Genomic DNA, 72089 nt, shown 5'->3' on the forward strand with positions numbered 1-72089 from the left:
GAGATCTGGTTGAATCTAAAATACTGAGATTTCAAAGGTTTTAAGGACTCGAGATAGTTTTTAGCAAAAATGTTTTCTGAGAAACTTTTCTTTGAGATGACAAATATATTTTCTCGACCAGTTTCAAAACAAAATTGTGTATCTCCCAGAGTATCAGTTTAAAAAATTCAATTAAAAATATTGTGTTAATCTACATATCTTGGGCTTAATTTTAACATCTTGTTTTACCTGATTTGGATCTATATTAAGAAAGAAACGTCCATCCTAATAGAGCTCTAGTTTCAAGACTATTTCGACCTATCTTTTTGAAAGGTATGAAAGCCCAAACAAAATGAGTTTGAATAATTTATGAATAATTTAGGTAAAGTCCAACATATAATAAAAGACTATGTAAAAAGGGTTTTGTCAAAAACGTTTTCTATAAATCCCAAGAAAATCATAAATCTAATAAATTTTTTGTAGTTTATAGAATCTGAGATATAACTCTATCAAAACAGGGTTCAGTTAAAGAATTTTAATTATTTGTCTACTCATTATTTTACAGATTAGTTTGTTGGGTTATATTCTTGATAGGAAAGGCAGCCACAGTAAAAATATGATGATTTTATATGCGATCTATAATTTTTAGTGGATTTTATAAAAATGGGTTATTAGATATCTAAAATTCCCTGATGACTTATACTTGTGATTAGACAGTAACGTGTTTGGATCTTGTTGTTTCACTATTTTTTATCATGTTATGGATATTATCAATGTTAAGATATCTTATTGAATCATGAACAAAGAACCAAACATTGGGGAAGATCTAAATTCGAATTTGTGCAGGTTGTATTTGAAAGATATTACCAAAGTTTAACTGTTATGCGAATTAACTGTTTTGGTTGATTAAAAAAAAGAGCATTTTCATATATATGATTGTGTTCATCATGTGTAGCTTGTTAAATAACTGAAACCATGTTTGACTTAATAGAATTGAATGGTTTGTATTTAAGAGAATCAAAACCCCGATTTCTAAAAAATTGAATTAGAGTTTTGAGCTTATTCTTGGATTTTGATTCCTATAAATGCATATACTGTTGGGACTTGATTTTTCTAAGTTATTTACAACATGAACTGAATTAAATTATGTATATTTACCTTGGGTAAGGATGGCTACAATTGAACATAATTAAAAACATATGAGCCTTCCGATTTGGGCTTATGGGGGCTTTGAGCGAGAAAATCGATTTGTGTGTTTTTTGTTATGGTTTAGTTATAATAAACTCATTGATTCAATCTGTTATCATTGATATTTTAATCAGGTCTGATATAATTTGAAGTATTGAAGACCAATACATTAACCAGAGTCATGTCAATTTGCTCAATAAGGGTTTATGAGAGCTCTTATCGGGAAAGTTGGGTTTCGTGACTCTAATTATGTTTTGATATTTTTTTTCAATTTTTTCACAAATTCAGTTTTGAATTACATCAGATCTGATATAAATATTTATGATGGAGATAAAGGTGAGCTAGATCACAATCGGTGTATAAGGATGCCCTGTTTCGAAGAAATAGGCTCCTACACAAATTATAATTGATATTAATGATTAAATCCATTCATGACAGCGTAACTGTATTTATTTTCATGATAAATTAAACATGGTCATAATCTTAATTACAATGAATGTGAATTATGAATCTGGACATGTTTGATTACATTATGATTGGCAAAATATGTTTTGGTTGTGCAGTTTCGGGCTACTCTAGCCATGAGACCTAAACAACTTAACAATGATTTAAATATGTGATTCTTAGAATGATATATATTTATGATAATAATGCATGTTGATTAATAATTATTGAATATCATGTTTACATGATTCATTGTTTATAAAAATTCATGTGATGCTTTGAGATGCAGTATTTATGAAATGCATACTGGGTGATAGAAATCCCATAGGGTTGCATGGGCATATAGGTGCTCACTAAAATACTGAATTAAGGTTTCAAAGAGAGAACAATGAGATGATAATGCACTAGCCTAAATGGTAGATGTATTTACCCATGACCTAATTAATAAGATAACCCTGAGCAGAATTCCGGGTATGCCTTTACTAAGGTATGCTTAACCAGAATGGTCCTTGGTCTACCTTAGATAAGGTAGGCAACAGAAAATTCTCTGGGCCCTTTTCTGTTTATGCTTCGAGGGGCAATGGCTCGTCGGCCCCCTAGCTCAGAGAATTTAGTAGGACCAGGATTGCCTCTTTTGTCCTAGGTGGGCATGTTCGTAGGTCTTCTACAAAAGTGAGTGATCGATCATCATATGGTGCAAAGTCATTCCCTAGATAGTGTCTCTTAGTGCACACCACTATGTCTCATGGCCTGACTCCACTCCTGGGGCATGACTCAGTCAGTTACTCAAAAAATTAAAATACATAGCATAATAAACACTCGAGTAGTCTAGTTTGTTTTGTAGAGGGCCTAAACATACTCGATAGACTTTTTGGTAATCAAGTGAAAACCTAAAATAGTTGTTCACTTTACTTTTCTGCACTTTTATATATTTATATGATTATGTTGATTTATACATATGATTAAATGTCTTGATTTGAATTATATTGTTGCTATGCATCCTGAAATTGTGATATCATGCTTGTGCATATTTTGAGAATTATAGATTTATGAACTTTGTTGTTTAATAATTTATCTATATATTAAATATTAAATTTTGTATAATGTGATTGATACATGCTATGCAAGCTTAGTGTGTTATATATTTGCATTATCTGTGTGAATCTTACTAAGACTTTTCAAAGTTTCATGTTTTCAAAATAAAATATTTTTTCAGGTAACATGTGATCTAATGGAGTGAATGCAGGATGTCATAAGTGTGTTGTGTGAGAATGATGATTTCGAGATCCCAGGACTATCTGTCAAACTTTAATTTGATATTATGTGACTATTTAATCATCGATTTTGGACATATGCTTGAATGGTTTGTTAATTAGATAGACTGTTCAATATTTTAATTAATTTCTTTTAAGTATGGTCGAATGAGTATGTTTCAGAATGTAATGCATTTGAGGAGCTATTAAACGTTGGTGCATGCTAGGCTAACTCTTTAGAGCTTAATTCAATTAAGGCAATGCCAATGATGAAATAATTAAATTAATAATTTTTTTATATAATGATTCAATCAGTTTGTTAATGGTGATTTTGTATTGGATCTGGTACTAGGAGGCTAAGACACACTCATGTTTGTGCTCAAGCGGGCCATCTAGTACTTGGTATAGTTGAAATATGTTTGTTGGTGAAACCGTTGCATTACATATTAGAAAAAAAATTATTGGTATTTTTGGGTTGAAATCTGTCGGAGCGTTACAAGAACAATTTGTTTTCCTGACTTGTACTGACATTTAGACTCTTTTTGCAGAACAAGCATGAGGAGTACTGAGACAAGCTTAAGACAATTGTTCAGGATATTGGATCCCGAATATATAGGAACAATGCCAGAATCTGCCAAAAATTCTATAAATAGGAGTTTGGTCTCCCCAATTTCAGATCTGTCACTTGAGATTTAGAACAACCCTTATCCTGCACAAATCCCTACTTGCCCTAGCCTTCTAGAACCTATCACCTACCCTTGCTTAAGTAGGTCTAGACTAGCTAAGCCAACCAGACCTACTCTAGAACTCAGATCTCTTATCTCCTTCAACCTTTTTGGAGCTTGTGCCTAGTCAGATTGTTGCCTGAGTTCTATTGCGCTAGTCACGATCATAGGAAAGGACTACCAAAGCTTGAGGTGAAATTCAATCTCTTTTGCATGTTATATTTCATTTATTTTATTATTTAAAAACATAGATTTTTTAAACGTGTGCACATTTGTTTGCATTTCGTATTTTTTCTGAGCCTTGGTGGTGGCTCACACCATCAAGCTCGCTTCATTTTATAGGATCCAAATAAGAGGTATGACAAGCTCCTGGTGCGACTGATCCTTGCTTAGTGGAGGAGGAAAGATGCACAAGTTGAAGAGCAGATCTCATATCTCTTGTTTCTTATATTTAGATCTAGTTTTCAAATACAAACTCTTTTTCAGAGAAAACCCATCATTTTGGTTTTCAAAATTTGGGGATCCAGACATGTAAGACTCTTATAATTGGTTTTTTAGGGTCATTTTGATGTGGGGCTCTAGTGATTTTCCCTATTTCTTAGTCATGGTATATGACATTGATTTTGGATTCTGCATCTAACTTTATCTTTTTTAATGACCTAGACTGAACTTCAATAATTATCATCTATCTCTATCTTGGAATTACTTTATCTCTATCTTCTGAATCAACCTGAAACTTAGGAATGACTCTAATTTGATATGTATAGGCATTGACAAATGGTGCAACCTTTATCAAGGAAAGTCTTAAGGAGTTCACTTCTTCTTGGACTGCAACACTCCTATCTCATTGGATTCCCACAAAGAGTTAGGGTCCTAGTTTTGGATCCCATTATGGTAATTCAAGATTTTTCTGGGATGGAGGTAATGTTTTAGAAGGATTGCCTTTTGGGCATGGTTGGGCAGAGTTTTTAGTTTGAGAAGAGACTTTATAGGAATAGTCTTCACGAGATTCTAGGAGGATTTCCAGAAGTGGAGTGATGGATATGGTCTAGGAAGAACTTTCCACAGTTTCTAAGGATACAAAAATGGGGTTTGAACGACTCCCAAGTGAGGATGGGATCAAGATAATCTCAGGGTTATGGATAGTTTGAGGCCAATTCTACACATGCTTCAATGCCTCTATATCTATTTATTGAGGACTCTGATAATTTCGGAAGAGATTCTGATATATGCCTAAATCTTGGTTTGAGGTAGATGGTTTTCCTGCCCCAGTCAGGACCAACTCTCCTTTGTCTAAATTATCTTGTACTATATGCTTTAGGATTAGTTATTTGTTAGTATCATGCCCAACTAGTTTATGAAATTGCAAAACTTTCTTGGAACTCTTCCCTTTATTATTGGCAGATTTTGGATTCATGGTAGTTTAAATATTTCAGCTTGGATTAAATTATTCATGACTTCTTCTGTGTCTGGCATATTTTTTGTGAATTTTTTGTCCCTTGTCCAATTGAGAATGTACTAGTTTTGTCTAGGCCTACTCTGTTCCTGCAGCCTTTGTGCCCCTTGCCTTAGTAGAACTTGATTCTAACCTTGGTACTTTCTGTCATTCTTTGGTTTCCATGTTTATTTGTCTTTTTAATAATTGTTGACAACACTTACTTAATTCTTCTTAAAGTTCTCATTTTTTCTTGACCATTTAATAATTATCCCCTTATAGAGTCCTTTCTTAATCCTGATTTCAATCCATTATGCTCTCTTTACAAGCTCTTTGAAGCTTGTGGCCTAGATGGTGTTTATTAGACTCTTAAGTGGCTAAGCGAAGTTGTCAAGAATAATTGTTAAAGCATTTCTTTTAGAAATTAGCTTGGCCATCTTATTGTATTTTGTCCTACAATGATGGATAAACTCAATAGCTCCCTCATATTTCTTTTGCTTTGTCTCATATAAATGGGTGATCATAGGGAGTAATTCAACATTATATTTGAACCAATCCAAGAAGGCATTGATCAATTCCTTGAAGGTTTTTATTCTTTGCAAATCCAATGTCAGGAGCTATGTGAGTGCATCTCGATCTAGACTTCTTGAAAACAACCTTATCATCAAGCAATCATTCTTTTGAAATTTTGAACATTCATTCACAAAAATTGTCATATGTAAGGGTTTCTAGTCCCATTGAATTTTATAAACTTCTTGGGAGTTTTGATTGGCTCTTCTTCTCCTTGGATTAGGAAATAGTAGGATCATATTCCTTCTTCGTGTCTTGACTCTTGATTCAGAGAGTTAGTTATCTCAATAAATCCCTGAGTTCAACAATCTCTGATTGTGTAGATGTCTCTCTTTTTCTAAATTTTTCTAAGGAATTTCTTCTTTAGCTGAATCTTTCCTTCTCTCATAAATTTCCTTTATTTTCTTTTTTTTCAATTTTTTTTACCTTCTTGGGAAAGTCTTTCCTTCTCCTGTCTTGGATCTTTTCCACCCTTATAGGAGATTCTTCTCATATTCATTCTCATATTTCAGGGATCTCCTGGGAATGCATTCAGATTCAGATTTGGAAGATGAATCATTACATATGGACCCTTTCCCTTTTGGGATACTCCATAATTTCCTATCTAATTTTTCTTCCTTGGTATAGTACCTTGATTTTCTGAGGATTTCCTCCTCCTCATATGATGAATAACCATTGTATTTAATCGATTCTCTTCTTTCAAACCCCCTTTCATGTTGTTTTTTATATTTCTCATGGTACCTTGGCTTCTTGTGAGAATATTTATCACCAAAAAATAGATCTTCATCCCCATGGGATCTTCTTTAGGTATTCCTTCTACCTTTTTCATGGTGGGATTTTAGATAGGACCTATGCTTCCTTGGGTGGTAATATGTCTTCTTATTGTCAGATGTTTCATAATATTTTCTTGTTTCCTTGGATCATGCTCTTTCATTCCTTCCTTTTCCTAGGAATCACTTATTCTTGCTTTGGTATTCTTATTCATTGTTAGAGGATTCTTAGTATTTCTTGTGTTTCTCCAATTTGGCCCTATCTTTTTTCTCCTTTTCCTTTTCTTTTAGGGATTTTGACTTCTCTAAGTTATTTCCTTCATCATCACTAAACCTTTCCATCATAGCTTGGAAAAGGTTATGAAATATCTCTATTTCTATGAGGAAATCTTCTTTTTCTATCTTAGTGAGTTTTTCTTTTTTTAGAGTTTCGTTCTTCTTTTCCATCATTCTCTTCTTCTTCCATTATTTCTTTTCCTTTTTCCTTTAGTTTTTTTCCTTCTTGGGTACTTCCTCTCATGTTTCATCCTCACTTTCCTCATTTCTTGGTTGTTCACATTTTCCTTCTCCTTTTGGACCTCATCCAGGTTCTCAGGTCTCATCATCCAAGTCTTTTGGGCCCGTGTGATCACTCTTGATGTAGTCAAGTCTTGAACCTCCCCTTCTAATCCAAACTCATCATCCCTTTCTATACCTACCCATGGCTTAGGATAAAATCAAGGATTCAAACAAAATCACCTTGCACACACTTTTGAAAATCTTTGGTATCCTAGTCAAATATTTTTTTGATAGGTTACTTTGTGGTTCTAGGGTTCAAGAGTTTACCCAAGCTAAAAGTTTCTAGTATGTGCAATCAGAGACACTGACAATCCGTGAACACCTACCGATACACTAAACTAAGGGCTCCTGGTACGTGGCAGGGAGATCTTATGATCCAAGATATGAGACAAGGGAGTTCAAAAACTTTTCACACACAAAATTAGAGTGGCTGTAGACCTAAAGAGAGGATAAAAAGAGGAGATACCACGTGGAACAATCATTGCTTTACACACATTTTTTATTAAATTGCTAAGGTGAAGAATTCAATTCCTAAGATCTATGTGTCAAGTAGATCGCCAACAATATAAGTGTGGGAGGTGCTTATGGTCCAAGATTGCTTAGGAATGAACTTTCTTGAAAAGATCTCAACAAAAGAGGAGAGCCTTTGTCCAATCATAGTTGCCAAAGATTGTTGGTAAGAAATTTTTACGAACAAGGTTTGAAAAGATTTTTAGATTTTTTTTTTAATTTGCTTCTGCTTTTTAAAAAATGATGGAATCTGCCCACTCGATACGAGATTGAATATTTCCTTCCCAAATGGCAAGGGATGACCCAATAAGATTGAGATCTTTTACCTGAAAAAGTTTGTTCTTGAGTCTTCTTGAATCATTGAAAGCCCCTAAGTAAGCTTGGATAGTGGACCCACCCAAGCACAACTCACTCAAGAAAATGTGTGTTTCGATTAGAGAATGTGTGCAAACAATCAAGTGTCCTAGGAAAATTCAAGAAATATGAGAAAGAAAGTATGATCAATGGAAAGAGGGAGAGAGTACTTAGGTTTTCGGCGATGTAGAAAATTGAATTTTATGTAGAATTTAAGAATGGTGTAGGATTCACCTCAGGCCCCCCTCCTTGGATGTCAAAGGCGGGCTTGGGGCAGGCACTTCAAGAAGATAGAGATTTGGGAACTGAGCTTTTTCACGCTTCTCTTGATATTCCGAAGGAACAAGCAAAGAGACTTGAGTGTTCAAGAGAGCTTTAGAAGCTCTTTGCTTGAGTTGAGATGCTCAAGGGGGATGGGGGATGGGAAAGGCCTATTTATAGGCTTTGGACCCCTCCCAAGCCTTAAAACATGCCGTCCACACTCTTTAGAGTGCATTGCCATTGGCCCCAAAGGGGGGCTGGTGGCAACACCCTGTATTGTCATCAGCTGCCAGGAAGCAACACTTTGTATTGCCGTAAGGAGATGATGGCAATATTGAGTATTGCCACTAGGGGATGGCGGTAATGCTAGTATTGTCACTGTCCCTTGGTGGCAATGGTAACCAACATTGGTTGGCTGTCTCCTTTTCTGCACGGGTATTTCAGTCGTATCTCCCAAACTGCATGATGTATATTGAGGCATGGTTTGGTGCGTTGAAAATCTAACATCCTCTTAAAAATCTCTTTTAGACTCAAGTGAAAACCATCCATTTTGTTGGTCAAAAATCGACTTGAAATGGGCACTAATTTTTTAAACCATTTTTTCGATACTAAAACTTTTTTTGCTCGTTACTTTTCATTCCAATGTTGGATTCAAGTGATTTTTGTTTGAATGAAAAGCTTGAAACCTCTAGTTTTTAATAAAAAACACTTGGATGATATAGTTTTGAAAACCAAATATGGTAGAAACTGAATTTTGGCCAAAAATATTTTGAAATATGTTTGAATGCTTTGTGGGACTTTAAAAAAAAGGGTTCTCTCTCATGATTAGAAAAAATTGCACTCAAAGTGCTGATCAACTTTATGCTACAAAGGTTCTTGGTAAAGTATCTCCCTCTTTGCATGTGAGGATACTTCAAGTTCACATCCAGAATCGTTAGTGTGAACAAACCATCTCATTTTTCCACCTGATATCATTGTGACTCTAATATGTTGGGGCCAATATTTACGTGGGTTTCAAACCCAAAAATTTTTGGGTGTCAACATAAAGGTACCAAGTGTTTCCCACATTTCATCACTCACCAGAAAATGCAACTGTAAGTTTTCTAACTTATGAACAAGTTCTAAAAATCTATCCCCAACATTTGCATTATTATATTTAATCACCTACCTTATTTGAATGCATTTCAACTACTTGTCTGAGATATAAAATGGCATTTTTGTTCTTTTCTATTAAACAGTTCATCTTATGTTATCTTATGGTCATTTTTTAAGCAAATAAACAAAGCATTTCAGTCACTCGTTTTTTTACTAAACAAAAGTCATGACTGATTTTGGGACCAAGCCTTTCAGTGAAATATCTCTTACAAAAGCAGGTGGCTAAATGTAATAACCAAAATGTCAGGTGGTTTCTCATAAATAGCTTATAAGTTAGCATCTTTTAGTTATGCAGTATTTTTTTGTTCTTTTATTTAATATGGAAAAAACACTGTTATGGTTTGGACGGCCTGTTAGGGACCGAGAGGTGTCACATTGGTGGTGGACCTGAGTTGGGTGTCCATGGTGTAGAACTTCATAGGTTTCCCCCCTCCACCATCGGGTATAGTTTTTCATTTAGCTTTGGCCTTGCAGCACAAGTTTGCACACTCCGGGTATCAAACTCTCGACTTCATTCAACTTGGAGACTTTAAACTAGCCCACCTAGCCACGTGTGGCGGAGCTCTTGTGGGCTTTCTTATGCTGTATAATTAAAATTGTTCACTTTCAGTTTTTCCATAATTGACTTTATATTGAAATTTTATTTTTTTTCCTTACAGTCTTAACGGAATTAACCACAATATTTCCATGGCATGATTGATGGCCTAGGGATTCCATCTGATAGATATTTTGAAGGCGATAAACAATCTTTGTAGTTTCCCTCCAAGTAGAAGCACATGTTTACATGTTGTTGGGCAAAGATGAACACCAAGAATACTTCCATTTTTGTTTACTATGATTTCCTATAGAATACTTACAACTTTTGATTGCTATGATTTTCCTATAGACACTTCTTTTGTGCCCCACTACGCATTTTATAAGGCTTTTGCGCTTTGTTTATATTATAAGTCTCCCCTAAAGTGTATGAATCATATAGCCCTACCACCAAAATAAAATCAGTAGTTTTTTTCTGGAGACAAACAAGACAGACAAAATAGCATAGAGAGTCACTGGCCCTTTGATTCTCACAAGGAGGGTGGTGTGGGGGCTCCAGATCTACAATCCGTGACTATGGGCTCAGAAGAAATCTACACCACTCTCAACGTGGTGATGTCATAGAGGCACATGGGGTAGCAACCATGAACAATATAGATTGGTGGGGAAGCAAGTGGATGAAGGGATTTAAGTGAAATAGTTTATTATCAATGAGCAACATTCAAGAACATGGTCATATTACAATCCACAAGCCATCTCTTTCATGCTTACAATAGCATGTGAGAGCTTCATTTTCCAACATGTCAACATGGAGAGTGGGAAATAGGGTGTGGGGCCCTTTCTCCCCACAACCACACAATGCCACACATGGTCCCACAGCCCCACCAAGAAACCCAACTAGGGTTACATTGGACGGTCAGGGTATTCGGATGGCCATGTAAGATCGTTTGAGCATACATGTATTTGGATCAAGGGCTGTGAGGCTGTGATCTTTCAAAGGCAATGGTCATGATGTGCACCTATCAAGTAGTTGGTAGGCACACGCTCACAGGATAATTGCCCCTTCTAGAAATGCCTTTGACTAGCTTAGTGATTACCTCATTTCATTGATTGAGTGCCTGGAATATTGACCATAATACTCTTAGGGATACATATTCATTTTGGATCGGGTCCAACCCATTGGGTGACCTGTTTTGACATTAAAAGGAGTAGTGGGCGTAATGGTGGATGGAGGACAGTTAATGCCATGAAGGGAGGTTACGTGAATGTGAAGTGTCCACATTCACTATACAACCTCCCCTTCCTCCACTATATAAAGAGAAGGCAGATTGCAATGGATGATGAGAAGCCCTTGCATAGCCTTAGCCTACATAAATCACCATTGGGTTCAGGGTCCTGCTCACCGATGACTTTTTGGCCTGGACTCATCGTGGGCGTCGTCCGACTGAGAAGAACGCCGTGTTCCTTACACAGTTCCCTACACGCAGTTGCAAACCATGGCAAATACATGTACGCTTTCTGTGTTTGTTTTACAGAAATCACCAACATTGGGTTATGGGCCCATGCTCCATGCATTCTGTTGCGCATGGTCGTGTAGGACCTTTTAGCGTTGTCTGAATTCTGGCTACTAACTGCATGTCACCGTGGGGTGACATTCCGAAAGTTTGTCGCAAACAACGACAGAGGATGGCGATCATGTTTTCCCACTGACTGTTGCCATTGTGCGACAGCCTTCACCGGCGCGACAAACCCATTTTATGAGGTGATCGCCCGTCGTCGTGGGGCAACGTGGGTTGTCAATCGACGACAACTGTCACCATGGGGTGACTGCCATAGAGAGTGGTTGTCGCCGTGGGGTGACTGCCATTCTCGGCAGCCATACGTCGGTGGTGATTGCAGCCTCGAAGACCCTCTGTTAAAAAAAAAATTTGAGGATCGAGGGTTTCAACTACACCGTTGGGTTGTAGGGTAGTCTGCCGACACCGGGATCACCGCAGGATGTCGCCAGGAAAAGGGGGGCTCACCGGATTGCCGACGATGTGTGACAACCTTAGGTTGAAAAACCCCTTTTCACCAAAACCCTTCAGCGGCCCGACTAGGAATTTCGGTTGGTGTTTTTTGCTGGGGAGGTACAGGGGCAGTGGCGGCCTTGTCGGCGCCACTGGCAGCCTGACGACATCATCGATTTACCGGCTATTCCGGCGGCTGATAAAAAAAAATGGTAACCCTTACCTATCACCGAGGTTGCATCGCCGTAGATGCATCGTCGGAGGTGCGTCGCCAGGGGGAGGTGACCGTCGTCAGCTAGGCACCAACGTTAATCATCGTACAGTGACGTGGGCCACCGTGGGGCGACAAAGAGGTGAAACCCTTTCGGTTTCTCAGAAAAAATGCAAACAGAAAACCCCCAGGTTTCTGTTTCGTTTTAACAGAGGAACCAGATCAGGTCCGACTTGTCTACCCGTTGACAAGCTCGATCCAAACCCATTTTGGGTGGATCGGGTTTGCCGTTTATTTTTGCATCAAACCCGGATCCATAATGGTTTTGGGTCTGGGTCTGATCCGGAAATATCTGGGTCCCTCTCAGATCGGGTTGGATCCGGGTCCATTTAGGACTGGGTCCGACCCGAGTCCATTTTGAGTAGGGTCAGACCCGGGTCCAGTTCGGACTAGGTCATGACTGGGTCCAGTTTCGACTGAGTTAGACCCAAACCTTATTTGGACTGAATTGGATCCAGTCTTTTGTTTGATGCGGGTACTGTTTAGCCTGAACCAAATCATGTACTGATTCAACCATTTCTGAGATCGGTTCAGAGCCATTTTTGACTTGTTTCTTCCAATTTTTTAGAACTGATGAAAAATTTGTATTATAGAGCACACCCATGCACACATTTTAATGCATGTATATTCATGACATAATACAAGTTTATGTTTTAACTAATATACATAAACTAACTGTCACAAATTTAGTCATAATTCATGCTTAAAGACATCATACATAACTTAACCAACATAAAACACATAAATTAATATGCATAAGTCATGCTTTTTATACAATAAACACTTTATAAAGCATACAAAATAACAAAAGCATGCTCATATGGGTAAAACCCAGAGTCCTCAAGTAGAAACCGGTCTGAAAATACCATGAATCGGTCTGAAACGGCCCTAAACCGGTCATTAAAGAGTTGGAACCGGTTTTAAACCTTATGAACCAGTATTAAATATGAACAAAAGTTCATAAAAACCCTATGACCGAATGCCAAATCCCTGTACCTTCATAGATTCATGAAAACAAGGTCTTAGTAAATTAATATGCATAAGTCATGAATATACATGCATTAAAATATGTGCATGGGTGTGCTCCATAATACAAATATGTTTTCAGTAAAAGATTTTGATTGGCCGATTCATGTAATCACCAAAGTGATCTGAGTCGTGTTGAATAAGGATTTTTTGGACTGTATTAAGATTCGTCATTATGATTGTGTGTGAATTTATGAAACATCGATTCTACCCAAAGGTAGGTCGTTGTGTTCTAAATTTACAAAGGATGTCATAGTAGATGTGTTTTTCATCCCATGAAGTATGTTCGTACCCAAAGGTATAATACTGAATTGCCTCTTGATATATGATCTGCTAGTTTCACCAACTGAAGTCAATTTCTTGAGAATTGAAGAGACGAATCAACTATGAGTATTGTCGTTTCCACCAAAGTGGAACGATAATGACTCAACTATGCTTGTCTTAGAAAAAGTGAAAATAAAAGGTCTCACTTTTACCTTTTCATCACGAGTCTCTCCTTTTTTTTGTTCCATTTTGTATCAGGTTCCTTCCTTATCGACGGTTCTAGTAATATCCTCATTTTAGACAGATCAAATTGTTTTGATTAGAAAGAAATCATGTTATTCACTTTAGACTATATGGATTTAGATTTGGTCCTTAGAATTGACGAACCTCCCGCTCTTACAGAGTAGAGTACAACCGATCAGAAGGTTGCCTCTGAGAAGTGGAAGCGTTCAAACATACTTAGCCTGTTGCTTTTGCAATCTCGGGTGGCTAAGAATATTTAAGGTACCATTCCTCACTGCAAGATAGTGAAAGAATTTTTTAGAGCCATTGAGGCTCAATTCGTCACTTCTAATAAGGCAAGGGCCAATACGCTCATGTCCAAATTAGTGTCTATAAAATATTCTAGTGACAGTCATATCCGACAACATATTTTAGAAATTAGAAATATCGCGACTCAACTAAATGACATGAAATTCGCTATTTCTTACTCCTTGGTCCATCTGATATTAACCTCACTACCTACTGAGTATGGACCCTTCAAAATCTCCTACAACACACATAATGACGAGTGGTCTTTTAATGACCTCTTGGCCAAGTGTATTGAGGAAGAGGAGAGATTGAAGGGTGAGAGGGTGCCAAGTGAACATATGGCCTCTCATAAGGATAAACAAAGGTCAGGGCCAAAGAAAAGCTCCTTCAAGAAGAAGAATCCGAAGAAAGCCTCTGGGAAGAGTTCAAACTCTCAGGCGAAAGCCAAATTCCAGTCAGGAGGCCCTTCTATAAAGTGTTTTTTCTGCAAGAAGAATGGGCATAAGAAGATGGATTGTTTAAAGTATAAGAAGTGACTCGAATATAAAGGTAATAAGTCATTCGTTTCTCATGAGTGCAATCTAATTCATGTTTCATTGCATAGTTGGTGGATTGATTCTGGTGTCACGGTGCACATTACCAACTCTTTGCAGGCCTTTCTGAATAAAAGGGAACCAACGAAGCATGAAAGAAGTATCTTCTCAGGAAATAAGATATGTTCACATGTCAAGAGCGTTGAGACCTGCAGAATTGTGTTGGAGTCGGGATTGATATTGGATTTGGTCGATACATTTTATGTTCCATCTTATAGTCAGAACCTAATTTCAATTTCAAAACTTGATAAGCTTGACTTTGCTTTTAAATTTGAAAATTACAAGCTTATGATTATGAAAAATTCAATGAATATAGGTTCTGCATATATGTGTGATGGTTTATATCGATTAAGAACCAAATTATAAATTCAAGAATCTCACTCCATTGAGAACACAATGATTGACAATAAACGTGGCCTAAAGAAAGATCAATCCTATTTGCTTTGGCATTGGAGGTTAGGACACATCTCGAAAGAGAGAATCCAAAGACTCGTGAAAGAAAGAATCCTTGGATCCCTAGATTTCACGAATATAGAGTCATGTGTTGACTGTATAAAGTCTAAGCAGTCTAACACATATAAGAAAGATGCAAAACACAACAATGAAAGGTTGGAGATAGTGCATACGGATGTGTGCGGCCCTTTTTCACCGTGTTATACGGGTAAAAAATATTTTGTCACATTTATAGACGATTACTCACGGTATATGTATCTTTACTTATTATTTAAAAAATCAAAAGTCTTTTAGGTTTTTAAGGACTTCAAGAAAGAAGTAGAGAAACAAACCGATAAAGTTATTAAGGTTGTCAGGTCTGATAGAGGTGGCGAATATTTTAGTCGCTTTACTAAGATGGGACAAAAGGAAGGGCCATTAGTGAGGTTTCTAAAAGAGGAAGGTATTGTACCTTAGTATACCATACCTGATAGTGCTTACCAGAATGGTGTAGCTGAAAGAAAAAACCGTACACTTAAAGAAATAGTTCGAGCGATGTTGAATCACTCAAATCTTCCTTTGACTTTGTGGGGTGAAGCTCTTAGAACAACAATGCATATTTTGAATAAAGTTCCTACGAAATCTGTTCAAAGGACTCCTTATGAGTTATGGACAGGTAGAAAACCTTCTTTGTCATATATGCGCATATGGAGATGTCTGGCTGAAACTAAATTGTAACCCACATATAAAAGCTTTTGATCCTAGAACGACTAGTGGTTTCTTCATTATTTATCCAAAAAGGTCAAAGGGCTTTAGGTTTTATTGTCCATCTCATACACCACGGATAGTAGAAACAGATAAAGCAAGATTTCTTGAAAGTGGTTTCATTGGGATAAATGCATATCAAAATATTGATTTTGAGGAATCACATGATTCAGGTTTCATGCCTGCTAAGGATAAAGACTCGATTCTTCCTATCATTATCCCTTTGAGTAATGTAAAGGAAAGTTCGGTCAATGAACATCAATCCCAAATAGATCCGATTGTTAATGAGGATATACAACAACAACATGACATAAAGGTTTATTTTGAACCACCTGCAACACCTATATAGAGGTCCACGAGAATAAGGAAATCTGCTATCCATCCAGACTATTTGGTGTATTTGCAAGAGTGTAATGATTTCATAGACATCGATGAAGATCCCTTCACGTTTGCAGAAGACATTAAAAGTGAAAGATCAACACATTAGATCAATGTCATGAAAGAAGAGCCCGACTTTATAACAAAGAACCAAGTGTGGGATCTTGTACCTCGACCTGATGGAGTTAGACCTGTTGGTTGTAAATAGGTCTATAAGACCAAAACAGATTCTAAAGGTCATATGGAGAGGTATAAGGCTAAGCTTGTTGCAAAAGGTTTTATATAGATAGAGGGCATTGATTATAATGAGACTTTTTCTCCTATCTCAATTAAGGAATCATTGAGGATAATCATGGCCCTCGTAAGTCATTTTAATGGACTTAAACAGGCCCTCGTAAGGTTTTATATAGTTTGTAAATTTAATAAGTCAATTTATGGACTTAAACAGGCCTCCCGTCAGTGGTATAAGAAGTTCAATTAGGTAATAATGAACTTTGGATTCACTGAAAACATTGTTGCCCAGTGTATTTACATTAAGACTAATGGGAGTAAGTTCATAATTTTGGTTTTATATGTTAACGATATTCTTCTTGCAACTAATAATTTGAGTCTATTACATGAAACAAAAGATTTTCTTTCATCTCATTTTGATATGAAGGACATGGGTGAGGCTACTTATGCCCTTGAAATCGAGATTTGTTGTAACAAAACTAAGGGTGTTCTTGGTCTATCTCAGAAATCCTATATCCTTTAGGTTCTTAAAAGATATGGGATGAAGAACTGTTCTCCTGGTTCGACACCCATAGTGAAAGGGGATAAATTGAGCTTAAAGGATTGTCCTCAAGATGATATTGCGAAGGCTCAGATGGATGTTGTTCCATATGCTTCGACAGTTGGGAGTTTGTAGTACGCGCAGACCTGCACTCGACCTGATATAGCATTTGCTGTAGGAATGCTTGGTAGATTTCAGTCAAATCCAGACATTGCGCACTGGAAGGCGGCGAAGAAGGTCATGCGTTATTTACAAGGAACAAAAGACTATATGTTGACCTACAAGAAAGTCAACCACTTAGAGGTTGTTGGATACTTTGATGCAGACTTAGGAGGGTGTATTGAAAGTAGAAAATCCACTATTGGATACATTTTTCTACTAATGGGTGGTGTTCTCTCATGGAGAAGTGAAAAGCAGTCTACCACTGCTGCTCATACCATGGAGGTAGAATTTATTGCTCTATACGAGACTTCGTCATAGGTCATTTGGATAAGAAACTTCATTATGGGTCTTGGTATAGTGGACTCTATTGAAAGACCACTAAAGATTTTTTGTGATAATGAAGCAGTCATGTCCTTTTCAAATAACAACAAGAGCTCAACATCGTGTCGACACATGGAGTTAAAATATTTTGTTGTTAAAGAAAGGACTGAGAATCATTTGGTATGTATTGATACAATTGGGACGAAAAAAATAACTGTGGATCCCCTTACTAAAAGAGTTAGCACCGGGATTGTATTCCCAACATGTAAAGTGGATGGGTCTTTTTTATTCCTTCTGATGTATGACAATACATTTGTGTTTATGTTTTTTATTCTCTAAGGTTTTGTGTAATTGTTGATTTTGCATAAATGATATCTCATATGGGTTAGAGAGAATAAAAGAATAACAATATTAAAGGACCAATAGAATAGGTAAGAGATCAATTAATTCATAAAGATAGTTTCAATATGCTTAAGCACTGAAGGTGAATTATAGTGTAGTACATGAAAATATGACATTTTATAAAGGAACGTTTATCTCCATGACTCATTTGATTCATCCTTGTGATAAAGGGTAGCATGTGAACCCACATGAAGAATTAAATCGAGATAATTGTATAAACCTTGATTTAATGCACTTTTAGTGTCAATGGGTCAAGTGAGAGAATATTGGATATTTGGATCAGATCCAACCCATTGAGTGACCCGTTTTGACATTAAAATAAATAGTGGGCGTGATGGTGGATGGAGGGAAGTTAATGCCATGAAGGGAGGTTACGTGAATGTGAAGTGTCCATATTCACTGTACAACCTCTTTTTCCTCCACTATATAAAGAGAATGCATACTGTAATGGATGATGAGAAGCTCTTGCATAGCCATAGCCTTAGCCTACGTAAAGCACCATTGGTTTCAGGGTCCTTCTCACCTACGACTTTTTGGCCTGGACTCATTGTGTGTCATCCGGCTGAGAAGAATGCCGAGTTCCTTGCACAATTTTCTACACGGAGCTGCAAACCATGACAAATACAGGTACTCTTTCTGTGTTTGTTTTACAGAAATAGCCAACAATTTTAACATACGAAGGGGATCATAAATAGAGATAAATAGAGGTAATTATGTGGATGTCCACGGTCATTGTTTTTCTAACCAAGACGACGGGGTAAGACATGTTTTGTGACTTCCCAATGAGGATGCAGCACACCTTTCATCAAGAGCTAAGTGCCAAGGATTTCCACATCAGAAAGGTGTCAGTACACAAGAATAAAGCTGGGGTAAACAGTTGCACCTTACTCTCTGTGAGTCTTGGTGAAATGACAATTAAGGTACTGAAGCGCGGAAGAACCATCACTTGGATATTTGGCATTTCATATATCCCGTGAACATCCTTTTCAATGTTACTAGGTCTTTAGCTAGCTGAAAAAGGGAGAATTTACTTAATCACTGTATTTCATCAAGTCATGCACTGATAAGGACAAGATGTATTTGATTGAATAAGGCCTTGTTTTGATGGTATTAAATTTGGAAAAGACTTTTTTTTTTCATTTCATTTTGCCATATCAGTTCAGAATGTTATCGCCTTCACAAATTGTAAAAACATGGTTAAAACAAAAGCCCCCACATTTGGGACATCCATGATGTATAATGGATCATGCCCCAATATTAAAGTTTGTGATTTTACTGCAGTTTAATTACTGTTTTTTTTATCCAAGGAGAAACCACTGTTAAGAATGAGAAAATAACCCGTAGCTATGTTTTATTGTTTGCTTGTAAAACTCATTGAGTTACCCCACTCCCTGCTCTCTTTTTTTTGTTGAAAGAAAGAAATTATTTTAATTTTTTTGAAAGAATCCCTCCCTGCACATTAAGAAAGTATTCTCATTCATTCGGCTTTGTGGCAAGAGATGCACACCCCAGGTATTGAATTGTGACATTCTTCAGCTTGAATGCTTTAACCCGATACACCAAACCAGGTTAGCATGATAGTGACCTCAAACAGGATAGTATATATAGGGTATCAAATCTAATTTGCTTAGTAACATAATAATAAAAAATCTAAATTTAAGGCAAGCCCACGCTTAGAATTTGAAAAAATGACCTTTACATAGGAACATTCAGTTGCCCCAGACAATCTAAACAGAAAATAAACCAACCAATACATTGAGCAAAGAACAAAGGGGCCGGGTGATCAGATCTGGGAAAAAGAAAATGATAAGCAATGCATGTGAGAAAAAAAGGGGCGAAAGGATGAGATATTGCTGACAGGTGACATGGGAATTGATGTTGAATTGAATGAGGATGAGAGATGTTGCAGAAATGGCTAACGAAGGGCAGCTTTCACCCAGAAGGGCAGTGTCTTAAGGAGGAGATGAGATGGGACGTGACGCCCATTTTCTTGTGGGCAGGCCATGTGCCACCAACAAGAAAACACCGACAAAAAACCAACTTCATGTAAAACTTTTTTGGTTTTATTTTATCTTTGATTTTGAAATCTCTAGCTTTCTGATTGTCTTTGTTCAATGTGAGAGGTGGTAATGGATGAGAAGGAACCAGATGCATGATCCCTGTAGGTGGTTTAGGTAGCAGGTTCTGCAACTATAGGACCCATATTAAGATTCCTCTCTCTCTCTCTCTCTCCTGCTAATACCATATCGCCTACTGTTCAAGTAAAAAGTGAAACACAAAAACATCTTCGAGTAATGATTATTTGCTAATATCATCAATCATCTCTCTCTCTCTCTTGCATTATGCAAATAAAAAGAAAATCGCAGCCTTTAGGGTTGAAAGTAATAAGCAATCTTCAACTCCCACGCTACAACCCACAGGACTAGACTTTCACAAAGAAATACATTGCTATCCAAGATCTCTCGCTATCTCTACCGACCATATTTTTCATATATTTTATTTCTTCTTGACTAAGGTGGGTCGGAAACCCATTATTCTGGGCAGAGATCAGGTCATTCGTCGAATGACCTTACGGTCATTCGATGAAGTGGACCGTCGATCTCGGGTAAGCGATGCTCGCCACGTGGCGATGCACTGCTCAGGGTTAACGCCGTTAACGGTGTATGTTTTGAAAAAAAAAAAAACTAAAATGTTTTTCCCACTCTCTACCTCCGTCCCCTCTCTCTGCAAAAAATATCGTAGGAATCTCAATATTGAGAGAAATATCAGATTAATCTCATAGGCGTGCATCTGTTTCTCTTCATTTTGGTTGGTTTTGGAGATTTCCTGGAAGTTTTTAACGGAGAATTTGGGGAAGGAAAAGGTAAGAATTCCAGCATGGTTTTGGCGTATTCCGGAATCGCACCAAGGATAATTCTTTCTTTCCTGGCTCGGTATTGGAATTTTTGTTTTTCGTGAATATATTTGGTTTTTCTGAAAGATTTTTGGGGTCTTTGGATGCGGAGGTTGAGAGGATAGAGTTCTCTCTCTGAATCTGCCCTGCTCTTTAGAACCAAAGGAAAGGTGTTTTTTTTCCTGAAAATATCAACGTTTTTTTTGTTTTAAATCAAGATCAGAGAAGTTGCTTCGTCGGTGATTATTGAGTTGAATGGAGCAGAGCGACGGTTTTGAATCCGGCCTTATCCTTGGAATCGTATCAAGAAATTTGTTTTCCTCTACGAGTCTTTGAAATTTGACGGGTTTTCCTCTTACATTTTCTAAACTTGAGATTTCAGAGGGCGATTTCAGATAGAAGTTTAAATGAACTACAAAATTTCTGTTCTCGTCTCTCAATCTACCGCAGTCCTTTGAATCACACCAAGGCACTTGCTTTTCTACATGGATCCTTGATTTTTCAATGTTTTGGGGATTTTGGCATTGATTTTTAAGTTTTTGGGGATGTGGGTTGCCAGAGGAGGGTGGCGGAGAGAGAGAGAGAGAGAGAGAGAGAGAGAGAGAGAGAGAGGTTTCATTTTTTAACCAGGTAAACAGCGATGGTTTCGTTTTTAACCAAGTAAACGGCAGCCCTCGTCATTAATGAGAAAACATTCTTGCCACGTGGCAAGAATCGAAGCCCACAGATGGACGGTCATTAACGTCGAATGACCATATGACCTGATCTGTGTCCCATTATTCCAGTTCATTTCAATGTAAAAAAAGAAAAAGACACTCCCCTACCCACCCTCTCTCTCATTCAATGTGAGAAAAGAAAAAGACACTCCACTTCCCATCCTCACTCCCTCATTAACCGCTTGTCTACCTATCTAAAAGACCTCCCTCTCTCTCTCTCTCTCTCTCTCTCTCTCTCTCTTATATACTCCAAAAACTTTTCCTCCAATCAGCTTTAATCGTCTCCGGTGTTTCACTTTTAACTCACCATATTTCCATTTCATTAAATTATTGATTTCAACACCTCTCCCACCTGATGATCTCTCCCATCTTTATCAGTGATCAAAACTTCCACGGGATGATGATGAAGCCTGAGCCATGAGTTGCCCAACTGGGATGGCTTTCTTCCCCACAAATTTCATGCTGCAAGCTCCCCCTCCTCCGCCATCATCATCCTCCCATGAAGATGATCATCAGCACCTTCCTCCCAATGTCACCCCAATCATGCCTACCTGCACTCCCCATGATTTTCATGGTGACCATCTCTCTGTTCCTTTTGTGCCCTTAATTGCTTCAACTTGAATAATATTGCTCAGTTAATGATTCGTTTGTCTATTAGTATCTGAATTTCTGTGTTGTGGGCATGTGGTGCAGGTGTAGCATCATTCCTAGGGAAGAGATCCATGTCCTTTTCAGGGCTGGAGATGTGTGAAGAGATGAATGGTGATGATGATCTATCTGACGACTGCTCCCAAGCAGGAGAGAAGAAGAAGAGGCTCAACATGGAGCAGGTGAAGACACTGGAGAAGAACTTTGAACTGGGCAATAAGCTCGAACCAGAGAGGAAAATGCAACTGGCTAGGGCTCTAGGGTTGCAGCCAAGGCAGATTGCCATATGGTTCCAGAACAGGAGGGCAAGGTGGAAGACCAAGCAATTGGAGAAGGACTATGATGTCCTTAAAAGGCAATATGAAGCAATCAAGGCAGATAATGATCTCATCCAAGCCAAAAACAAGAAACTCCAATCTGAGGTAACCTAATCTCATGAAGTTAGTCTTTATCAAGCAAAACCAACTAGATCAAACCATCAATTGATCTCTATTTTGTTCCTTGTTTGCTCTTCCAATTAATTATCAAGTTGGTGAAATGTTTGTGGGGTGCAATATAGCACTCACCGTTGAGTTGATCCTATTTTGGTGAACATAACGTGGGGATCTTGATGAGATCTGATTGAGTATCACCTGATAGATCCAAATTCAGCACCGTTGTTGTAAATTAGGACTGATGGATCTTATAACATACGAGTTGGAGATGATCGCTGACATCATTGGTTTGCTTAACCTCAGACTTCTGACTAGATCTGATCTAATTGAATATCATCAGTACTATTTTTATCGCTTCTATTTCTGTTATTTTTTCTTTTCGTTTCCAATACTGAAAAGCTTGCTGCTGCTGAACTGAACATGCATAAGTTTGGAACTCTTGAGGGGTAGAGCCTTTAGTCCCGGCAGGTTTCAGTCAATTAATCCTATTAGATGAACAACCGAGGCTCTTTTCCTCTTCTAAATTAATTATCAGTTGATTTTGAAATTTTTCACCACAAGTGTGATCAAGAAATTATTCTTCTTTTATTTCCAACTTCCAAGAAGTAGGTTTCTGGAAAATGGGGTGCAAAATAAATGCACTGAAGATAAGGTCAACCATCCTGGCGTCACTCTTATCTTGGAATATTTTAACCTCAAAGTGTTTGTGGGATCTAGTGCAATAATATGATTTTTTTTTAGATCCATTAGATAGGATCCTTTAGATCTTTTTCTTCGAGTGTTACTTGATCCAGCGCACATTTCATGGCGCCCAAAAAGAATCTTACATTTTTTCTGAAAGAATCGTGTCCAAAGTATCACTTCCCAACTTTCAAAATTTCCCCTTGTTTGTCAGAAATTTTGAATTCATGATGAGAATTTTTCAACCACGAATGACTGTTTTTCGTCACTTCCCATTTTATTATCAATATCATTTCTTTGTACTGAATGGAACGATCATAATAACAAGAGGGCTGTCCATCAAAAGCATCTCTGACTACTGGTATTTATCATTGCTATATGAATGGAGCTTTGTGCCTTGAATTGTGTTTGCAAAGAAAGCAACCTAAATCCAGGATTATATTATTGTTTCATGATATTCTTGGATTATTAATTGGATGATCGGATTGTCAGATCATGGTGCTGAAGAAAAGCAGAGAAACAGAAGCCATCAACCTGAATAAGGAGACAGAAGGATCATGCAGTATCAAAAGTGAGAACAGCTCTGATCTCAACTTGGACATATCCAAAGCAGCAGTCGACAGTCCAATATCCCAACATGCCTTGAGACACATTTATCCTCCAATAAGGCCAGCAAATGTTGTCCAGTTTCTTCAGGGACCCTCAAGATCAGACCTTCCATGCCAGAAATTTATGGCTACCTCTGCCACCGACGAAAACACGATACAGGAGGAACCATTCTGCAACATGTTCTGCCCAATGGATGATCACTCTGGCTTCTGGCCATGGACTGATCATTCCCCTCACAGTTTTCGCTGAGACCATCTTCATGTCTCCAAAAATGCCTCTTCGCTTCCTTTCTTATATTTTTTTATTTTTTTTCTTTTCTTTCTCTGCTGTATTCATGTCTGGTTGGCGTATAGAAAAAAAAAACAAAAAAAAAACATTTTATTTGCATTCTAGCATGATCGAAGAAACACGAGCCCGGGAAAGCACTCCTTTCTTTCCTGTCAAATGCTTGAGTTTAGCCATTTTTTCGCAGCTGGGCTGCAATCTCGTATGGCGTCAATTAGATTTTTTTTCTGTCAACTGAGGAACCAACAGGATCCTTCCTTTTCTTTCTTACATAAAAGAAAAAAACTATTTATATCTGAAGACCGAACTAATTCTGCCATATTTAATTTTGCTGTTAATCAAACGCATAAAAGTGAAGAAACTATTACATCCATAGGAAGCGGAAAAGCCAATGAGCGAGAAAACAATTGAGCGGTGACCCCACATCATTACACCGCAATAGTCTCTTTCACAGCTATCCACCCAGTAAACAGAAATTTTTTCTCTTTGAATGAGATCTCAATTTCAGTTAATGTTTCATTAGATATCTTACAACTAAAATTCCACTTTTTTCCGATCCCGTTCCTCCACCACTGCCAACCACAGATTTTATGGTTGTGAGCTGCATCTTCTCAAACAAACCTCCTTGATGAATTCAGCATTGTTTAATTGATAGGAAGCATACCTTGGAGCGTCCTTTTCAGATATAAAAATATGATTATTCAAGTCAAGAAATTTTGTTAGATTCTGAGTCATTGATTTTTAAAGATCCTAAAAATCTACATGCATCGTCACAATCACAATCACATGATCCAAACTTGCTTTCTATCGTGCAATATATTGAGATCATATCTGTCAGGTTTGATCGGCAAAAATAAAAAAACAACTCGGTAGCTATGAAAAATCATTGTCTCTACTAAGAGGGTGTAGGTTCGCTTGGATATATGTATATAAGGAAAATGTTGGCTGCACTCATGAGTTCCAAACCCATGAGTGAAATACTCACATTTATTATTAGTATTGTTATTATTATTGCATAACTGTCACTCTAGATGCGATTTATATGTTTGGTTGAATATAAACTGGCCTAATTAATTAGATCATGTTTTTTTGACTTATGTCAGATTGTCTTCAGGTTGAAAAATCAATGAACTGCAATATACCGAATTTTCAACCCTTAAAAAATCATATTTTTTATGTAGAAAAAATATGATTGAAGGGGATTTTGATTATACTAAATGCATCCATGGTGTTAGGTTTGGTCAAAACAACCTACACATGTGAGTTTCAACTACGGGGTTTAGAACCCATGAGAGTATATAATAATTTTCAATAAATAAATTTTATACACACACAATACTATACAGTAGTCAATTGGATTCCATATACAGTAGATAGTAGGGTGTATCCAGTACTTTATCCACTCGGGCCAACCGCAGCAGGTGCATGCATGATGGACATTGTGCAAACACATATAATAATGAGTTTTAGTGGTGGTATTGCTCGTTGCTAAAAACCTTTTCTGCAATTTTAGGCGGGTGCACATGCACATTCACACACACATATATATATATATATATATATATATAATAAGTTTTAGTGGTGTTTTTGTTAGATCTCGTTAGGCCCCTTCAAAAACCATAGTTTTAAGTATTTTTTCTCATGTTTAACACCATAGATATGATCTATAGGTTTTGTTTAGTGAGAACCGGCTTTTGGATTGCTGGAATCTAACCTGTATACAGGTTTTTTCGGCGATTCAAAATCAATGGCTATGAAGGTACCAATTTTTTCTGACTCAAAAAAAAATATTTTTTCATCAACAAAACATGACTGAAGAGTCGATTCCCACTAAATCGAGCATGCTAAACACATCTAATGGTTCAGATCTATCATAAAACACTTAAAACCTATGGGGTAAAACGAGAAATGGGGCCTAATATGCTCTCTCTCTCTCTAAATATATATATATATATATATATATATATATATATATATATATATATATATATATATATATATATATATATATATAGTAACTAGAACATGAGAACTAGAAATATGGGCATTTTCAACACTTTTTTTTGCAAATCTAACTATGTGGATGTGCTTGGCATGGGGAATTTGCTAGGAATAAACCATTGGATCATGTATTTTCGATGAAAAAATGTGATTTTTGAATGCTTAAATATTTATGAAGATTATGAGTCATTGATTTTAAAACCTTAAAAAAATTAAGTTAATTTATGCATCGAAATTGGATGATTCAAGATTGGGTTTTTATAAATCCAGGCATGTAGATCACATCCTTACAATTAGATTCAAGAGAAAAGAAGAAAATATCCATGAAAATAGCAGTTCGTACATTAGTTCTCATATTTTCGGTTCTCATATTATATATATATATATATATATATATATATATATATATATATATATATATATATATATATATATATATATATATATATATATATATATTTGTTACCTCTTGGGTGGGTAAAGAACCACCTAGTTGAAACTCATAGGGGAGGTCGTTTTGACCAAATTTGACCTCATGGATGTGTTCAACATGGTTAAAGTAGTAAGAATTGAACCTTGAATCATAGTTTTCAAAGCAAAAATATGTTTTTTTGATGTTTATTATTTATTTATGCATAGCTGACCCCTATATATGATCTGCATGTTTGGTTTAGTAGCATCTGGTCTTAGACCATGTCTTTCAAACATATATGTCAGATTTTCTTAGGGTGGAATAATCAATGACATACAATATCCCGAAATCTCAACCTTCAAAAAATATATATAAAAAATTGATGATTCAAAGGGTCGACTCCTATTATTTTGATCATACTAAACATATCCATGAGGTTAGATTTGGTTAAAACTACCTGCCCCTAGGAGTGTTAACAGGGCGAGTTTGGTTCATACCTAGGTGAAACTAGAACCAAGCCTGATTTGAAAGGATGATATTGGGTCTAATCGGATTCACCATAAGAGAAACCATACATAGATCCTACAAGGATTACATGAACCATACCCGGTAAAATAAATTTTTTTATCGATTTTACATTGAAAAATTGTAGATCTTAGTCGAAACTAAGGTCAGACCTGAGTTTGTATGAAAATTCACAAATCATACCTGGCTTCTTATATTAATCAAACCCTTTAGGTTCGATCCGATTTCTACTTGGTCCTTCTCATTTATTACCAAACCTTAACCCTATAGGGTTTGGTACGAGTTGCCTTGATTTTACAGGTCCTTTTTAGTGGCCAAGCCGAAGCTGCATTTTTTGTTGTGCAAACCAACAACTATTTTACAACGGTTGTTAAGGGTTCATCAGTATATTATGGATTAAAATTATAGTCAGACCTTACACAATGGTCTTTGAGTGTGACTGATGTCATACCAATCCTTGGCATGCTGCATTGGGGTTGTGTTGGCTCGAGCTAGGGCAATGCATAAGTTTTCCAAGAGCGAGGCAACAACCGGTACCATCTGTGCGCTGTAAGCAACAAGTAAGTTATTGCTTTAAGACACCCCATATTCTTGTGGTTCATCTACTATCTTGGCTAACGAACACTACAAGAAAAACCCTAATTAGCGACGACCATTTACGACAGAAAAAATCCATCACAAAATGCCAATGGATTAGCGAGAAAAAGGTATTCATCGCTAAAATATCAGTTATTTGTGATTTTAGTGACGAAAAGTATTCTGTTGATAATCTACTTGTTGCTTACAGCGATGAAATTTATTCTGTCACCATATTCATTGCAACTTACCGACGGATCAACGACAGAACTATTTTGTCGCTAAGTCATCGCCCATTAGCGACGGAGTAGTGATGAAATTTGGTCGTCGCTAATTCATCGGTAATTTTCTCGTAAATCCCTAATTTTTTCCCCTTTCTTTCTCTTTTCTGTTTCATCTATGCCACCTCCCGTTGCCCCCCGGCCCGACATCCGTCGTCCCTGGCCCAACTTCCGTCATCCCCGACCCGCCTTCCGTCCCCCCCCCCGGACCTCCTGTCCTCTCTCTCTCTCTCCGCTATATTTCTCGACTGCCACCGACATCCCCTGTCCGACGACCCCTCAGGTGGAGACCCCCCCCTCTCTTTGTTTGTCTTCTTCCTCTTCGCTACTCCAGTTTGGCAAGGGCCTCTGCCCTGTCGTTCGGGCTTTCTGGCAAGCGGGGGCCTTTGCCTCCTCTTGTCAGGCAGGGGCCTCGGCCCCTGCCACTCGTATCTTTCCAGTAGGCAGGGCGAGGCCCTGCCTCTTCCCGTCTGGCGAGGGCTTTGTCCCTGTCGTTCGAGCTTTCCAGTAGGCAGGGTGAGGCCCTGCCTCATATCGTCTGGTAGGGTCCTCCCCTGCCGCTCGGGTTTTTCGACAGGCAAGGGGCGAAGCCCCCTGCCTCTGTGTGCTTCTAACATGTAGGGGGGCTCTGCCCCCCGCCTCTTTGTTTATCTGCAGGCGGGGGCCTTTGCCTCCTCCCGTTAGGCAGGGGTCGAGGCCCCTGCCTCTCGGGTCTTTCTAGTAGGCAGGGCGAGGCCCTGCCTCTTCCCGTCTAGCGGGGGCTTCGGCCCTACCGTTCGGGATTTTTGGCATGTAAGGCGAGGACCTGCCTCCTACAGTCTGGCAGGGGCCTCGACCCCTGCTGCTTGGGTTTTTTGACAGGCAAGGGGCAAAGCCCCCTATCTCTATGTGTTTTTTACAGGCAAGGGGGTGCCTTTGTGATTTTCTGACAAGCAGGGGGTGCCTCTGTGATTTTCTAACAGGCAGGGGGGTGCCTCAATTTTTGTTTTGTTTTATTTTAATCTGTTTTGATTTCCTACTATAATTTTTAGCATTTAACTAAGTTTTTGGTGTGATTTTCAGTAGGTTTTACTATTTTTCAGTAAATATAAGGAGCTCTGAGCATTGTGCTTGTAAAGGATTTTCGGTGAAAAGTAATTCAAATCAGGTAAATACCCGAGGTGAGTAAGTGATGCAAGCGCATCACATGTTATTTAAATTATTGGATGCAACACTTTTTTGTTCACACACTCACTTAGTTGTGGATATCTAGGATTGCTTTGATAGAGTTTGGAGATCATGCTGAGCATGACTTTAATGTATGAGAATAGAAGTGTTCTTATTTTTGGAGTACGGATTCCATGCTAGTCATGGTAGTAGTTAGCAGGATATTGGAGTGTGTTTGTTGCAGGTACATGTTTGATATTGTTTTGATATGAATGATTTGAATGTATTGCAATGTTTGGTGTTTCTGTATCCATGCTTGCATGAAGTTATTTTTCATTTGATTATGCCTTCTATGTGAAATTGTATCATGAATTTTTTGTTCAAATGAATATATTTGTGTCATCATAGTATTATTAAGATTTTCTTTTAACTAGTGATGAAAATATCTGTAATATTTTAAGACAAAATGGCTGCAAACCGTGAATAGATATATTGTAGGATAGTTGATAATGAGGTGTCGCATGAATATATGGATGGTATTGACAATTTTATTGAATTCACAATGGCAAGTGTCAGTACAGTGGATCCTACCGGTCGAATCAGATGTCCCTGCACGATGTGTAAGAAGAATCGATTTGTAGAACCTCATGGCGTTAAACATCACCTATATAGGAAGGGTTTTGTTAGTGGTTATCAAAATTGGACGCTTCATGGTGAAGAATTTTGGAATAATTATGACGCAAGGGTGGATGTGGTACACGATAATCCATATGTGGACCTGATATTTGATGCGGCACAACCGAAAATAGGTTCTGCTTTGAGACATAGTGATGCACCAACTAAGGTAGAGGAAGAAGCAATAAATGATGTAACTAGTATATTTTATGACTTACTTAGAGATGCTGATGAACCATTGTGGAATGGTTGTGAGAGTCACACTATTCTGTCTACAGTTCTTCAACTATTGAATTTGAAGTGTGAGTTTAATTTGAGTCAATCATATTTTGACTGTCTGTACTCTATTGTGAAGAATATGTTGCCCAAAGATGAGAAATTGCCACAAAATCTCTATCGTGTGAAGGTTATGGTCAATGCTCTAGGTATGGGGTATAAAAAAAGAGATGCTTGTCTCAATCACTGCATGTTGTATTTTAAAAATCAAGAAAAAAGCAGATCATGTTAATCATGTGGACATCCTCTGTTCAAGCCAAAGACAAAAGAAAATGGTAGCATAAGGTTAAAAGAAGTGTCGTATAAGTCACTTTGCTACTTTCCTCTCACCCCTATAATACAACGTCTTTATATGTCTTCGAGGACAACTAAACAAATGATATGGCATGCAAATAAAGTTCAACATAATGAAGACAAGATTACACATCATGTTGATGCAGAAGCTTGGAGGCACTTTGATCCTACTCATCAGAACTTTGCTTTGGAAGTGAGAAATGTTAGGTTAGGTTTATGTACAGATGGATTTAATCTATTTGGGGATAGATCAACCCCATACTCGTATTAGTCAGTATTTATCACCCCATACAACCTTCCTCTAAACTTGTGTATGAAGCGTCAAAATATTTTCTTGTCTCTATTGATCTCTGGTCCGACGTCTCCCGACCAAAATCTTGATGTATATTTGAGGCCATTGATTGATGAACTAAAAATATTTTGGGATGACAGTGTTCTGACATACGATGCCCACAAAAAACAAAACTTCAATATGAAAGCTGTTGTTCTATGGACAATCAATGACTTCCCTGCATATGGTATGTTATCTGGTTGGAGCACACTTGGGAGGTTAGCATGTACGTACTGCATGAAGGATACAAAATTGTTTAGATTGACGCGTGGAAGGAAGCCATGCTGGTTTGATTGTCACCGTCGATTTCTACCCAGCGATCATCCATTCCGACGATAAAAGAATGTGTTTTGAGCATGTATAACTGAAATAGAAGGTCCACCAACAAGGTTGTCTGGCATAGAGATTTTAAGAAGATTGTGATACTTTCTATGTGAACTAAAAGATGCATGTAGGGCAACAACCTTTATTGGATTTGGGAAGGATCACAATTTGATAAAAAAATCTATATTTTGGGAACTACCATATTGGCCAACCTTATTGATACGACATAATTTAGATGTCATGCATATGGAGAAAAATGTGTTCGATAATGCATTCAATACAGTAATGAACGTGAAAGAGAAAATAAAGGATAATCTAAAGACACGTATGAATTTAAAAGTGGTATGTAAAAGATCAGAATTGGAACTCAAAGAGTACAATGGCAAAGTACTGAAACCAAAGGCAATGTATGTACTTGGTACAAATCAAGTAAAGCTGGTATGTCAATGGTTGAGACAATTGAGATTTCCAAACGGCTACGTTTCTAACATTGCTCGGGCTGTGAAGATAGACGATGGACAATTATATGGGTTGAAGAACCATGATTGTCATGTCATTATGCAACAGTTGATACCCCTAACATTTTATGATATATTAGACAAACCTATATAGGGGGTACTGTCCGAGTTGAGTAAAATTTTTAAAACATTGTGTGCAACTGAAGTTATAGTATCTGAGGTAAAGAATCTAGAGGAATCTATCGCAACTACTATTTGTCAGCTGAAGAAGATATTTCTACCAGCATTTTTTGATGTTATGAAACACGTGGTCATACATTTGCCATATGAACTTAGGGTTGGTGCACCTGTGCAATATCGGTGGATATACCCATTTGAAAGGTATATATTTATTTAAATTTTTCTTTTCAATACTATTGAGAAATTTATTGTAATCCGAGATGTATATTGTTGACAGATGCATGTTTGACCTAAAAAAAATGTTCGGAATAAAGCAAGAGTAGAGGGCTCTATTTGTGGGGCGTACACCTTGGAAGAGATTTCAAATTCACCATTGTTTCATGTGGTATGATTTTTTAGAATTTTTACTAATTTTCTGATTTTTTTTTATTTTTTTTTAAAATTACTAAAAATTTATGATACATTTACAATACGATACAATGTTACTTTGGGCCTGACTGATACATGTTACAATATGATTTGTGTGTTTTGAATATGCATTGTGAACATGTTTGAAAACCATGTCTGTGTTGCATGTGCACTAAAATTTTGCAAGTTGAAATAAATCACTTTTGAGATGTGCTGGTGGTCAGATGTGAAGCACTGCGAGCTATGTAGCCCGAGAGCAAGTGTTGCTCCAACTACTTATTTTATTCATGCATTGCAAAATTTATTTCTAGAATTTTTTTGTTTTTCAAATTTAATTACATTGTTAGATTGTGAGGATGAGAGCCCAAAATTTGTTGGTTTTGCATGTTGGTTTGCAAAGCGGTTTTTGTGTAAAGAACTTGAAATTTATTCAAAAAAGTAAAAGAGACCAAACAGTGTAATTAATCTATTTCTTGATGTGCCTTCCATAGTGTAGAATCTTGGATGGCGGTCATAGGGTTCGTGAGGATACTAAAACTCCATGTGTGATTGTGCCCCTAAACCCGATATGGTGGTTCACCTTCCAGCTACGGTTTTAAGAAGATTCAGCCACTTTGCCTGGGAATGGTGTTTTTTACACAGCTGTAGTTTTGGTATACCAAAAAAGTGGCATTAGTGGATGTTGATTTTTTTGATGTCCCGACATTAGATGTTGATTTCTAATGTTTTGATGGATGGTATTGATTCCTAATATTGATCGATGAACAAGTGTAGAACCCAGTAATAAAATACAAATTGTATGTTAAGTTACAACCGAGAACCTAACTTGGACTTTGGGAATTTATGCCCGTTTTACTTTTTTGTATTTTACTAAAACTCTTGCATATTTAACAAAACTCTTGAAAGATCGAGAGCAAGATGCAGTACAAATATATATCCTTTTCAATTGCTCAACAATCGACCCATACATTGAGTAAGTATAGTTAATACGTAACATTAAATTTTATATGTGTGTACATGGTTCAGTAAAATACGTTTATGTTAAGTGTAGACGATTTGATCTGGAGTTACAAAGAAAACTTTCATAACTCACTGATGCAAAAGTACAAAAAGAATGTGAAAATAAATTTGTGGCATGGTTGAAAGAGTTGGTAAGGACGATTATATACATTTTTTCTTTTATACAACAATAAGATACTTGTCATGATCATAGTCCTTGTTTGTGCTTGTAGGTTCACCATGGTGATGTTAAAGATCAAGGAATATGTGATTTACAGAATGGTCCATTTAAAGTTGTGCAGTGTTACAATGGGTACATCGTAAATGGTTATTGTTTCCATACAAAAGACTACGGTGTCAACAAGTCAGCGATGAATAGTGGTGTGTGCATCAAGAGTAGCAACTATGGTGAAAATGAACATGACTACTACGGTGTTATAGAAGAAATAATGGAGTTGACTTACTTAGGCACAAATAACATGTTAACTTTATTCAAGTGTCAATGGTTTGATCCCACAACAACTAGAGTCGGCAAAGTCTCAGGAATTGTGGAGGTGAATTGTAAGTCAATGTTTAGAATATATGAACCATTCATATTAGCTTCACAAGCTCAACAAGTGTACTATACATCATATCCGACTACAAAAAAGTCAGATAGAAATGAATGGTGGGCAGTTTGTAAGGTGAAGTCTAAACTATACCCCGAGTATGATCAGTTATAGGAAGACAAGATTAATGAAAAGGATGAATACTATCAATCAGATGATATGTATGACTTCTCTTATGATCACGATGCCACACATGGTATGCATGTCATATCTTTATTGGCTGATGGCACATGCATGAAAGAATGTGATCCAAATGATATACGAAGTGGATAGACGCTAAATGAAGAATAAGAAGATGATGATGAAGAGGCGGAGGATGAGGAAGACTATGAAAGTCAGACAAGTGATGATGAGTCATTCACGAGCTAGTGAAATACAACTTGTAATACAATTTGATCTGAATGATGTAAATGATTAGAATGATTTGAATGTATTGAAATGTATTGTATTCATTTGAATATATTGAAATGTGTTGCAATGTTTGAATGTCTTGCATGAAGTTTTTTTCAATTTGATATGAATGATCTGAATGATTAGAATGATTTAAATGTATTGTAATGTTTGAATGTCTTGCATGAAGGTTTTTTCAATCTGATCTAAATGATTAGAATGATTTGAATGTATTGAAATGTATTACAATGTTTGAATGTCTTGCATGGAGTTTTTTTCAATTTGATATGAATGATTAGAATAATTAGAATGATTTGAATGTATTGAAATGTATTGTATTGATTTGAATATATTAAAATGTATTGCAATGTTTGAATGTCTTGCATAAAGTTTTTTTTCAATTTGATATGAATGATTAGAATGATTTGAATATATTGAAATGTATTGCAATGTTTGAATGTCTTGCATGAAGTTTTTTTCAATTTGATCTGAATGATTAGAATGATTTGAATATATTGAAATGTATTGTATGAAGGTTTTTTCAATTTGATCTGAATGATTAGAATGATTTGAATATATTGAAATATATTGTATTCATTTGATTATATTGAAATGTGTTACAATGTTTGAATGTCTTGCATGATTTTTTTTTCAATTTGATATAAATGATCTGAATGATTAGAATGATTTGAATATATGGAAATGTATTGTATTGATTTGAATATATTGAAATGTGTTGCAATGTTTGAATGTCTTGCATGAAGTTTTTTTCAATTTGATATGAATGATTTGAATGATTAGAATGATTTGAATGTATGAAAATGTATTGCAATGTTTGAATGTCTTGCATGAAGTTTTTTTCAATTTGATATAAATGATCTCAATGATTAGAATGATTTGAATATATTGAAATATATTACAATGTTTGAATGTTTTGCATGAAAGTTTTTTCAATTTGATCTAAATGATTAGAATGATATGAATGTACTGAAATGTATTGTATTGATTTGAATATATTGAAATGTGTTGCAATGTTTGAATGTCTTGCATAAAGTTTTTTTCAATTTGATATGAATAATCTGAATGATTTGAATGTATGAAAATGTATTGCAATGTTTGAATGTCTTGCATGAAGTTTTTTTCAATTTGATATGAATGATCTGAATGATTAGAATGATTTGAATATATTGAAATATATTACAATGTTTGAATGTCTTGCATGAAGGTTTTTTCAATTTGATCTAAATGATTAGAATGATATGAATGTATTGAAATATATTATATTGATTTGAATATATTGAAATATGTTGCAATGTTTGAATGTCTTGCATGAAGTTTTTTTTTATTTCATATGAATGATCTGAATGATTAGAATGATTTGAATGTATGAAAATATATTGTATTGATTTAAATATATTGAAATGTGTTGCAATGTTTGAATGTCTTGCATGAAGTTTTTTTCAATTTCATATGAATGATTTGAATGTATTGAAATGTATTGTATTGATTTGAATATATTGAAATGTGTTACAATTATTGAATGTCTTGCATGGATGTTTTTTCAATTTGTTTTGAATAATTAGAATGATTTGAATATATTAAAATATAAGGCAATGTTTAAATATATTGCCAGTATATTTTAATTTGTTAGAATATGGTTCATGGAGGACACAGTCATCGAGCACCCAATGGTAACCAGTCTGAGCCTTCATCTTCACGGGCTCCTTCGTTAGGTATATCATTTAAATAATTATATATTTGATTAGTTGAAATTTACATTATATGAATTTCTAACTCATTATTCTGTAGGTGTTGTTTTGCCTACACATGACCCACATACGCCGGATGCAAGGTCTTCTCCGTGTGACCCACGATAAGTAATTCAAACAGTGTATATCGATGGTCGACCGTAAGTATTTCATTGTCACTTGTTCAATATTTAACTTATAAAAAATGTATATTGACGGTCGATTATTAATGTGTATCTTTTCATGTGCAGTGCGAGGCTTGAGCAGTAAAAAGTAATACGAGAAATTAGAAAGTCATTACTGCATCATCTTCCAGGACCGGTAGCGCAATGGAAAGAGTATCCGAGAGAGGTGTTGGACAACTTAATTTCTTCATTCATGATATGCTATCATTTATCATAACAAACAATGTTTTATTGAAATATGTGCTAACATTCTAAAAGTATTTATAAGCCTTCCATCGCTTCGCGAGTGCAAACGAGGAGAAGGGCACGAGGGTAGTGTGGCAGAAGGTGGTTGTCAATCGATTTGCCGACATGTTGTATAATATGAAGTCTGCAACAAAAAAATCAGCTGGTGGGATAGATGATCCACTGCAGTGGAAGGGCCATGGGCCGACTACTGTCAGGAGAGATTATTGGGAGGGCATGTGCGACAAGTGGGAGAGCAATGATTTTCGAAACCGCTCAGCAAAAGTTACACAAAACTGATCAGCGATGCTCGATGCACATCTACATACAAGTGGATCTAGGACTTTTGGGAGCCATCAGAAGAAAATGGTAAGTCATCAATATATATATTATCAATTTTGTGAGTATTTCTGCATACTTATTAATCAATTTTTTATATCATGTCACATTGTATGAAGCAGAAAAAGGAAGCATTGTGTCTTACAAGGATGTATTTGTTGAAACACATAAACGTAAGAGCACGAGAGATTTTGTATCAGAGAAGGCAAGAGTGACAACGATATGTATTTATTGTATTAATAAACATTATAATATATAAGTTACTTTGAATTATTTTATCATAAACATTGTAATTCTTAATTATTAATTCATATTCTAATTATTATTTTGTAGGAATCATACGAGCAGCAAATGATACATCTATATGGCGATGACTCTATTCAACATCCGTCTTGTGATCCTGTAGCATGGGTGACTGCTACAGGTGAACCCAAAAAGGGTCGTGTGTTCAGGTTTGGGAGTAATATGAACACCACATCAGTCGTTGCCTCCTATAGCTCGAGCTCACAGAGTTCTTTCGCCAGCATCAACTCTCAACGTCCTATTGACCCTGTTGTGTCTTGGGATGATGTTTATCATCGTCTTGAGGACAAAATGCAACACTTTTTAAATAAAGTCATTCCCAACCTTATCCGTAATGAGTTGTGCAACTTTTTTTAGGACAATAGAACTTCATCTTCATTCAACATGAGCTCAGATACCCGTCAGGTATGCATGATTGAGTTGCTTTAAATTTTTTCTTATAATTTTGTTAATGTCCTTCAGTTTATTACTAGTCTATTTGTCATTCATCCATTTACTTTGTTGTATTAGATTAGATGGATTGCATATAATTTATATCATTATGTTTTGTTTATAAATACTAACATTTTGGGTCTCTTTTGTAGGATGATGGAAATGATCAACGTAGAGGAACTGATGGAGGCATGGAGAAATGGGCTGATCGAGAAAATGAAGAGGATGATGCCAAAAATCTTGGCGAGGATTAGATTTTTTTGTTTAATTTGTTTGACAAACTTGTAACTAATTATAACTTCGCAGAGACTATACTTGGTAGTTAAAGTTTGCTTAACTTAGCATTTCTGTTTAATTTGTATGCATTTTTTATTTATACTATTTTTTTATAAGCAGAATATATGAATTATACGAGAAATGTTTCTCGATTTTCAAAATATTTTAAAAAAAATATTTAAATTTTTTATAACAAATTAGTGACGGATAATATCCGTCGCTGCTCCATCGCCAATTTGAGGTAGTCATTAGTTTAGGGCAGAATTTAAGCCATCGCTAATTAGCGATGGATATTCATCCACCGATGAATGCTAGCGACAGAAATAACGACAGTTTAAATTCCGTCGCTTAACCAAATCAGTCATCGTTTAACGATGAATTTGTGACATACATGATCCATCGTTAAGTCGTCGCGACATAGCGACAGATTGACGTCAGATAAATTTCGTCACAATTTAGCGACTAGGGTTATGCGACAAATGATATTCGTCGCTAGCCCGTCGCAAAAGTTGTTGTAAACATATACAGCGACAGATAGCATCCGTCGCCATTACGCATTTTTCTTGTAGTGGAACTTGGAAGTAGAGTGCGTTGTCCACCCTCAATAACTGTGTTGTTAGCAGCCGACTGAGGTCTTATTTCCACATTCATCCATGACATGTTTGTTGCATGCTTATCAACAGTTGCTTCTGTTTGGCCCCATTTGCATAGAAAAAATCTTCCTCATTCAGTCCTTGAATGGACTCACACTCATTGCACTCGAGGGGGGGGGGGGGGGGGGGTCTGCCTCTACACGACCAGTTGGCTCAATTGGATGGTCAACTTCCTTGGGTTGCACTAGTTGAAGGCAGTGTTGGAGCTTGCACTCGAACTCATTCCACAATGACATCAGATTTGACTCGGCATCCTCCAGGATTTTTAGCTTTGTAGTCTTCTGGGAAAACCAAGTACACATCTGCACCCATTGAAGTTTCCATCTAACCTCCAGCAGAATCTCTAATTCAACTGTGCTTGAAGCAACTCAAGGGCCTTTTGAGTGCATTCATTTGCTCTTCTACGGAGCTTCGTTAAGAGCTTATTGACTGCAACACATGGTTTAGAGTTCAACAAACCCAGCCAGCATAACAAGTCGCTTAACTACTCCAAGAGACAATGAAGGTATGGGGTCTCCATTAGAGGAGGTAGTGGCTAGCTAACAGGTAAGTCTTGGTTCTGAAACTTGTAACAAAAGCTTCTAGATAGGTAGTGGGTTTGAAATTTTTAATTTTCTTCTCTTATTAAGAAACAAATTTGGATTTTGGATATGTATTAGGACACCAAGGGAAGAGTCTCCAAAAAATTGGCTATCCCTAATTCTTTATATTTTTGGGACTAGAAATTTGTTAAGTTGGAATAGAGGAACACACTTAGAATTCAATTCAAAACAGTATAGAAAAACATAGTTTTTTGAAAAAATTTATTTATCCAAGAATATTTTTCAGAAAAATCTGAAATTTGGTAACTGTAATCATATACAACTAATCATCTTCATAAAATCATGTCCAAACTCCTTGTATTCTCAACATTATGAATTTTTGAAGCTCGATTTGCTTCAGGAACTATGTAATGGGGTTCACATAACATGTACCCAAGAAAAAATTAGAACAACCAATGTCTGCATCCAAAAATCGTGAAATTTTAGGATCAGGTAGATGACACCATATTATAACCACAATTCAAATTTCAGGATTTAATTCTTGCAAGTTAGGGCAATCCGATTTTTCAAAGTGGGAGCGGGTTTAAGTTATAGTCTATGAGAGGGTTTTGGCCAATTTTTAGAGAAATTTTTTATCTCACAATCTAGGGGTCAAAAAATCGTGAAATTTTTACAGGAGCTAGGGAACATGTCTGAGTTCATACATACCAAAAACCAAAAGGTAACCTCCTTGTGGATTGGAGGAAGTGATTAGATGCCAACTGTAACATGATCTGATCTTGATCAGGCTGTTCAGGATTCGAGAATGGTGTGGGCCCTTGCTGTCACATAAGTCAACATCAGATTTGCTTCCAAGCACGTAGATCTAGTCATTCTTGATCCCGCAGAAAAGCCTCACTCTTATATCACTGTTAGAGGTCGGCACTTGAGTGTGTCGATCTCTACGAAACAAGGCTGATACAACAGGCGCCGAGGGAGGTCAACGACAGTGAGGAGGGAGATCGGCATTCCCTCCTATGCCGGCATCTTGCGAACATGAAAGAAAGTAGGAGGGAGAAACATGTTCACTCAGAGTTGGGATTTTTTAACAAGAACGGAGAAAAAAGAGAAAACTCAATAATCTTTATTAATTGAAATCAAGGTACAAAACAACTATAACTCTCTCTATATATATATAATACACAATAGGGGGAAATCAATCCAACAAAAAGGGTGTCCCCCCAATCGTTCCAGGCTGAGACTCTTAGGATGAACTGGCTTCGGATCTTGTGGATCCTAGATCCTCTTAGGGCGGATATGGGATGGTCCCTAACAACTACCTAACTCATTTAATCTCTCTCTCTCTCTCTCATATAACACTCACACTCCTAAAAATAAGTTTTAGTGGTAGTCGTACATGCTGCTAAAAGTTTTAGGAGGGTAGACACACATGACACATGCATGCATTCACCTAATTACAAGTAGGCAGGTATGCCAAATTCTCTCTCTCTCTCTCTCTCTCTCTCTATATATATATATATATATATATATATGCACAACTCTTAGGTGCACAACTATAGTGGCATGAGCCTGGTCGTCCATCACTGGGTGTGATGGGCGGCACACAAAAAAACTCACAAAAATGTTGTTTTTGCGAGTTTTAAGCTTTAACAGTGCTTTTAAGTGTCACTATTCAGGCCTAGGGAATGTGCACCTTTTAAAAAAAGATGTTTAGCGATGCTCTAAAGCGCCGTTAAAGGCCCCAACGAAACTTTTTGCCTTTTTTTGGATAGTGGTCGTCCATCACGCCCCGTGATGGATGGCTGCAATCATTCTTTTGGTAACTGCAAACCCTTAGGTGTGCAACTATAGGGAGTGATGGATGGCCACAAAAAAAAAAATCAAAAAAAGAAAAAAAAAACACACTATTTGCACAATTTTGCCCCCTTTAGCAACGGTTTTTGACAGCGCTAAGGTCCTAGTTTTTGTTGGGACCTTTAGCAGCAGTAAAAAACTATTGTAAAAGGTTCCAACTAAAATTGGGACCTTTAGTGGCCGTCAAAAACCACACTTAAAATGCTAAAACATGCAAATAGTGCATTTTAGCATTTTTTGTATTGGTTGTCCATCAAGCTCTTCGATAGATGGTCAACGCAATTGTGCACGTAGCTGCACACCTATCAGTTTTTCTATCTATCTATCTATATGTATATATATACATATGTATATATATATATACATATATATATAAGAAAGGGATATCATCAAACAAAAGTCTGATCGCGGTGCGATGCCGCACATTTTTTTTTTTTGCATTTTCAAACTTTTAACTGTGGTTTTGAACCACAGCTAAAAGTCATGTTTTGTGCAAATCTTTTTGCACCGTTGATCGTGTGTGCAATCAACAACACAAAATAATCCGATTTTGATTCAGATATTGTTGGTGTATGACGATAGACCCTACTCTCTCTCTCTCTCTCTCTCTATATATATATATATATATATATATATATATATATTAATGCTAAGGTGCTCCGGAGCACCTACTCCTACTTACTAGAAATCATAATTGTAGGTTGTATCTTCTCAATCAGACCTTATAGATGTACTCAACATAGTTTATTTGATAGGAATCATGCTTTGGAACATGTTTTTAGACATAAAAATAAATTTTTTTAAGTCATGAAATTTTGATACATTGTGAGCCATTAATTTTTGAAGGTCTTAAAAGTCCTACATGTATGCTACAATCACATGATCCAAAACATGTTTTCTACTAAAATGATGATTATAGATCATATCTATAGGGTCTTCTAAAAAAACGTTCAAATTTTTTTAAAATCTAAAGCTTTTATCAGGGAGCACCCTATCATTACTAATATATATATATATATATATATATAGTAAACGTAAAAGTGATTTTGTTTAACCCTTAAACATAACACTATCTTTTGTTTCAACTAATTGATTGCGGCTTACTTTAAGTTAAATGTTTTTATATTTGATTAGCTACTATATATATATATATATATATATATATATATATATATATATATATATATATATATATAAAAGAGTAATCTGTAGGTTCAAGACTATTTATCTAACCGTTCTAAACTCCTTTACAAAATATACCAGAGTGTGTTTTTGCTTAATCTAAACCCACAGATGTGATCTTCATCCTTTATTTAGTAGAAAACATAAATTAGTTTAAATATTTATCATATTTATATGTATTTTTAACTCAACAAAAAATTAAGAAATTAGATGTGCTGGGAAGTGCCGATAAAGCCTATAAAGCGAGCTTTTCCATTGCAGGGCACGATGGACGGCAAAAAATACGAAAAGAAACGTTGAGAAGCGAGTTTTTTTTCGTTGAAAAGGAATTAGGCAGTTTATGATCATTACTAAAGGTTTCAGTTCTGCTGGGACCTTTATAAGCGGCACTCAAAAAGTGTCGATAAAGCCTACAAAGGACGTGCCCATCTTTATTTTATAAAAAAATTTAGCAGCGGTTTCGTGCCGCTAAAGTTCACATCGGAACTGGGACCTTTAGTGGCCCTAAAAAAGTGCGCTAAAGCCATTTTCAGTGTTTTTTTTAACGTTGTTTCAGTGTTTTTTAGCAGAAAAAGGATGAGCATCCATCACGCCCATGATGGAATCTCAGCAGCAGCCCGTAGGTAGCTGCATACCTAAAGGTTGCCCATTACCTCTCTCTCTCTCTCTCTATATATATATATATATATATATATAGAGAGAGAGAGAGAGAGAATATGAGAACTAATTGTGAACAACTATTTTCATAGATTTTTTGTCCTTTTCTCTTGAATCTAACCATACTGATCTACGTACTTGGATTTATAAGAACATACTCTTGAATCATTGAATTTGATGTATAAACATGATTTCTTAAGGTTTTAAAATCAATGGCTCATAATCTTTATAAATATTCAAGCATTCAAAAACCACATTTTTTCATGAAAATACATGATCCAATGATCGATTCCTAACAAATTCACCGTGTCAAGCGCATCCACATGGTTGAATTTGCAAAAAAAATGTTTGAAATTCCCACATTTCTAGTTCTCATATTTCATTTCTCATATATATATATATATATATATAAAGAGAGAGAGAGAGAGAGAGAGAGAGAGAGAGAGTGTCACGTAGTGGCTTGAACTTTATTCAAGGCGAGGACAAAAACATTTCCCCTTGCTGGCACAGTAACGTAGGCGCGGACACGGTTCAAATCTCGACGCACAGAACCTGAAGTCAAGGCCGTGACTGTCCTAAAATTCCGCACAGAAACCAGTAAAACCAAAATTACTTTAAAGTCCCGTCCCCCACAATATTCAATTCACCTAACCTAAAATCTTGTATCCCCCGTCCTACGTACACAACTCTGAGGTGTGAACCATCAATTTGCTACCAGAAAAAATCTTCCCCAGTCACATCCGTTGGTGATCCTCCATGAACGCTGGGCCCCAACATGAGATGGACATGGTATGTTCTTTTGTCATTCATTTGTTCTCCCAAAATGCTCTCATAATTTATTATATAGAGGCTTGCTCCAGGCAGCAGTGCTAAAACGAAGATAGATGTAAATAGGTTTGTGCTTCAATACTTTATGCCTGTCCATGATTAGATGGTAGATTTATATATTTTCTAGAAGAGCTGAATTGCCTTTGGCCTCTATGTTGTTTCTAAGGATCGTAGAAATGTTTAGTGGAAAACCACCCTTTATGATGTATGCTTTATCTTTGATAGGATTAAAATTGCTCCACCTCACCCTAGAATTAGGTATACTGATGAACTCTGTGAATATGCTATGTTGTTTTTTCTGTTTTTCTATTGCACAAAGTCTTCTTCTTCTTCTTTTTTAAATTAAATGTTTTCTGCTATTTTTATTTACACTTGGCAGCAAGTTTAAAGCAAGAATTTCGTTTCTTGGTGATAGTTCATTGCAACAAAATAACAGAGAGAATCCAAGAAAAATGGAGAACTGTGTCCTATGCAAACAAAACAATAAGACAATAACACAACTAACCATCGTAGAGAACTCTATGCATAAGGCCAGTCTTCCAAAGTCCTTGTCTACTTCTCTTGTTTCATTTTTTATACTAATCAATCCCTTGCATACAAATGTAATCACAATATAAAACTTCAGATTCTATCAGTGTAGGGTACACCTATACGTCGCTAAGACTTTAGAAATTTACCTAGGCAAACTATAGTAGGGAATTTTTTTGGATTAATTTATAACCCGAAGAAATTGCACCTGGTCGTGCTGGCTCAGCCTGTCATACCTATGGTCCTCGTGCCCGCGGCATAAAACTCCGAGGATAGGACCACCGGCCCTAGGGCCTATACTGCACATCGGCTTGCGCAGAGAGGAGACGCTCGTGCATGGAATCAAACCTTTACCACCCATCTAGTGGCCAATGCCCCACCTCACTACGCCAAATCTAGATTCTACATTTCATATTACCACTTCTGAACTTGGTTAGTTGTGGGTACTAGATGTCAATATTTGCATAAACTTTCTAGAAATTAGATAGTTTGTGAACTTGCTGAGTTGGAAATTAATTATGGACAAATTTTCATTGCACCAAGTTCATGAATTCCAGTGCCTCCTACTGAAAACATTGGACTTAATTAGTAACTTGTTATGTCTAATGTGATTGGAAAATTCATGATTATCTAATGGTTTAGCATATCCTTTCTTGCGTGGGCCCTTCAAATTCAATTTTCTTTTTGCGAAAAATGCTTCATGTAAGTGCCCCTAACATTTCATCATAATGGTACAGAGTACGGGTTTATGTGAGGCTAATGTTTCCATAAAACATGATTGTTAATTACTTAATGGGCCTACACATGTTGTATGGCAAGCAAAAAGCTGGTAATGGCTTGGACAATCCTGAACCTTAGCCGGCCCACTCATTTGAAAGTGGAATACAAACTCAGGCCCAACATTGCCCATGTGCAGCGTGACATGGAACGAAACCACATTCTGTGCCAGGTTCGAAGAACTTTACTGTAAAACCCCCCTCAGGCAGGGGGATAAACAAAAAAAAAAAAAAAGAAACGGTTTGGGGAAACCGCGTAACGGGAGGGGGTGAGGATAAGCCTCACCCCCCAAAAATCCGCGGGGGTGAGGGTTATCCTCACCCTGCGTGAGGGTCAGCCTCCCTCTACCGCATTGCATCAAGCGGCAGAGGGAGAGACAAAGAGTGAAAGGGAGCGAGAGAGAGAAGGAGGAGAGACTTACCGGCGACGGCGGCAGCAGCGGCGGCAGTGAGGTAAGTCCGACCTCCCCATCTCCTTCTTCGTTCTTCTTTCTGGTTGGGAGCACGGGAGGCCGGCAGCCATTGTTGCCGGCAAGTTGCAGGTTTTTAAAAAAAAATATTTTTTTTGACAGAGATAGAGAGAAAAGGGGGGAGGTCGGCCGGCCCCTGTGGCGGCCGACTCTGACGGCCGGCCGACACAGTTGGCCGGCCCCGGAGGCCGGCCCAGGCAGGGAGTAGAGAGAGAGGGTCGGCAGGGGCCGACCCTCTGCAACTGTGATCGGAAGGGGCACAACCCCTTCCGCCCCTTTTTATCGAGGGACTGATTCGGTCTGGGCACCCGGACCGAACCGGGTTGGTCTAGGTGCGACCCAGACCGAGCCCACCGGTCTGGGTCGCGCCCAGACCGAGTACTTTAAAAAAAAAAAGTCTGGTTCAGCCTGGGTGCGACACAGACCGAACCGGGTTAGTCCGGGTCGCACCCAGACCGAACCGGGTCACGTGATTTGGGCGAACCGGTTCGGGTCGAACCGGTTCAAACCAAACTGGTTCAAGTCGAACCGGTTCAAGTCAAACCGGTTTGGGTCGAACCGGTTCAAGTCGAACCGGTTCAAGTCGAACCGGTTCAAGCCGAACCGGGTTGGTTAATTCTGGTTCGGGTCGAACCGGTTCAGACCGAATCGGGTCTGAACCGATCCAGTTGAACCAAGGTCCAAACCGAACCATTCGGGTCTGGATTTGGGTTTTCAGTTCGGACCCAGTTCAATCTGGACCTGTCTCAGATCCAGATTAACCGGGTCCAGATCTGACTGGATCAGTCCCGGATCTGGACCCAGTCAGACAAGTCTGGACCTAGTTAGATTACCCTGGATCTAGTCAGGCAGATCTGGATCCAATCAGACTGTCCAGGATCCAGTCCAGTAGGTCCAGATCCAGTCAATTTATCTTGGATCCAGTCAGACTATTCTGGATCCAGTCAGAATAGAATGGATCCGGTTCGGATCCAATCAGACTATTCTGGATCCAGTCAGACTTTCTGGATCCAGTCAAACAGTTTTGGATCCAGTTATACAATGGATCTGAATCCAAACAAATAGGGTTTGGATTCAGATCAGAAAATAGTCTCGAATTGGCCCGAAATCCGAAATATGCCAAGATATCCATTTGGCTACTTGAGATCCATTTCAGTAAAATGGGCATATCTTCGCACTCCAAACTCGGAATCGAGTGAGGTTTGGTGCGTTGGATTCGTATTAAAGAGAGGAATTCATTGGTTTATGAACTTTAGTCAAACTAGTAATGCAGAAACCATGGTTTCTTGAATAAGATTTGGGAAGGGTATTTTGGTAATTTGGTAAGAAGTTTGTGAACTGATTAAAGTATATTGCTTTAATGACCAGATCCTAGTGTTTGAGCTTCGTGAGGCTCAATTTTGGAGAGAGCACAATGTCAGAAGTTGAGGTAAGGGATATTATAAGTAATTTTAGAGGTGAATAAACTTGTTTCACGTTGTTTGTTATCATAGTGCTATAGAAGTTATGTGATTAGCATGATAGCTTTTAGTGAGACCATGACATACATAAATTCTATGTTTGACATTATGAGTTCATTTAAATACATGTTTATTGTGAAATACATGTTAGTTGTAATATGTCATGCATGATAGAAAATAATTGTAATTGCATGTCTAATTGATCATTAATATCATGCATTGTGATGAGATTTAAGAGTCACATTAATTCATTCATGTAGTATGAATTGATATTCAGAGTTTAGCATGCATTACCCCTTAAATTCCGGAAGTGGCGACCTGTGGCAAGGGCTACCTGGTTCGCGGCCAGAGTGCAGCCACCATGGAGAGTGGGCCGCCGGTGATTTAATGATGTAGAGACACTACATCATTGCATGCTAAGTGAGAGCAGTGTGAGTCCTAACGTCATCATGAGATTAAGAATGAGATTGTTGTGATTATTCATGACATCACTCGTGAGGGAACGAGTGAACTTGAAGTTAAGAATTTGTTCAATATGTGAACTTAGTTATGACTTAGGATTTCACTTACACTGGTTTGGGACTCTGGAAGATCTTGGATGGTTGATAACCATCATATTTAGGATGTAGCATGAACCATGCTGAGATTGAGAGCTTGACCTCCCGGCTAGCTATCGGTGGGGTCCCCGTGGTGGTTCACTGCAGTGCCTGGTGGTCTGGGGACCACTGAGAGTGTATGGTTCATTGTTTGGCCAACATGTAGAATTGAGGTGTTCTACAGGGTTGCTACGCCCATAGATGACTATTATCGGTATAGTCAGCCTAGTGATAGTTGAGAGAGAGAGAGAGTTTGAGAATGATAATGGGGGAAATTAAAATATACAAGCATGTGTGGTGTATCGAGAATTAAAATAAGACTAGGGGCTTAGAGCCCACTACAGTTGTAAATTGTTGTTTATTTACTTATAATTATTCTTTACTGGGTTGTAGACTCACCCTCATTCTTGTTTAATTACAACTGTAGGTTCTAGGCAGTAGTATCAGAGTGAGCAGTTTCAACAGAGCATTTGGTATAATTTATTTTCCTTGTCATTGAATAAATTGTAATTGCTTTTTTCTGTTATGAATGATGAATATTGTAAGAAAAAGTTGATTATGGAAATAAAATAAAAAGTTTCTTTTTAGCCACGTTTTCTCTGTGTAAGCTTTGCACTCTTCCCTCTGGGAAGTAATACCAACCGAACTCGGACTCCTGAGGTCCCAGATCGGGGTGTTACATTTACATACTTCCACAGAAGAAAAATCACGCATCCAATAGAAAGAATTTGAAAATGAAGACACACACATCTACAAAACATGTGAAAATGAGTAGCTAGGGTTTTATCCTGCATGGTGGATTTACATAAGAAATCCGATTGACTAGGTGAAATTAAGTGTCCTCAGTGAGGCTTCCACTTACTCTTTTTTTCTCTCAAAAAACAAAAAGACTAGATGAAATTAAGAACAAACAGGTTTGAAAAAAAAATGGAAAAGAGCAAAACGATAATGGTAAAATGATAATGAAAGAATACGATAATCAATCTTGTCATTCCATACAAGGTGATACATAATCATGTATACAATAGAAAATTGTTACAAGTGGAGCCCAAATGATGACAACCACGATCTCATCTTAATATCTTTCCAAATAGGTAGAGATCCAATAAGATATACATCAAGGTAAAAGGTAAATGTAAATGGTAAAGGATAAATATATCAAATGTACACAGAATTCCTAATACTCCCCCTAAGTTAGGGCATGTGGATTTAACACCCCCAACTTGGGTTTAAGCCGATGAAATGGGTCTCTTGCCAAGGAGATAGTGAAAATGTCCACACATTGTGAATGAGAAGGAACAAATTTGGTGCATATTTTATCCTGAATGACATGACAATCAATTTCGATGTGTTTTGTCCGCTCATGGCCGCAATGTAAAGTGCAACCTGATTATCACAAAACAATGTCATCTAATGAGGATGTTAAATTCCAAGGTTCAGAAGGATGGACTTGAGCAAAGTTAATTCACAACATGCCATGGCCCGATATTCTGCCTCAACTGAGTTGGATCGAGCAACTGTGGTTTGCTTCTTAGTTTTTCAAGAGATGGGGTTGTCTCCAAGGAGAATAAAGTATTCAAAGGTGGATTGTCGTGTCATTGGGCATGAAGCCCAATCCGAATCGCAATAACCAGTGAGATGCAGTGGTGCAGAAGAGAGAAAAATACCTTGCCTGGACGTCCCTTTGAGGTAACACAAGACACGATATGTGGCTTTCATATGTGGTTCTTTTGGTTGATGCATGAACTGATTGAGAACATGAACTGGATATACTATATCCAGTCCGGTGATGGTGAGGTAAATGAGTCGGCCCATGAGCCATCAATAAGAGGTGGAATCATCCAGCACTTTCCCATCTTCATTGGTGGGTTTGAGATATGGATCCATTGGTGTGTCGATAGGTTTGGCATCAAGGTAACCACTATCACCAAGAATATCTAAAAGATATTTTCGTTGGGATAGAAAGATACCTAATTTGGAATGGGCCACCTCAAGGCCAAGAAAATATTTAACATATCCAAGATCTTTGATACGGAACATACTATTCAAAGTGATTTTGAGAGTCTTAATATACTCGACATCATTTTTGGCAACTATGATGTCATTAACATACAAAAGGATGTACATGTTTCCCACTGATGTGGTTTGAGAGAATGAGGAGTAGTTTGCCATTGATTGACTAAAACCAATGGTTTTGAGGGAGGACGAAAACTTCACAAACCAATTATGGGATGATTGCTTAAGGCCATAGATGGACTTATGTAAACGACATACTTTCTGCTCCCCCTGACCACAATATCTTGGTGGTAAGCTCATATAGACCTTTTCATCTAAGTCATCATGCAAGAAAGCATGGTTGACATCAAATTGGTAGAGTCCATTTTTTGATTGCAGCAATGGCAAGTAAGCATCGAACATTAACCAATTTGGCAACGGGGGCAAAAGTTTCAATGTAATCGAGCCCTTCAACTTCTGTGTATCCTTTTTCTACTAAACAGGCTTTATACCATTCAATATATCCATCTGAACGATGCTTAATTTTATACTCACTTGCACTCAATAGATCATTTACCGGGAGGTAAAGAGATAAGGGTCCAAGTATCATTAGCCTCTAATGCCTAAATTTCTGCTGCCATCACCTCCTTCTAATGTGGATACTGATTGTCTTGGGTAAAGGTCTTCAGCTCAACAGTTTGACTGATGGCTGCTAGAAAGGCTTTGTGAGAATCAAAAAATTTGTCATAAGACAAAAAGGAATAGAGAGTATCAAATGGGTTTTACCGTGGCCGTCTTAGACGAAAGAGGTTGGACGACAGTGTAGCATCTATAGTCCTTGAGATATCCAGGTTGAGAATGAGCCTTGGTGGATTTTTGAGAAGTTGAGGGAGGGGTCCGGGTGGACGCTGATGTGGATCAGTATCCGGCTTGAGAGTTGGATCAGATAGATAATCGTGGGTTGGATCAGGTGTTGGTTCATGATCAGATTCACAATGTGGGACGTGATCCATAGTATCATTTAGAAAAGGTGGCATTCCCTTTATCAATGTATTTTTAAAAAGATATTTTGATAAAAAGTATTTATAAAAGTTGATCACCAAATTTTAAAAATACAACTCCCACAAGTCATGAGCACCAGGATCGAACTCGAGGAACAAGTTGATAAAACTTTGTTTTCTATAAATGCCAATTCTTTATTGTCTTAAAAGGAAAAATTTGAATTAACTAAAAATATAAAAATATAATATAATTAAAAAATATTACAAACCCAAAACTTGAATTGAAATTAATTACAAATTCTAAATGTGGCCAAAAAGGCCATAATTAACTAAAAAAAATAAAAATGAAGCTTTTTTCGCCCTTTGTCTCTTCACTTTAAATTCAAATGCACTTCACTTCAACACTATAGAATCAGCAAATGGCTCCTCTCTGCAAAAATAATCAACAAAAACACAAAAATATGAAATTCTATACTAATTTGAATTAATATGCAAAATTACAATTCTACCACTGGTTATTACAAAATTTCTTATTAAGAAAAGTTTATGTAATTTGACCAAATCAGGTATTAATTGGATTCAGATCATTCTCAAAATTTTCAGATATATTCTCAACATGTGAATGAAGAGAATCAAATTCACATAATTCTAAAATTTAACGTAAAACTCAATTTATTAACAAATGAACAACTTTGAAACTCTGAAAATTGTTGCTAAAGTTTCTGACAACTTTTAATATTTAACAGATTCAGTATAGTAAAACAGCTTGGAAATAAAGAAAAATTTTATAGCAGAAATTAAATTCGTTCAGAAATCCAATCCATTTTACGGATTTGTATTTGGATTTTTAAGCTCCAGATATATCAAAAACAAAAACAAAAAAAAAATACAAGAAATAAAAGTTGCAGAAAACAGAGTTGCAAGAATGTATTGCGGAAAAAGCTCAAAACAGATCGTGAAACGAATCCAATCTTGCTGATTTTTTGCAGAGAGCAAGAGAATTCAAGAAAAAATCAGATCCATTTTACGGATCATGATTTGGATTCCAAAAACTTGATTTATGATCAAAACAAAAAGCTACAAAAAATCAACAAAAATGAATTTCCAGAATTCTGATTTTCACACTTTGATCTATTGAATTAGATCAAAGGATGAAAAATTCGAGATTAATGGACTAAGATTTAATTTTTAAATGATCTAATTGCAGAATTAAAAACAAAAATTATAGAAATTAAAATGCAATTGAAAAGAAACAACTATTGTAATGAACAAGAGATGATCTACTCATCGAATTGCACAAAAAGCAATTCCATTGATTAATCTATCTCTTTTGAGATGAAAATAGATTTAAAAGTAATGCTACAAAACTAATTAAACTATTGACATGCTTAGAATTACAGAATAATTAAATCAAACTAAAAACAAGAACAAATCAAAAGGAAAACACGCATTTACCATGCATGAATTGAAGAGAGGTAAAAAGAAACTCACCAAATTGCTAGATCCAATGAATTCGATTGATCTTCAACCTAAGAATGTGCAGATCCAATCTAAAATGGCATCAAAGCATGCCTCCATTGCTGGATGAGAAGAAAAGAAGGAGAAGAAGAAGAAGATGAAGAAGAAAAAAAATAGAGAAAGAGAAAGACCAAAGGAAGGAAGACTTTGGAACAAAGAAGGGGTGAAGAAGAAGGATTAGGGCTAGTGTGAAAGGGGCTAAAGACCCCTTTCACGCCCCCCTATGCTCTTTATTTATACTAAATAATTAGGTTAGACTAATTACTAATTAACTACCTAAAGTTTTCTTATTTCCAAAAAGCAACCTAGCTAACTAAATTTTTTTAAAAGGGGTTGGCGCCAATTCCAAGGGGTTTCTAGAATTTTTATGAAATGGATTTGGGGATTTGCATTTGTTGAACACATTAGCATTAGATCCAAGATCCAATTAATGTGTTTTGAACTGGATCAAGGTCCGAATTGCCTTGAAATTTGCTTCGAAATTATAAAACGGTCGCAACTTCCTCATTTTAACTCCAAATTGCACGAAATTCAAACCATGACTTATTTAACTCTGAAACATCATAAACATGAAATGAAAACCAATAAAAGATGCTTAAATGCATGATTTTATGCATTAAAAATGAATGCATTATCAAATTTCCCCATGCTAATTGTTTGCTAGTCCTCGAGCAAATGCTATTCCAGACTACAAAGATGAAAGCTCTATTCTAAAAAATGCAAAAACTAAAGTAAAAATGCCTAACTCACTTTCGTAGGAATCACAATTGCATTTAGCATATACAACAAGCTCTTTAAACTCCTGGGTTACCCTAGTAGACGAGTAAGGTCTCGTGAGAGTTTTTAGTGATGATACTGTGAACACCCCAAATTTTTCAAAATCTTATAAATATTCTCTTTTTGCCCCTGATCCCATTTTCTGAGCAATTGAGTCACCTTTAAATATAAAATCCAGCATATTTCTCAGATTTTACTAAAATTAAAAATTCATTCTACATATCTGACTCAATTTCGGATCCGAATCCGGATCCAGATAAAAGATCCGAATCTGAGCTTTGTCGTCCAATTTTTAAATCAAATTCTCAAAATTACCAAAATAACCTTCTAAAAAGCTCTGACAAGATCGTCCGGCATCCGTTTGGATCCACCGCGTTATATTTCTCAGTTCAAGGTTTAAAACCCCAATATTTTCTCAAAACTTGAGTCAAAACTCATTTTTTTGAAGAAATTTTCCCAAAATAGCCTTGAAAACCTTCTTTTTGTAAATATTTCCCAAAAATACAAAAAAAAATTTTATTAATTTAAATCCTCGTTTTCTTGTAAAGTTTAAGGTTTTATCCCAAAAACACCAAAAAAGGAAAAATGTAAAAAACAAAATATATATATATATATATAACAAAAATTGATTTTTTAAGAAAACCTCTTTTCTGAAATATATCTCTTTTTTAAGAAAAACCACCTTCTTGAAAAATCCCGAAAAGAGCCCCCCTTTGTCATAAATATTTTAAACCCAAAAGGGGCTCGGGAAAAAGTTTTTTTAGGGTTTTGGGAACCCCTAGCGAGAAAGGGTCGGAGGTCCAGGGGCGGCGTCTTTCTGCCCTCTTCCAGAAGTTTCTTCCCATCCCCCGCACTCCCCTCATTGCAAGCTCCATAGCAATGGCCCCAGCACCGTCGATGGCCAACGGCCTCACAGACCTTCCCCTCCAATCCCCTTCGTTCATCATCAACAACATCACACGCCTCCATGTGCGTTCCTACTTCCCGAAGCCTCCATGGCCTCCATCCACCATCCGCCCTTCATCTGCAACAACCCTGCCCACCCCTCTTCCTGAACCCTCGATCACCAAACCGTCGCCCAACTCCCAGTTCCTCCCCTTTCTCTCTATAAAAAGGGCGCAAAAGGAGGAGAAAGGGGAGACCATTAACATTCACCAGGGGCCGACATCCAGTTTCATCCATTCATTTTTTTGATCCGTTTTTTTTATCGCATCCATCTTTTCCTCCAGCAGCCATCATTGATCGAGGACTTCATGTCGAACATCCATTTTCTTTGAGGTTCTTACCATCGCACTGAAGGAGAATGATCCTACAAAGCCCCAACAAGGTTGCCGATCAGTTCAGCAGGAAGCATCAAACGGCAAGTTATATTTTTGCCAAAGATCGGGCCTCTCCACCTTCTAATCTCTATCAGATTAAGCCTCAACCTACCACCTGGTCTCCTCTCTTCCCCCTAGTTCTTCTCCATCGCATCTTCATTCGGCTCCATTAATCCTGCAGCGAAGAATCAAGAAGGAGGATCTGCCTTTCCACTTCCAGAGGAAGTGTTGCCACTTGATCAAGCAAGTAGTAAGTAAGTGATCTCCCGGCAGCACATCTTGAGGGCTCCCCCTCCGGTCTCAACCTCTGTTAATCTAAGCAAGAATGCAAAAACACCGAAGGATCCATTTCGTCCTTCCATAACCGGATTTCTCCATTAACTCACGGTAAGCCACCCTCTCTGGTTATTATTCTCTCTTGATAATATCATCTAATAGGTATTGCTCATTTTTTTTCCTTTTTTTTTTTTGGTTTTGTGTTTTCAATTTCTTTTATTTCTCCTCATTATCTTGGATTTTTTTTTTAATTTCTTTGGTTCGGCCCCTTTTGGAGCACCGCGGTAGCACTGGTCTGCTTTTAGCAAACCAATCTGCCTTTCGTGCGATAGCAACGGAAAAACCACATTCCCACATCTCATCTTTCTTATTTTTTTTCTTTTATTTATTTATTTATTTATTTATTTATCATTTATTCCTCTTTATGCCGCGATCTTGGGCTCAGGCTGTCGGATTCAAGAAATCCAACAGGGTTCATCCGAACCCCAGCCCGATTTCATTGCTAAAAACCGCCTCCATCTCGGGTTTTGCTAAAACTTAGATTTCCTGCGTAATATCTGTTTCCGTATCTGAGTTCTTGCTCTTATCGCTCATGAGATTTCAGTTTTCATGGACGATGTTAACCTTGGAGATTCGCTTAGGTCTGATATTCATTACAGTTTGTTTGATGCTCTGCGTTTTTTTTTTATTACATTCCCTATTTCGCTGGTGTCAGATCGTTTTCCCTCTTAATCCATAGGCATTTTGCTTTGTTCAAATAGGATGCTATGGCTGTTGAATAATTATATTCAACGAACTGTCGATTGTCATTTCCCTGATTCATTTTGAAGCTCCCGTAATTCAGCATCACCATCTGTATATTTGTCTTTGATTTACAAATAAATTCGTATGGTCAGCAGTTGCAAATTTTTTTTTTTTACGTTAGCATCACTGTAGCCACCCTTGTACCATATTTCAGCTACTTTTTTTTTAGTCCATCAGCTCCATCTTATGATTGACATTAGTGAGGCAAAATACATGTTGTATATCCTTACTGTACCTTAGCATCCCGTATCCCTGTGATAGTCATCTCTTTGGTTCTCTATCCCATGAAGCTCCGTCCCGGAGAATTCAGAAGTCTTCACGACTTAAGAAGGATTGCTCCGAGTTCTCTACTCATTGATTGATACAGCCACTGAAATTTCCAAATTAACAGTGTCCTGTTTCAAGACTAAACTGAGTCCGTCTCATGGATATCAGCATAACATTGGAAGAGCTCCTTGCTCGGTGTTACAATGAAAAGGAAATGAATCGAATGGTTTTTTGGTTCAGGATGAAGAATTCGGCCATCCATTCTTCAGAAGTTGAATCAATGATATCATAGTAAGTCAATAAGATTCAACTGGAAGACCATATGGGAGGAGGAGGACAGGACGTGATGACTGAAAAAACTTTCTTCAAAATCCTATCTGAGCTTGAGATATAGGAGTGTTAACCAATTGTTTTGCAGGGAAAGGTAGAGTTTGGCTAATCTTATGCAAAATTCAAGCAATCTTTTATTGAATTTCCTTTGTCTTTAGTTCATGATAAGTCTGCGAATTTCATTTTTTTTTATCTGCTTGTCATATCAATTCTCTAAGTATATCCTGTTTCAAGTCCTCGGCACCATCATCTTTATTGTCCGTGCCTTCAGCTGATGAACCACCTGTAGGTGTTGCATGGTGTATAACCAGCGTTGATTACTTTCTCATGGTCCATTTGCGGCGACTCCCTGGTCATACCCAACACCCCACCTATCCACTACATTGCTTTCAGGCTGAAAAGAGACATTCATAATCTGAAAATATAACTGTTAGTAGAGGTCATTAATGAAAGTTGGCCTAAGTCTGTTGCATTCTTAAATAAAGTTGCCATCGTTGCTGTTTCAACCACCATAACACCCCCAGCATCCATTGCTAAGGGGAGAGAAAGGGCGTCCTAAAGACAGAGGGAAATAACTGAGATCGTGTGCCATCAAAACCGCTGCCCCGAGGATGTTGCTGTTAGATAAGGGCAGCCGGCTGCAGTAATGGACAATTACCAAGGGATTCAACTGCTGGAAATTAATCTATCGACAACCTGCACATTCATCAGCCAACACTCAGTATCCTTCACTTGTCACCCATACACTATGCCTACATCACTCACACATCTAACTTATATCTGTTGTCAATATTAGAACAGAAGTCATGAAATTTTGTTGATTTTACGTAGGATCTGTGTGATTTAACCATAGGTAATAAACCTTTTTTTTTTTTTTTGGAGGGATTGGATGCTGCCATACTAACCATGATGATTTCTTTGTTTTGGATTCAGAATAAATATTGCAACCTGATATTCATAGGGTGGAGGTGGCATTACCAGGTATGTTGTTAAAAACTGAAATTGCTTTTGTTTTAAAATCAGAATCTGCTGAATTTGGTGAGATTGTTTGTTCATTCGCATGCTACCAAAAAGAAAGCATTCATTTCCTTCCTGTTTAGCAAAGTTTTCTTTTTTTTTATATATGGTTCACTAGGTGGCTCATAACACTTATTGGAATCACAAATCTCACTTCTGTGAACTCACCACATAGCTGTTGTAACCTTCCCAGGCTATCACAATGTTTGTTGTGAATTTCATTTCAGCACTAGTGGCAGTAACAATGCACCTTTAGCTGTGCTTAAACTTGATGAAGTCCTCATTGTGCACAACTGTCATCATGCTACCTACATCCTATTCATTTTGAACATATCTCATAACGTCTCAGCACTTATACAACACCAACCTCCTTTAATATCATTGTCCATGACACATTCATGACATCCCAAACCGGTCACTATGTCAATGAAATTTCAATGTGAATAGACAAGCTGTAGGTGTAGAGGCAGCTGAATTTGCTTAGCTAAGTCGGTTTGATCCAAACCAATAAGGGAAATCTGGTTCTAACTTTAGGCAGAGTGAGGACTCTTAGAGGGACTTTCATATAGACCACTGATAAAAAAAAATTGCTGGGACAATAGTGGTATGAATGACCAGCTTCTTCTTCCAAAATGCAAGCTTTTCCTACACAGGAAATTCAAGTCAATTTGTTCATACCCTGTAAAACTGCACTAGTTATTTAAAGTTGTTGGTCAATAGGGTGCACTGCCACATAGTGATCTCTCAATGATGTTGTATAATGTGTGTTAGCTCAAGGAAAGCATGTTAAAAGGCCCACCTCAGTCTGTAAGTCCTACAATAAATATGTTTTTTTTTTAGGAAGTGAATAATCAATATGCAAATAAAAAGGGTGCTCCTGGACTTCTGTCTAAATTTCATTAACATAGCAGTCATACTTAGCATATCCCCCCCGGTGGTGGTTCTTACAGCAGCAAATACAATCAATGGCTACAACCTCACACCACTGCTTGCTGTCCAGTACTAGCAAGTGTCCTATCACCATAGTATGCCAGCCTACACATTTTTTTTTTAGCACACCATTCCATCCATATATATATATATATATATATATATATATATATGTAAATATGTGTGTGCATATATGTATATATACGTATATATATATATATATACATTCATGTCTATATACCTATATGTATATAAGTATTCATACGTATATATGCATATATATATGTGTACATGGATATATATCACTTTCTTCATTTCTTTCTTCTTTTTCTCTTTGCATATTGATCATGTTTTTTTTTGCAGGGAATACGTAGAAAACATCATTATTTGGAGTTACAAATTTAAATGTTGTGTATTGTAATAGTTAGGCTTAAATGAGAATTTACATTTCCTGTCTTAGATAAAATGAATGAGCATGGTAAATATCATAAAATTGCTCATTTTTCATGCTTTTTTTTTTATTCTCACAAATGGTGAAACACGAATGACACGTGCACCATTTCGTAAGAGGTAAATCAATCCTAAGTTGATGATTTATATCAATGGCCATAGTCAGGATGTAAACAAAACTTAGGATTTTTATCTTTTACGAAATAACACTGGATCCACACTGGATCCGTTTTCAAAATTCATCATATTTTCCTTAAAAATTTTCCTCTTTTATCAGAATTTAACTTAAAATTAACTCAAAATATATACCAATGGCCATAGTCAGGGTATATTGAGAGTTAATTTCATTTTAAATCCTATAAAAGCACCAAATGTGTTTCATTCTTCACCTGAATTTAAATATAGATTATCATATAATACATTCAATGACCATAGTCAAGGATGTATTATATCTTCAATCTTGTTTTAATTCATTTAAAGAATGGAATAGCTTTTCAAAATCCAATTTCAAATTCTTCAAATTCATTCATCATTTAGGATAGAATTACATCATACTTTCAAAAATTCATTTTTCAAAAACTCCAAGTGATGTAAATATCTTCCTCAATCTATCTTCAATTCTTATAAAATCCAATTCATCCTTTCATTTTCAAAATTCAATTTCATTTTTTTTATCTCAAAGTTCAATTTAACTTTGAGATTTCAAAGTCATTTTGTTTAAGTTCAAATCAGATTTCAAAGTTCGATTTGACTTTGAAATTCTAAATTCAAATTATATTCAAAATTCTTACTCAAAGTTCAATTTTAACTTTGAGACTCTTGATTCATCTTCTAAATTCCAAATTCAAAAATTCAAGGTCTAATTGGACCTTGAAATTCGTTTGTGTATTCAAAATTCAAAATTTCGTTTTTCAAGTTCAATTTAAAAGTCCTTGATTCATCCTTCTGAATTCAAACTCCAAATCCATTTTAGGATCCAGGATTCAACACTCATATTGGATCTCAGATTTCAGATCCAATTCCTCTTTAGGATCTAGAGTCCAATTTCACTCATATTGGATCTCAGATTTCAGATCCAATTCCTCTTTAGGATCCAGAGACCAATTCCACTTTTGGATCTCAGACTTCAGATCGAATTCCTCTTTAAGATCCAGAGTCCAATTCCACTTTTGGATCTCAGACTTCAGATCTAATTCTCCTTTGGGATCTAGACCCCAATTTTATATTTGGATCTCAGATTATAGATCCAGAATCCATTCTAGAACCTAGAACCCAATTCATATTTGGATCTCAGACTACAGATCCACTCCATTTTAGGATCCAGAACCCAAGTCCATCTTGATTTCTAAAATCTCGGATCTCGTTCTAGGATCCGGGATCTAATTCCAATTCTAGATTTCAATTCCATTTTTCGGATCTAATCTGAATCTCTTAAATCCATTTCTATTCTTAAATACCATTTGATTTTCTCAGTCCATTCCAATTTCAAACTTCAAAATCTAAATTCAATTCCATCTCAAGTATCCATTTCCTTTCCTAAATTCAAGTTCAAAATTTAAAGTCTATTTCCGACTTTGAAACTTCATTTCCTTTCATTTCAAAACTTCAAATCATTCTTTCTCAAAATCAAGATTTATTCTTCCAATCCTGATTTACTTCAAAGACTTAGAACTCCTCTGATCTATCTCAAGTTCTAAAGTTAGATTCAAACATTTCTTCACTCCCTTACCAAGTTCATCTCAGAAAACTTGGAAATTTTTTAAAACATCTTTTAGAAAGAGCATACATCCTTGCATTGCACAAGCATGACTCTCTGTGCATTTAGAGTTAGAATAAATTCTTAGATTATATTTAGGCAAAGCAAAAGGCATAGATTCGATCCTTGGTTCGATTACCCCTGGTAAAGGCGCCAGGAACGGTCGAACCTCGTACCGACGAGCGAATCCCGTCTCTCCATTTTCCCGCAATATTTTCAAAAACGGAGGTGAGTTATTTGCTAAATATTTTCAAATCAAGGTCAAGTGAAAACCCGCAAAAAAAAAGTTCTTCTTCTCTCTCTCTTTTCCTTCTTTTTCTCTTCTCTTCTCTCTTTCTTTTCTGTCTTTTATTTCTCTCCCTTCAAAAAGGAGGAAAATAGAGGTTAGAAAAGGAAAAGAGAAGGAAGAGAGAGAAACCATAAAAAGAGGAAAAAATTTGCGATGATCACAGATACCCACAAACATCTATGTCATGCATATTTTTCATAATTTCTAAAATTATCCGACAAGTAAAAGCTATTTTTAACAAGTATATTTCAGATATTCATATTCTTTTTCATTTATTGAATCATTCATGCCTTCACAGTGAAAAAACTTTTTCTATTTCTTTACACTTTTAGATTATCTATGTTTTATTTTTAGAAAACTTTGTTTACTCATGTCATCTCCTATTTATCCTTACATAAATGCTTTTGCATTGTTTTATAAAAGAATTTCAAACAATGTTTTTTTTTCTTTAAGCTCTTTTATTTTTTCTTTTTCTTTTGTTGAGTACTATGTCAATTTTCAGATTTCATGACCCATGTAACGATCTTTAGGCCAGTGACTCCCAGACCAGACAACCTTAGGGCACTAGACACAGAGTGCCCCTCAGACTTAATCACTCAAGTCACTACATCTTGGATTTTCATAGTTATATATAGTTTTTCTCTCTACTTTAGCAATGTCTCTACTAACTGGGTTTTCTAATGGATCCTTATAACGAGCTTTGAGCCGATGGCTCTCAAACCAGCTGGCTTAAGAGAACCAGGTGTAGAACACCCCTCAGGCTTAATTACTCGAATCCAAAAGGCCTCATGTGATAATTGCACAAAGAGTTTTGATATTCCTAGCTACCCTATTTACTTGAGTATAAATACTTCAACTCGTGTATGTTCTCAATGATTAAGAATTCAATCACATGAGTGCAAGCACTTCAACTCGTGCTTGAACCTTGATTTTAAATGCACTACAACTTAGAAGTATCAAAATACTATTTGTATGCACTTTTTCTTTCTTTGATAACATTGCTTATTTTCAAAAAATTCAATGCATTTTTATTCATATAAATCATAATAGATTTTAATCATTATAAACAAATATTTTCTTCAAATGACACATAAGTAACCTTTTCATCTAAATCGATTTTGGAAAAAATTTCACATGAGCTTAAAATTCATCTCAAAATGGCAAAGATATGCAAAAACCATCATATATTATTAAACTTTTGCTTTAAAAATGCCCACTTTATGAGTTTTTTTCAAAAATTTTATTTATGGACAAAACATTTTAGGTAGATCATGCATTCCCCCATGCTTGAATGTCACTGTCATCAGTGACACTCCCCCATGCTTGAATGAAACTATATAAATGCATGAATGCACGTAAAGACATAGGAAATCAAGAGAAGGAAAAGATACGACCAAAGGTAAAAAAAATATTGGAGTTCCTTTGATATGCCTTGTGATGTGAAACTTTAAACTGTCCTAGTCCTGTAACTCATTATAATTTGTATGCATGATCTATCATTCATGCTCATGACATAAAAATCAAAAGAAATAAAGCAACATAACTACTAATTTACAACACTAGTGTGGGTTGTCTCCTACCAAGCGCTAAGTTTTAAGTCTTCGGCCAGATGGATCTTTGATTTTCCTTCATCATCCATAAGATAAATGGATGGATGGTCATGCTCAATCTGGGGGTCTCAGATAGATTTTTTTCATCTTTTGCTCGTTCAACCACATTACCCTTAAGTGGTCCCAGACTCACCCTGTGGTAGCTCTTTTTCTGATTTTCAATATTATCATCATCCACACCTAATCATAATTCAGTGTGTAATGTGTGTGGATGAGTGGTAGAGCCATCAACCAAACATTTTGTGATGCCATTATCTAATTGTAAATCTATATGATATTTGTGTTGAATGGCATCAAGCAGAGGAAAGTTTGTATGACTATGCTCGACACTCTCAAGCATTCTTTGCATTTGGGCTTCCAGATTGTTGAAAATTATTGGTTTGTTTAAGGCATCAGGAAATGGGGCTTTTGGTATGTATGAAGGAGGCCTAGAGAATGAAGGAATTGATTGTTCTTAGATGTTTTTTTGTGGTTCTATAGTCTTTTCCTGGATGGGTGAGTAAAATGTTTTCCCATTTTAAGGGTTATCACTGAATTGACATGTTCTTGATGAGTCTCTACTATGTGCAGGTCATTATGCATTGGTTCTTTACCCCTTGGGTTACTCATAAGTTGACTTCACAGTCTCCCTTCGCTTCACCTACTCAAGGCTTTAGCCAATTGTCTCATCTGTGTTTTAAGTTTGCTATTAACTATGTATAAGAACAAAGGTTGGACTTTATGACAAAAAAGGCCTCGAGGAGCTTCTCTTGAAAGAAATGACTCGTTGCAGGCTTCCAAAGAGAAGATAGGCTCAACTAAGGAGGTTGTTGGAAAATGTATCTTTGATAACTTTGCTGAAAGTTACCTGGTCTGACCTATGGGTGCGACTTGTGGATTTCTCCATGAGAAGTTTAGGTGATTTTGCCAATCTTGGTTATAAGTGGGTGCATATGGGTCATGTGTAGGACTGACAAAACCTTGGGTAGCATTCACCTTTTCCTGAACAAATTTAGGATAGAGTGGTGCTGCAGGACAATCAGAAACATAGTGTGCAGAGCTAGAACATAGCTCGCACACTTGACTTATTTTATTTAAAGTTGGGTTGGCTAGTAATTAATCCAATTTTCTAGCTAACTAGTCCACTTTGATATGCAACTCTTGACTGGACCCAACTTCAAATATTCCTCCCTTTTTAGGACCACTAAGATCAGAGGTGGTCCTATCAAATCTAGAAGATGAAGCATGGTGCATAGAATTTTCACTTAATGTTTTGAAAAGTGACCATGCTTCATCTTCATTTTTTAGCATGAACGTGCCCCCGCACACAACATCCAACATTTGACGATTCTTTTCAATAAGACCATCATAAAAATATTACATAAATTACCATTTTGGAACTTGGTGGTGGAGACACTTCCTGAGTAGGTCTTTCAACCTATCTCAGGTATCATGAAATTATTCTCCCTCTATTTGCAAAAATCTGGTTATGGCCTTTCGATATTGATTCATTCTGCTAATAGGAAAATATTTTTTTAGAAATTCCTTTTGTAATTGTTTCCAAATAGCAATACAAACTGTATCTAAGGATTTAAGCTAGTACTTAACTTTATCCTTTAGGGAGAACGGGAAAGGAGTTAACCACATAGTGCCAACTCCAAAATTATGGATCCATATAATGGAGCAAATCTCCAAAAATTTGTCGAGGTGATGATATGGGTCCTCATTGCTAAGACCATAAAAAGATGAAAGCATTTGAATAATATTCGCCTTTATTTCAATATTATTTGCTTCTAAATCAGGTCTCATGATGCAGGAGTGTAAATATTTGGAATGAAATACTCCCTAAGGGAATGATTGAGATGTTGATGTTCAGCCATCTGGCTAGATTGATGGACTTGTTTAATTAAGGACTCAGAGTCTTTGATAGGCAAAGCAAATTTGGGATCTTTAGACCTTTGCCCGTGCATACACTTGGATAGAGACCAGTGTAGGCAACTGTTCTAAATGGGTTTTCTATCTAAACCTAGCATGCACACATGATCAAACCACGAAGAAAGAAGTTATTTGTAAAACTAAAAAGCAAAAAGCAAGTAATCACAAACAAGCACGCACTTGAAATCATGCAATTAAATTTTCAAAAATTTAAAGTGCAGAGTGTCAATCATGCACACATCACCTAGAAAGGGTTATCCTACTCGGTGGGCCGAACAAGAAGAGTAAGTTTGGAACTATAGATTGCAAACAACATGGACCTAATCCTAATTGCGAAAACAAACCAACAATCCTAAAAAAGAGCAATAAATTACACTAACAATCCTAATTATTTTGGAAAAATTAAAAACTAACAATCCTAATTAAGCATAAATAAACAAGAAGGCAATAAAATGAATACTTGTTTTCCAATCGCCATTCCCCAGCAACGGTGCCAAAAATTTGGTGTTCCCTTTATCAATGTATTTTTAAAAGGATATTTTAATGAAATATATTTATGAAAGTTGGTAACAAAATTTTAAAAATCCAACTCTCATAAGTAGTGAAAACCAGGATTGAACTTAAGGAATGGGTTGATAAAACTTCATTTTCCATAAATGTCAATTGTTTATTGCTTTAAAAGGAAAAATTTGAATTAACTAAAAATATAAAAATAAAATATAATTAGGAATTATTACAAACCCAAGACTTGAATTGAAATTAATTATGCATCCTTAATGTGTCAAAAAAAGGCTTAATTAACTAAAAAAATAAAAATGAAGCTTGTTTGCCCTTTGCCTCTTCACTTTAGATTCAAATACACTTCACTTCAACATTGTGGAATCAGCAAATAGCACCTCCCTGCAAAAACAATCAATAAAATCATAAAATATGAAACTCTACACTAATTTGAATTAATACACGAAATTATAATTCTACCACTAGTTATTACAAAATTTCTTGTCATGACAGGTTTATGTAATTTGACCAAATTTGGTATCAATTGGATTCAGATCATTTTCAAAAAATTTAGATATGTTCTCAACATATGAGTGAAGATAATTCAATTTACAAAATTATAAAATTCAATGTGAAACTCAATTTATTAACAAATGAACAACAACTTCGAAACTCTAGAAATTGTTATCAAATTTTCTGATAGCTTTTGGTATTTAACAGATTCAGTATAGTAAAATATATTGAAAATGAACAAAAAATTTATAATAAAAAATAGATTAATTCAGAAATTCAATCCATTTTACGGATTTGGATTCAGGAAGCTCTAGATATATCAAAAATAAAAATAGAAAAAATGAAGGAAATAAAAGTTGCGAAAAACAGAGTTGCCAAAATATACTCCCGAAAAAAGCTCAGAACAGACTGTAAAAAAGGAATTCGATCTTACTGAATTTTTGCAGAGAGTAAGAGAATTAAAGAAAAAATCAGATCCATTTTACGAATCATGATTTGAATTCCGAAAACTTGATTTATGATAAAAACAAAAAGCTATAGAAAATCAACAAAAAAGAATTTTTAGAATTTCAATTTTCACACTGTGATCTATTAAATTAGATCAAAAGATGAAAATTTTGAGATTCATAGACTAAGATCTAATTCCTAAATGATCTAATTGCATAATTAAAAATAAAAATTATAGAAATTAAAATGCAATTGAAAAGAAACAACTACTCTAATGAACAAGAGATGATCTACCCATCTAATTGCACAAGAAGCAATTTCATTGATTGATCTATCTTTTTTAGATTCAAAAGCAATACTACAAAACTAATTAAACTATTGACATGCTTAGAATTACAGAATGATTGAATCAAACTAAAACAAGAACAAATCAAAAGGAAAACATGTATTTATAATGCATGAATTGAAGAGAGGGAAAAAGAAAACTCGCCAAATCTTTAGATCCAATGAATTCGATTGATATTCAACCAAAGAATGTGCAGATCCAATCCAGATTGGTCTCCAAGCATGCCTCCATTACTGGATGAGAAGAAAAGAAGAAGAAGAAGAAGAGAGAAAGGGAAAGGGCAAAGGAAGAAAGGCTTTGAAACAAAGAAAGGGTGAAGAAGAAGGATTAAGGCTGGTGTGAAAGGGGTTGAAGACCCCTTTCATGCCCCCCTATGCTCTCTATTTATACTAAATAATTAGGTTAAACTAATTACTAATTAACTACCTAAAGTTTTCTTATTTCCAAAAAGAAACCTAGCTAACTAAAAATTTTCAAAAGGGGTTTGCGCCAATTCCAAGGGATTTCTAGACTTTTTATGAAATAGATTTGGAGATTTCCATTTGCTAAACACATTAGCATTGGATCCACAATCTAATCAATGTGTTTTGGACTGGATCAAGGTCTGAATTGCCTTGGAATTTGCTTCAAAACTGTAAAACGATTGTAACTTCTTTGTTTTAACTTTGAATCACACGAAATTCAAACTGTGACTTCTTTAACCCTGAAACATCATAAACATGAAATAAAAAACAATAAAAGATGCTTAAATGCATGATTTTATATATTAAGAATGAATGTATTATCAAAATGTGTGTCACCATTAGGAGAAATGTTTGTGATGGGTAGAGGTAAAACGATACTACAGTCCTCTTGAGACACACTTAGTATATTTTGAGACAAAAATACGTTTTCATGAAAAATAACATCTTGACTAGTAAAAATGCTATGGTTATCCAAGTCATAAATGTGATAGGCATTTTGGCCATAAGGATACCCAATAAATATGCATTTTCTTGCACGAGAATCAAATTTACGAGAATAATAAATGTTATGTGCATAACATAAACACCCAAACACAAATAGATGTTGATAAGAAGGACTTTTATAAAAAAACTTCATACAGGGTTTTGCCTAGTAGTGGTTTAGTAGGAACACAGTTAAGCAAATAAACAATTGTGAGAATGCATTCACCTCAAAACTTTATGGGAATGTTTCCTTAAATACGTAGAGCTCGTTCCATGTTTAAAATATCATGATGTTTGTGTTCCACAACCCCATTTTGTTGTGGTCTAGACACGCAACTGTGTTGGTGCATGACTCCTTGTTCACGAAGGAAAGCTTGCATCTCATTAGAAAAAAAATTGGTTCCATTGTCACTACAAAGGCACTGAATTTGAGTACTAAACTAGGTCTTAATCATAAAAAAATCAAGTATAAACTACATGAAATCTTTTGTATAAGGTTCAAAATGGTGAATTGAGGTGGAGTAGAACAATGATCTTGTAGTCATTTGGCTGACTATGGAAATGAAAGAAAAATCTTGCCCCCTTTTCTATATATAACTAGTCTCATCTCTCTCCAGACCTAACGTGGTAGTTTCCCATCATAGGGCTCTCTATCTATAGATTGGGTCATTACCAAGGAGTTGATCCATTCAGAACTCAGTTGATTGCTTATAAAGATAATGTGGAGCATCGTTAGCTCTGCATTAGCACTATCTCATCAAATATACCCACGTGCTTCAAGAAAAGTCATCAAGGATGGTTAAAAAATAATGTGCACCTAAAGTGGACGGGGTTTGGTATTCCCCCCACAAATCATAATATATTAATTGAAAAATAGATAGAACTGGCGGGAAAAGGTAAATGAGTTTGTTTGGCGAGATGGCAAACTTCACAATGGTCATAAAAATAATCATTAATGTTATTAGAATTAACAAGAGTGTGCATTTATTGGAAGTGTGTCCAAGTCTAGAATGCCAAACATGAGCTAGTGTAACAGCCACCAAAGAAATCTTGCTAGTTTTCTCAAGCAAATAGAGCCAATTTTGTCGTCTACCCGCTCCAATCATTTGTTTCGAGACACGGTCTTGTAATAAGTAAAGATTCATTGTCAAAACAAGCTATACAGTTGAGGTCTTGGGTAAGTTTATTAATGGAGATTAGGTTGAATTTGAATTCAGGAATACACATGATTGAAAGACAAATTTTTGGAGTCAATGTGATATCTATGATATAGGAAACATGGGAGGTGACTCTATTTGGAAGGCTAACTGGTGGGCATGACACTGGTATGGGTGAAGTCAAGTTAGTGAGAGAGTCAAGGATCCAACTTTGTGACAAAGAAATGACTGTAGTAAAATTTTGAACATTACCTACCAAGTTTGCTTGGTGTCCTGCTCGACTACCTTGGTTGATGAAAGTAAAAAATTGCTACATGTTCCTTGGTGAACTATTGATTGGGAGTGGTCTTCTCATTTGAAGAAGATGCCGCGATGACTGATTTGTTCACCTTGGCATTGGATGTCTCATCTCTTGTTCTTGTCGAGCTTGTGCTTCTCTTGGTCGTTCGATTTGGAAAGCCATGCAAATGATAACACTTAGCATTAACATGACCAACTTTCCTGTAATGATCACAATGAGGTTGAGTTCTTGTTTAACGAAGTTGACTTTGATTTTCAACCACTGAAGCAAGTGGTGTCTCAATAGTGGCTCTAAGGGTCACACACATATCTTGTTGTCATTCCTCTTAGACAATCAAAAAATAAGCCTTAGAAATCATGGGGGGTGGTTGCATGATCAAAATTTGACTATAAACAGTGCCATAGTTATCACTCAGGCCCATTAGGAACTGAATAAAGCGATCTAACTGCAATCGATCATGTACCATTTTCATGGCACCGCACACACACATGGGAAGCGGGTCATATGAATCGAGATCATCCCAGCAGCCTTTTATCTTTGTGAAATAATCTGCAATAGAGTTTTGCAATTGTTTCATATTCATGATTTGGTATTGAATCTGATAAATTCTCAATGTGTCTGATTGCAAAAAAATGCTCCTCAAGGTCTTTCCATACCTCCGCTGCACTTTGAGCATATATGACGCTCTTTGACAAGTCTTTATGGATAGCATTAAGAATCCAGAAGAGGACCAAATTGTTGCATCTCTCTCATGTTGCAACCATCTTCAATGGATCCACATGCTTTGTGATTATGCCATTGATGAAACCCATCTTATTCTTGGTACTAAGTGTCATAGACATGACCCATTTTCACATCGAATAGTTCTCCTCAGTGCGAACTTGTGATACGAGTAGAGCACCTGAATTGTTTGAATAGTGTATGTAGAATGGGTTCGAATAGATCGAATCGTCACCCTTTTGGTTTTGGCTACCATTGGTGTTGTTGAAAGCCATAGAAGCTGGTCCTTAGGACACTTGCTTTGATACCATGGAAGAAAAATGGAAAAGAGCTAAACAATAATGAGAGAAAATGATCATCAATCTTCTTATTCCATGCAAGGTGATGAGTAATCACATAAGCAATGGGAAATGGTTACAAGTAGAGCCCAAATGATGGCAACCACGATCTCATCCTGATCTCCTTGCAAATAGGTGGAGATCCAATAAGATATACATCAAAGTAAATGGTAAAAGATAATTCTATCAAATGTACACGTAATTAATTCCTAATAAGGTTTGTTTCCAAAACATGCTCTTCTTTATATAATTCGAATTGAGAGCTAAAAAAGTTTATAATTCAAATCATACACGGTTTTAACTTTAGTTATACAAGTTCACATCCATGGTAGCTATCCTCTCTTTAACCATGATTAACAATTAATAGAATTTGTATTTTCTATCAGAAAAATGCCCCAAATATCCATTTATACCAAAAGTACCATGGCAAAGACATCTTCATGATTCAATTTGTGAAGAACGATGCCAGGAATACCTAGTTTGCACATAGTTTATCATATTTGCATCTCTCTCTCTCTCTCTCTCTCTCTATATATATATATATATATATATATATATATATATATATATATATATATATACTTGATTTTATAGGGATCAGCTCTTGAAGCCCTCTATTCCAACACATGGGCCAGCTTTTATAAGGTTCAAAAAATCAATGGTCCAAAATCTTTGTAAATTGTTTAGGCTCCAAATATCATTTTTTCATCAAAAACACATGATCTAGGTGTGGATTCTTCGTAATTGATCATGCCTGACACATTTATGGGTCAAAATTGCAAAAAAACACTAAAAGGGCAGAAAAACCCATTTATCACATTTCATTTCACACCCAATGTGTGAGCAACTACCAATTTATATATATATATATATATATATATATAGAGAGAGAGAGAGAGAGAGAGAGAGAGAGAGAGAATGGGTTAAAGTTTGCTATAATCATTTATATGCACAAACAACATAGCAAACTTCTTTCTTTTTTGTTCCTTTTGGTGAAAATGACCCATAGATGTGACCTGCTTGCTATTTTTACTGAAAATTGGCCTAGAGTGTGTATTCATTCTGAGTTGTATTGGCTTTGATTAATGCAAATTGGAGAGTTCTTTATGAATTCTCTAGTGGTGGTTTCCCTTCCTCTAAAAGGGTTGGCTCTTGTTAGTTAGGCTTATAACTTCTAGAGATTTTCTTCCTAACACCCTAACCACCTTCCAAACCACTTGAATCGCCTAAGCAACAAGCCCAAACCACCCAGCTTTCCTCTCTAGTCTCCCTCATCCTAGTTAACCACCTCTCTCTCTGACTCAAAAAATTTGGAATAATTTTTTTTTAAAATCACAGCGAAATAATTTGTTAACCCTTCGATTAAATAAGTTGGGCAAATTACAAGTGAGTAATACCACTTTCATATCTTTAGGCTAAATAAGTAAAACCTTGTCTTAAAATATTACATGTCATATAAATTTACAAATAATAAAAATAATGAATTGAGTCAGAGTTCCACAAGACATCATAAGAAGATACGGTCTCATGGTGCCACCTGTAGCGATGCATGCAATTACTCCATGATTTTTATTTGCTACTTAAAAAATAATAATTTTGAAGAGGTCAGACTACACCCAGTCTGAGTAAGAAACATAATATCCATATGAATGTACTTAGTGTCATGTGTATAAGTATATGTGCAACACATTCGAATGATGATGTACGAATTACCAAAACTTGTATAAGTTCTATGGTATTCACCTGATGCAAGCAGCTTATGGTTTTGTACATAAAGAATACATTACTAAGAACTACACATCACATAAATGAACCACAATCATACTACAACGATCACAATATTAAGCAAGGTACATATTTAAAGACATCAAAAGTAAATTGACTTTATGTTTCTCTTTTTAACTTACCCTGTGGGTACACACACGAGGGTTTGTTATACTTTCATTGAATACCTTGTGTGACTAATTATACATATACTCAGAGAGGATGGTCTGTGACCAAGAGAGTACTTCCCAATGGCAAGAACTATAAATATGATGCATCCCGAAACTTATGCAGAAGACTTGGATCTACCACTTAGGACACATTGGTAGTCTTGGCCCCTTAACTTCGAGGACTGGGGACCAGGTGAGATGCTTAGCTCTCACAAAAACATAAATGTCCTGTAGAGTTTGTACTATCTACCCTCTCCAAGGAAGAACATGGGTCGAGTAACATACATTGTCTTTCAGGTCTACCCAAAACCTAAAGAAATTGGTAACATATATAGTCTTTCAAGTATACCCAGAATCCCATAACTTAGGTTATATGTGCATATATTAAATTTTTGTTTATTTCTTAGTGTGAATCATTGCTCCATAAGGGATTTTCAAAACCTCAAACCCACACTCAGGGTGATCTAAGTGTATGCACATTACCAACCTAGTGCATAATAGGCACCAACCCAATATTTCTCAGAATTACAGGCTCAAATCCAAGTCGAGTACTTATACTTGCATTATTTTAAATTTTTTTATGAATTAGGATGTATGTATCATACCCCATTGATCATGCAACCACATGCTCTATTTTGAGTGAAGCACACACAGGCATATGCATCAAACGTGGCATCAACCATGGCATATTGCAAGTACAAAATTTTATAAGTGCTCATATGGCACTACAAGGGTTATGTGGAACGTCAAGCTCAATTTTTGAGCTTTCACTTAACTCATGACCCTATAATGATCATAACTGAGCAATTATACAGATCATGCATTTAAGAATAAGTGATCCATGTACTGAACGTAGTCATGACATTCATATGAGAATCATATGTTCAATTTACATACGAAATAATTTGCATCATGGATATCTCATTCTTTGTCAAAGCTCAGTAATAATATAACATTATTTTCAAGAAGCTATGTCTTCTCAAGATGTTGCCTTCTGCAGAAAAGCTATAAATAATAAAATTGATTCAATTATGTCTAATAATGTTTTAAAATTAGTAGATTTACCTATTGGTTACAAAATTATTGGTTACAAAATTATTGGTTACAAATGAAATTTCAAAAAGAAGTTAAAAGTTGATGGCACAATTGATAAATTTAGAGCTCGTTTGATTCCAAAAGTATTTAAAAAAAAATGTGTTGATTATTTTGATACTTTTGCTCTTGTAACCATAATAGATACTATTTGAATTTTGATTGACATAGATGTCATATGTAAGCTTGAAATTCATCAAATAGACGTGAAAACAATCCTTTTGAATAGAAAATTAGATAAAGAGATATATATGGAGCAGCCTTAAAGCTTTGTAATGCTAGAGCAAGAAGACAAAATTTGTAAAACTTGAGAAATCCTTATACGGATTAAAGTAATCTCCTAAGCAATAGCATGAGAAATTTGATGGTTCTCTAATAACTAATGATTTCAAAATACATTATGTTGATAAGTGTGTTTATAGTAAAGTAGATTGTAATTCTATTATTATAATTTATTTATATGTTGATATCATGCTTATTTTGGGTTCTAATATTGAATATGTGAACAAAATATAAAGATTATTATCTTTCATGTTTTGTATGAAAGATTTGGGTATTGTAGATGTCATTTTAGGAATCAAAATTATGATAAATAATAATAGCGTTGCATTATGTCAATCACATTATATATATATATTTTTTTGTAAAATATGGATATATTGATTGTTCACCTACAT

General features: G+C 36.3%; 1 protein-coding gene across 2 annotated transcripts; it reads left to right on the top strand.

Annotated features, from left to right (window-relative positions):
* Positions 1–20389: 20389 nt before the first annotated feature.
* On the top strand, positions 20390–24026 carry LOC149847018 (homeobox-leucine zipper protein ATHB-13-like). Of its 2 annotated transcripts, XM_089998261.1 has the most exons (4): positions 20390–20525; positions 21650–21845; positions 21965–22341; positions 23527–24026. In XM_089998261.1, exons 2-4 carry the CDS (start codon positions 21689–21691, stop codon positions 23890–23892), a joined length of 900 nt encoding a protein of 299 aa, XP_089854387.1. In that variant the 5' UTR covers positions 20390–20525; positions 21650–21688; the 3' UTR covers positions 23893–24026. The 2 variants fall into 2 exon arrangements, with proteins under 2 accessions (XP_089854387.1, XP_089854386.1); XM_089998260.1 differs by lacking the exon at positions 20390–20525 and having other exon boundaries at positions 21555–21845.
* The last annotated feature ends 48063 nt before the right edge of the window (positions 24027–72089 follow it).

The sequence above is a fragment of the Nuphar pumila genome, chromosome 2 (genome assembly GCF_984573655.1).
Source record: "Nuphar pumila chromosome 2, dmNupPumi1.hap1.1, whole genome shotgun sequence".
NCBI lineage: Eukaryota > Viridiplantae > Streptophyta > Magnoliopsida > Nymphaeales > Nymphaeaceae > Nuphar > Nuphar pumila.

Coding starts and splice junctions, on each gene's coding strand:
- LOC149847018 (XM_089998261.1), top strand. CDS start 21,689: ATGAGTTGCCCAACTGGGATGGCTTTCTTCCCCACAAATTTCATGCTG. Junction 21,846..21,964: donor CACTCCCCATGATTTTCATG/GTGACCATCTCT, acceptor CATGTGGTGCAG/GTGTAGCATCATTCCTAGGG. Junction 22,342..23,526: donor ACAAGAAACTCCAATCTGAG/GTAACCTAATCT, acceptor TCGGATTGTCAG/ATCATGGTGCTGAAGAAAAG.